The sequence below is a fragment of the Pecten maximus genome, chromosome 5, assembly GCF_902652985.1.
Source record: "Pecten maximus chromosome 5, xPecMax1.1, whole genome shotgun sequence".
Classification (NCBI taxonomy): domain Eukaryota; kingdom Metazoa; phylum Mollusca; class Bivalvia; order Pectinida; family Pectinidae; genus Pecten; species Pecten maximus.
Genome location: NC_047019.1, coordinates 33,148,485 through 33,209,432, shown reverse-complemented (window position 1 = coordinate 33,209,432; position 60,948 = coordinate 33,148,485). Strand labels below are relative to the sequence as shown.

The 60,948-nt window shown below is 37.3% G+C and overlaps 3 protein-coding genes across 3 annotated transcripts in view; all 3 read left to right on the top strand.

The window, feature by feature from the left end:
* Positions 1-8,710: 8,710 nt before the first annotated feature.
* Positions 8,711-26,422, top strand: LOC117327831. Its single transcript, XM_033885034.1, has 8 exons — positions 8,711-8,856; positions 9,235-9,379; positions 9,717-9,832; positions 17,829-18,456; positions 22,592-22,808; positions 23,265-23,347; positions 25,756-25,875; positions 26,002-26,422. The coding sequence occupies exons 1-8, from the start codon at positions 8,746-8,748 to the stop codon at positions 26,196-26,198; spliced, it is 1,617 nt and encodes a 538-aa protein (XP_033740925.1). The 5' UTR covers positions 8,711-8,745; the 3' UTR covers positions 26,199-26,422.
* A 19,067-nt stretch (positions 26,423-45,489) lies between these two features.
* Positions 45,490-52,044, top strand: LOC117327830. Its single transcript, XM_033885032.1, has 8 exons — positions 45,490-45,653; positions 45,904-46,048; positions 46,396-46,511; positions 48,336-48,963; positions 49,301-49,517; positions 49,976-50,058; positions 51,343-51,462; positions 51,579-52,044. Exons 1-8 carry the CDS (start codon positions 45,543-45,545, stop codon positions 51,773-51,775), a joined length of 1,617 nt encoding a protein of 538 aa, XP_033740923.1. The 5' UTR covers positions 45,490-45,542; the 3' UTR covers positions 51,776-52,044.
* Positions 52,045-55,185: 3,141 nt separating this feature from the next.
* The window catches only part of LOC117327829 (ribosomal biogenesis protein LAS1L-like), a 24,997-nt gene continuing 19,234 nt past the window's right edge, over positions 55,186-60,948 (top strand). The window contains exons 1-4 of the mRNA XM_033885031.1: positions 55,186-55,297; positions 57,977-58,069; positions 58,434-58,577; positions 59,673-59,745. Of these exons, the coding sequence (XP_033740922.1) occupies positions 55,254-55,297; positions 57,977-58,069; positions 58,434-58,577; positions 59,673-59,745 (354 nt within the window). The 5' untranslated portion in view covers positions 55,186-55,253. The remainder of the gene's footprint in view (positions 55,298-57,976; positions 58,070-58,433; positions 58,578-59,672; positions 59,746-60,948) is intronic.

Sequence of the window (60,948 nt, the reverse complement as noted above, 5' to 3'; positions counted from 1 at the left end):
GTAGAAAGCAAGTTTTATTTTGCCTAAAATGTAATTGTTTACACTACATTTATTAACAGACAGGTATTTTCATATATGTTTAAAGGTAGGTGATAAAAATCTTACTAGAAAAAAAGTAAAATAGTTATTCATTACAACTAAATTAACGTAGTAAATAGAGGATATTGAATGGTTTCCCGTTTAATATAACATATATTTCACCAGTATGACAGAATATCGATATTTTCACGAGTGCGAAGCACGAGTGAAAAATATCGAAATATTCTGTCATAGGAGTTGAATATATGTTATATTTAACGGGAAACCATTCAATTTTCTTTTTATTGCATTTCATCAACTTAAAAACAAAATTAAAAACATCGAAAATTAATAGTGTCAAAAAGTGCGGGAATCAGTAATGACGTCATCTCTTTGTGACGTTACTCCACGTCAACTTGACGGCTCCATTTTGAAAGGACTGATCAACGCAATTTAAGCGTTTTCTGCTGTTATAGGAGAATATGTGCATGAATAGCTAACGTCAAGTGAGTATTTTGTGAAAAACTATTCTGAAAATTTCAGAAATACAGCAAAATAACCAATTTATCTATCTCCGCTTCGATTGGAAATATTGGCAAGTTTCAACGAGGTGAATACGAAGGTCCGCTCCGATCGGTCATAAACGGAAAACTTATATTTTCACTGCAAAATCTTATATTTTCACTGCCAAATCGTATATTTTCACTGCAGTGATGAGCAGTGAAAATATGACATTTGCCTTAGTCAACGTTACTTTCCATGTCACCCCCAGTGTCCATGTCCATAGTATCCGGTAATTCGATGTTTTCTACCTGATAATTTTCCGTCTTCTTTTCACTACAGGTGAACTTATTTTGCGTCAAAAAACACTTTCGTTTTCCTGTTGCTCTGCCTAATGTTCATATAAATCCAATGCCTGACATAGAATAGTGTTTGTATTTTAACTCTTAGACCTTCTGTTTGACACGCGTACGCGCTAGATATAGTTTCGTAAACATTCCCGAGTGAAATGCAATCTAACATCTCGACTGTTTCCGGACTTGTGATATTCCGTAATAAGGCGGGGCAAGTGTACGTGACTGGTGAACCGTGGCGACTGATATTTATTTTATAACTGGCATTTATTTAAACAAAATAGCGCATTGGTTTAAGTCGGATAATGACCCCAACCTGGGATTTCTTCTGAATACAACCTAGAGATGAGGGCGTTAGTGGGATTTCTTCTGAATACAACCCAGAGATGAGGGCTAACGCCCTCATATCTAGGTTGTATTCAGAAGAAATCCCAGGTTTCGGTTATTACATTAACAGCTTCCGAATAGTTCGCAGACGGAGGCGAGGTGTTCCGATTTAAATCAATATGCAGAGGAAAGAAATGTGTGTAATGCAAATTGCTGTATTTTAGTTGTTTTGCCCTTCTTCTTTTTTTATTTTATTCAGGTACAGACTTTAATTTGTAGCTCGTCTTCGGACATTCTCTAGTAAATTTTGATCTTTTTTTTCAAGGATGATATTCCAGGCAAGTTCCTGTAAGCTTTGGCTTCACTTTTCGAAGTTAGTTCACTCAATTTCAGTTGTTGGTCTATGTAAACACATAGAACTTTTGTGCTGATATCTTTTCAAAACAAAAAAGGACTACTCCATCCTTAGTGCGTTCATAGTCACTGCTGGGTCTGATTGTTTTCCTATACTCAGATGTTTAAATGTGTCCGTATTGTGTTTCATGGGCCATTTTACTGTCCAGGTACATGTCGTGTTGAGACCTTTTACCAATTGGTGGTCGAAATCGTTCTTTTACTTATGAGTCGTCTACAAACAGATTGATCTTGCTCCTGCTGTTATCCGGGATGCCATTTATGTTGACCAAGAGCAGCATGGGCCCTAGAATACTTCCTTGTGTGACACAACTCGAAACCAATGTTGGAGTAGGGTCTTGACTATCGAATATCACTGTTGGATAGGACGACTTAGATTTGGTCGTTAACACAAAACGGTTTGACTTGATGGACACGTTTGCTGTGCGACACTGTCAAAAGCCTTAGAAAAGTCTGAATAGACGACCCATGTGCGCTCACCAGCTTCTATGTTATCGGACCAATCCTCAAGGGTACCTCTCTCAAAATGAATAGCGTTCTTGAGCTGCAATGGTTACATGGACTCTTTTGTGCGTTGCATTGATCAGAGTATTGATGGTCCCAATCCTCCTCTAGCGCAACGTCCAGTGATGAGCGATGTTGAGTCTGTCAAACTCGTCCCGTAATTGTTCTATTCTGGAGGGCTAAGATCAACCTGAAATTTGACATTAACACGTACATGGATGAAATTTTCACATGCGACAGAATGGTTTCCTATCTTTTAATTGCACCATTTTTACATTCTATAATATCTTTTGGTATCTCGTAAACAGGGCAATATTTAATTGCGCTTCTTTTTCCTTTCAGTAAATCAGCTGGTCTAGTGAATTGTTCTGGTGAAATGTTGGGACTTCTGCCTCGGTCAGGACTATTTTACTGGGGCTATACTCGTTGACTATCTCTTGAAGTTCTTTACTTTCGTGAGTGAAGTTATGTTTTTGTATATCACCATGATTTGAAGTTCTCTCAGTTTTAAGCCGGTACATTTTAAAACTAACTTCCTATGGTTATGCCGATTCTTTTGCTCTTTAACAGGCAATGTTATGAGTTATGGTACTGCCCATGAAAGTTTCCGTAGAATATATTACTGTCTCCTCTATTTTTCCTTCTGCGAGGTTATTTAGCGAAGGCATGGAACGATTCATATTGCGATGAACGATGACGCTTATGCTGATATTGAGCCGATGGGTGTCTTGGGCGACAGCAAGAACTGTTGTTATCGCCAAAGCATCGAGAGAAAAAAGTACAGAACTTGTACAGAATCGGAATGTCTTATCATCTCTACAGTAAGATCAGGAAGTCTGTATGTCATTCATATCGTATTCATAAAATATTGTTGGTTTGCTAAATTGCTATACTGTTTATGTTGTTCATGTTCTTGCCACGTTCCTGATGAAAATCTACATGAACGTGTTCTATATTGTTCCCAAATCAATAAGAACGTGTCGTCTAAAACACCCCATTGATTCTTTGGTTGTTGTAGAAGATCTAGTTTGTGTGGTTGGTGTAGAAGATCCAGCTCGTGTGGTTGTTGTAGAAGATCCAGCTTGTGTAGTTGTTGTAGAGGACCAGCTTGTGTGGTTGTTGTAGAAGATCCAACTTGTGTGATTGTTGTAGAAGATCCAGTTTGTGTAGTTGTTGTAGAATATCACACTTGTGTGGACGTTGTAGAATATCCAGTTTGTGTGGACGTTGTAGAAGATCCAGTTTGTGTGGTTGTTGTAGAAGAGCCAGCTCGTGTGGTTGATGTAAAAGATCCAGTTTGTGTGGTTGGTGTAGAAGATCCAACTTGTGTGGACGTTGTAGAAGATCCAGTTTGTGTGGTTGTTGTAGAAGACCAACTTGTGTGGTTGTTGTATAGGATCCAACTTGTGTGGTTGTTGTAGAAGATCTAGCTTGTGTAGTTGTTGTAGAAGATTCAGCTTGTGTAGTTGTTGTAGAAGATCCAGTTTGTGTGGTTGGTGTATAATATTCAGCTTGTGTGGTTGTTGTAGAAGATCCAACTTGTGTAGTTGTTGTAGAAGATCTAGCTTGTGTAGTTGTTGTAGAAGATCTAGCTTGTGTAGTTGTTGTAGAAGATCCAGTTTGTGTAGTTGTTGTAGAAGATCCAGTTTGTGTAGTTGTAGAAGATCCAGCTTGTGTGGTTGTTGTAGAAGATCTAGCTTGTGTAGTTGTTGTAGAAGATCTAGCTTGTGTAGTTGTTGTAGAAGATCCAGTTTGTGTGGTTGTTGTAGAAGATCCAGTTTGTGTAGTTGTTGTAGAAGATCCAGTTGTGTGGTTGTTGTAGAAGATCCAGCTTGTGTGGTTGTTGTAGAAGATCCAGCTTGTGTGGTTGTTGTAGAAGATCCAGTTTGTGTGGTTGTTGTAGAAGATCCAGTTTGTGTGGTTGTTGTAGAAGATCCAGTTTGTGTGGTTGTTGTAGAAGATCCAGTTTGTGTGGTTGTTGTAGAAGATCCAACTTGTGTGGTTGTTGTAGAAGATCCAGCTCGTGTGGTTGTTGTAGAAGATCCAGTTTGTGTAGTTGTAGAAGATCCAGTTTGTGTAGTTGTAGAAGATCTAGCTTGTGTAGTTGTTGTAGAAGATCCAGTTTGTGTGGACGTTGTAGAAGATCCAGCTTGTGTAGTTGGTGTAGAAGATCCAGTTTGTGTGGACGTTGTAGAAGATCCAGTCGTTTTTTCGTTGAGTGAAGTTAGTTGTTTTGTATAGATCCATAGTTTGACGTTCCCCCTTTCAGTTTTAAATCCGTTGTGTTTTAGAAACTAAAGTCCTAGTGGTTTGAGGCCGTGTTTGTTGTTTTAAAGATCCAGTGTTGTGAGTATGGTATGGTCCATGTAAGTTGTGTCCGTTAGAAGATCCAGTTCTGTCTCGTTTTTAGTTCCTTCTGGAGGTTTTTAAGACAGGTGGTGAAGATCATTTATTGCGTAGAAGCGATGGACGTTTGCGAAGAGCCAGTGTGTTTGTGGCGACGCAGAGATCTGTTGTTATCCAGTCGAGAGAACAACAGTACAGCTTGTAGAGAATCGAATTGTCGTAGTTCTCTTACAGTAAGATCAGGAAGTCTGTAGTCATTCATTGTATTTATTTAAAAGATCAGTTTGGTTTGCAAAATTGTAGTATACTGTTTGTGTTGTGATCATGTTTTGTGAGTTTCCATGGAGTGAAATACACATTTGTGTGGTTGTTGTAGAAGATCCAGTTTGTGTAGTTGTTGTAGAAGATCCAGTTTGTGTAGTTGTTGTAGAAGATCCAGTTTGTGTGGTTGTTGTAGAAGATCCAACTTGTGTGGACGTTGTAGAAGATCCAGTTTGTGTAGTTGTTGTAGAAGATCCAGTTTGTGTAGTTGTTGTAGAAGATCCAGCTCGTGTGGTTGTTGTAGAAGATCCAACTTGTGTGGTTGGTGTAGAAGATCCAGTTTGTGTGGTTGTTGTAGAAGATCCAGTTTGTGTGGTTGTTGTAGAAGATCCAGCTTGTGTGGTTGTTGTAGAAGATCCAGTTTGTGTGGTTGTTGTAGAAGATCCAGTTTGTGTGGTTGTTGTAGAAGATCCAACTTGTGTGGACGTTGTAGAAGATCCAGTTTGTGTAGTTGTTGTAGAAGATCCAGTTTGTGTGGTTGTTGTAGAAGATCCAGCTTGTGTAGTTGTTGTAGAAGATCCAGTTTGTGTGGTGGTTGTAGAATATCACACTTGTGCGGTTGTTGTAGAAGATCCAGCTTGTGTAGTTGTTGTAGAAGATCCAGTTTGTGTTGTTGTTGTAGAAGATCCAGTTTGTGTGGTTGGTGTAGAAGATCCAGTTTGTGTGGTTGTTGTAGAAGATCCAGTTTGTGTAGTTGTTGTAGTAGAGCCAGTTTGTGTAGTTGTTGTAGAAGATCCAGTTTGTGTTGTTGTTGTAGAAGATCCAGTTTGTGTAGTTGTTGTAGAAGATCCAGTTTGTGTGGTTGTTGTAGAAGATCCAGCTTGTGTGGTTGTTGTAGAAGATCCAGTTTGTGTGGTTGTTGTAGTAGATCCAGCTTGTGTGGTTGTTGTAGAAGATCCAGCTTGTGTGGTTGTTGTAGTAGATCCAGCTTGTGTGGTTGTTGTAGAAGATCCAGTTTGTGTGGTTGTTGTAGAAGATCCAGCTTGTGTGGTTGTTGTAGAAGATCCAGTTTGTGTGGTTGTTGTAGAAGATCCAACTTGTGTGGTTGTTGTAGAAGATCCAGTTTGTGTGGTTGTTGTAGAAGATCCAGCTTGTGTGGTTGTTGTAGAAGATCCAGCTTGTGTTGTTGTTGTAGAAGATCCAGCTTGTGTAGTTGTTGTAGAAGATCCAGCTTGTGTGGTTGTTGTAGTAGAGCCAGTTTGTGTTGTTGTTGTAGAAGATCCAGTTTGTGTAGTTGTAGAGTATCACATTTGTGTGGTTGTTGTAGAAGATCCAGTTTGTGTAGTTGTTGTAGAAGATCCAGTTTGTGTAGTTGTTGTAGAAGATCCAGTTTGTGTGGTTGTTGTAGAAGATCCAGTTTGGGTAGTTGTTGTAGAAGAGCCAGTTTGTGTGGTTGTTGTAGAAGATCCAGTTTGTGTGGTTGGTGTAGAAGATCCAGTGTGTGTGGTTGTTGTAGAAGATCCAGTTTGTGTGGTTGTTGTAGAAGATCCAGTTTGTGTGGTTGTTGTAGAAGATCTAGCTTGTGTAGTTGTAGAAGATCCAGTTTGTGTGGTTGTTGTAGAAGATCCAGTTTGTGTGGTTGTTGTAGAAGATCCAGTGTGTGTGGTTGTTGTAGAAGATCCAGCTTGTGTGGTTGTTGTAGAAGATCCAGTGTGTGTGGTTGTTGTAGAAGATCCAGTTTGTGTGGTTGTTGTAGAAGATCCAGTTTGTGTAGTTGTTGTAGAAGATCCAGTTTGTGTGGTTGTTGTAGAAGATCCAGTTTGGGTAGCTGTTGTAGAAGAGCCAGTTTGTGTGGTTGTTGTAGAAGATCCAGTTTGTGTGGTTGTTGTAGAGGACCAGCTTGTGTGGACGTTGTAGAAGATCCAGTGTGTGTGGTTGTTGTAGAAGATCCAGTTTGTGTAGTTGTTGTAGAAGATCCAGCTTGTGTAGTTGTTGTAGAAGATCCAGTTTGTGTAGTTGTAGAGTATCACATTTGTGTGGTTGTTGTAGAAGATCCAGTTTGTGTGGTTGTTGTAGAAGATCCAGTTTGTGTTGTTGTTGTAGAAGATCCAGTTTGTGTGGTTGTTGTAGAAGATCCAGTTTGTGTAGTTGTTGTAGAAGATCCAGCTTGTGTAGTTGTTGTAGAAGATCCAGTTTGTGTAGTTGTAGAGTATCACATTTGTGTGGTTGTTGTAGAAGATCCAGTTTGTGTAGTTGTTGTAGAAGATCCAGTTTGGGTAGCTGTTGTAGAAGATCCAGTTTGTGTAGTTGTAGAAGATCCAGTTTGTGTAGTTGTAGAAGATCCAGTTTGTGTGGTTGTTGTAGAAGATCCAGCTTGTGTGGTTGTTGTAGAAGATCCAACTTGTGTGGTTGTTGTAGAAGATCCAGTTTGTGTGGTTGTTGTAGAAGATCCAGTTTGTGTGGTTGTTGTAGAAGATCCAGTTTGTGTAGTTGTAGAAGATCCAGTTTGTGTGGTTGTTGTAGAAGATCCAGTTTGTGTAGTTGTTGTAGAAGATCCAGTTTGTGTAGTTGTAGAAGATCCAGTTTGTGTGGTTGTTGTAGAAGATCCAGTTTGTGTAGTTGTTGTAGAAGATCCAGTTTGTGTTGTTGTTGTTGTAGAAGATCCAGTTTGTGGGGTTGTTGTAGAAGATCCAGTTTGTGTGGTTGTTGTAGAAGATCCAGCTTGTGTGGTTGTTGTAGAAGATCCAGCTTGTGTAGTTGTTGTAGAAGATCCAGTTTGTGTAGTTGTTGTAGAAGATCCAGCTTGTGTGGTTGTTGTAGAAGATCCAGTTTGTGTGGTTGTTGTAGAAGATCCAGCTTGTGTGGTTGTTTTAAAAGATCCAGCTGATGTAGTTGTTGTAGAAGATCCAAATTCTGTGGTTGTTGTATAATGCTCCTCTAGAATGACTGGTAAAGTGGCAGATTCATGGGGTCTTCGTTTAGCTGTTCTTTAGTTAGTTATACCATGTAAAACGATTAACTTTAGATCAAATAATGCAAAATATGAAATGATAGATTGGTCTGAGTAATCGATTTTCATAAGAATCGTTATGTGTAAAAACAGATTTCTGTTCACAAAATATACTTCATAGTGTGACGATATTGTACATGGTATTGAGGTACGATTTTTCATGTACATGTTGTTTGTTAAAACATTTTGTAATTTAAATACATTGTATTCCTTTAATAATTTGCTATATTTCATTAGCTATAAGACTAAGCTTTGATTTGAGTATATTTTTCTCCATAATCTTTTCTCTTCTTTCTAAACAACGTTCGTCTTCCTAATTCCTCCCATAATACTACGTCACTTTTGGCCTTTTTGAGTGTTTACCCCTGTGAGGAATGACTTTGAGTTCTGTCCCCTGACCGAGACATGCCAGAGTCTCAAAAAGTTTAGTTGCTTCTGCTTAGCGCTCAGCAATTTAAGAGTACGGCGACTGGTTCGCACGTATATTGTGACCGGATGAGGTGTTCTAATGGATGTCTTTGGCAAAATGCTTCAGTGATGTAGCACTATAATGTCGACATCAGTTTCGCGCTACCACAAGAAGACAAACACATATATATCACAGTCTCCCGAAGCACACACACACCCTCACACTCATACACACACGTGCGCGCACACATCTCGCATACAGGCAATAAACAAAATGAAACCAAACTGTCAAGTGTCAAATGAAGGCTGGGACTTTTCATTAACATTACGGATAAGCTTGATATGTAGAATCAATTGATGTTTGCCCGTCTGCTATTTTAATTTTTAATATTGATATCAATAACACATGATATTACATGGCAAGGAGATATTTGGATATTGACGTTATTAAATATATGCCCTAGTAATGGTGATATCTGGTCATCCTCCCCGTGTCTCGTGATTAGGTCAAGGCAAGTCTGATAAAAAAAACCCGTTGATATGAGGTAACACATCATGTGATTCAGGTATTGACTTGTACGACATACACTTTGAGTCTACACGATGAAGATGCTGTGTGTCCAGCTGCTACTGCTACTGTGCCTCCTAAACACCTGTCAGTCTCACCTATGTCTGATCTCACCACGTCAAAGGGGCGATATGGACATCACATCGGTAAGAACATTTATCGTTACATTTTATGAACATTCGTATTTGATCCATAACGTTCTGCCTCAAGCGTGTATGTATGATTAAGTATTCAATTTAAATTTATTAAATACAACGGAGAACACATAAAGGTACAGATATCGCCATTCTTACTTAAAACCTAAACAAATTATAAATAAACATTACGAAAAGATTTGAGGATAATAGGACCGGTTATCCCGGAAAGGTAAGCGCATTCTACTGCATATGTCATATAAAGGTCATCCTTAAGATAAGAATCAGACTACTGAAAATAGGACCACCATACATGTCAACGAGCATCGAATATAACTAACTTTACATCGTACAAGATAATATAATATTCATTGCATGCACATTCTCTAGGCGGGAAGCCACACATGTTTTCGACACGGTGCCCCGTGTGGAGGGATGCCAGCAGAGACCAGCAATCTACAGATAATTGCGGGAGGGCAACAAATGTTTATAAAATGGCAGCAGAATGTTAACCACTACGAGGTCGGGTACCCAGGTAGGGCGAAAAATAATCCGAGTTTTAGTTGGTCTTTTATTAAAAACCTTCTGTAAGCCGACTAACCCATATAAACATCAGAAAACTTCAGATTAGTTATTACATTATCCAATCAGGTGCAGGTGATGATTGCTAGGTTTTCTTAGTTTGTTTTCTATAATGTTTTTAGCTTGAAATCCTCAATTACAATGATCGCCGGAATTACATCTAAGTTGGTGTTTGGTTATATTTGTTGGCGATTGTGGACTAGTGTTTTAATCTATGTTCTTCTTGCTACTAGCAAATAATCCGACGTATTGTCTGATCAAGCATTCGTCATTTCGAACATCTACTTCAGGGTTCATGGACATCGGCATTGCACCAGTAGACAGTGACAACTTCACCCTCTTGTCGTTTGTCCCAGACAAATACGTCTTCGAACAGGATCACCAGCAAAACTACACAGCAGTCATTGTAAGTCGACGAAAGTAAATTTATACATTACACTTCAATTGCTAGAGTGCAACTAAGACACTTTTTGCTTGGTTCCACTGGGTGTCTCGATAGGACAGTTTCACTGTATATGCATCATCCATGTAATTAATTAAGACCTGGAGTATCTAAACGGAAGTCATGCTATTTAATTCAGACCTGGAGTATCTAAACGGAAGTCGTGATATTTAATTAAGCCCTGGAGTATCTAAACAGAAGTCATGATAAATTAATCATGCCCTTGAGTATCTAAACGGAAGTCGTGATATTTAATTAAGCCCTGGAGTATCTAATGCAGAAATAGTTTCAAGATACAGTTAAACCTACACTGTATATCCGAGCGATTCCCTGGATATAGCATCAACTGCAAGGTGTGAACATCTCAGGTGGAATAATTAATGTTACCAGTAAATAGTTTATAAAGCTTGGTATTAAACATCCCTTTTAAATGAATGTCGAAATAAGCACAGATATAATCTAAATTGAAAATGAATGACTTCAATAGATTCAGACTTGTTAGAAGAGAAAAAAAAGTCGGCCAACGGAAGGACACGCTTTGTTCTCATGAAATTTCCGGTAATCGATATCACTAGACAAAGACTATTGTCCTAGACTGAAATTCTCATCAAACCTGGAAGTAAAAGTGTCCTCTTTTGAATCCGCTACGAAAAGTTCATGTAGCTTCACGCTATTATAGATCAGAAGTAAATATGTGTCCATCGGGACCATACTCATTTGGAACGTATAAGGACAGCAGGGTAAAACATTTCTTTTTTTCTTCTTGATATTTAGCTTCAGTAAGCACAATATTCTCATCACAACCAATTTGGCAAGCACCACTTCGATTTTACGGCAATCATCTTCCCTTTTCTGTGTAGTAAAATCGCCTTAACCAATTTGCAACTAAGCCAAGTTGTCATTTATCCATGGTGATATGTTGATTCAGTCCTGAACCAAATTAGATACTAGTAAGGCAAGTCAGGTTGTCCATGGAGCTATGTTGACTACTAAGATATATTGTTTATTATATAATTATCTTATAAATTAGAGAATATATCCTATAAGATTACATAGGATATCTTATAAGATTTGGTTGATTAATTGATAACTGTTATATTTGTTTGGTTTCCGTATCTTGGTATGTGTTAGGGTATCATTAACTGAATTAGAACGACAGTCGTTACGGCGTAATGGATATTTGTTATATTTGTTTGGTTTCCATATCGTTGGTATGTGTTAGGGTATCATTAACTGAATTAGAACGACAGTCGTTACGGCGTAATGGATATTTGTTATATGTGTTTGGTTTCCATATCGTTGGTATGTGTTAGGGTATCATTAACTGAATTAGAACGACAGTCGTTACGGCGTAATGGATATTTGTTGTATATGTGTTTGGTTTCCGTATCGTTGGTATGTGTTAGGGTATCATTAACTGAATTAGAACGACAGTCGTTACGGCGTAATGGATATTTGTTGTATATGTGTTTGGTTTCCGTATCGTTGGTATGTGTTAGGGTATCATTAACTGAATTAGAACGACAGTCGTTACGGCGTAATGGATATTTGTTATATGTGTTTGGTTTCCGTATCGTTGGTTTGTGTTAGGGTATCATTAACTGAATTAGAACGACAGTCGTTACGGCGTAATGGATATTTGTTATATGTGTTTGGTTTCCGTATCGTTGGTATGTGTTAGGGTATCATTAACTGAATTAGAACGACAGTCGTTACGGCGTAATGGATATTTGTTATATGTGTTTGGTTTCCGTATCGTTGGTATGTGTTAGAGTATCATTAACTGAATTAGAACGACAGTCGTTACGGCGTAATGGATATTTGTTATATGTGTTTGGTTTCCGTATCGTTGGTATGTGTTAGGGTATCATTAACTGAATTAGAACGACAGTCGTTACGGCGTAATGGATATTTGTTATATTTGTTTGGTTTCCGTATCTTGGTATGTGTTAGGGTATCATTAACTGAATTAGAACGACAGTCGTTACGGCGTAATGGATATTTGTTATATGTGTTTGGTTTCCGTATCGTTGGTATGTGTTAGGGTATCATTAACTGAATTAGAACGACAGTCGTTACGGCGTAATGGATATTTGTTATATTTGTTTGGTTTCCGTATCTTGGTATGTGTTAGGGTATCATTAACTGAATTAGAACGACAGTCGTTACGGCGTAATGGATATTTGTTATATTTGTTTGGTTTCCGTATCGTTGGTATGTGTTAGGGTATCATTAACTGAATTAGAACGACAGTCGTTACGGCGTAATGGATATTTGTTATATGTGTTTGGTTTCCGTATCGTTGGTATGTGTTAGGGTATCATTAACTGAATTAGAACGACAGTCGTTACGGCGTAATGGATTTTTTTTTTTTTTTTTTTTTTTGAAATTTTTTATTTTCTTCCATACATATGCATACATGTAGCAATACATAATATTGGTGTATATTTAATTGTAACAATTACACTTTTGCATACGCTTAATAAAAATTCGCTCATCAATACATGAAGTATACCTCAGATGCAGTTTCGTCCCAATACATTAAATCGTGCAATCGTATAAAGTGAAAGTGTTCATCACGATATCATATTATCTCATTGTGAAATGTGGCTGATAGAACATGCTCTTTTATATATATATATATATATATATATATTTATTGTGTTGCTATAGCTATTTGTGGTATACTTCAGGTAAGGATATTGCCATATTAGTTCAGAAGAAAACTTTTTATACATGTAGATATACAAAAAAAACAAAAACAACATACATAAAGACTTCTTACATGCACAGACTCATACTTTAACAGTAATAGAGTTCTAAAAGTAACAATAACAAGTTTTTCTTTTTTTGATTTGTTACGTTACAAGTGCTTTCAAATCAACCCATCGTTTTTCAAATTTTTGGACAGTCATATTTTTCCTATGAATGTACTGTTCAATTTTGTAATGTTTTTCCAGTTCCATTTTGAATATAAATACAGCAGGCAGATGATTTTTATACTTTTGCTTGTATATGTGTAATTTTGCTAAAACAATAATTAAGTTTATGTTGTTTATTTCGTTGTCCGTTTTCCCAAGGATAACATCTGAATTAATCAAACTCAGAGTTTTCCCGGTTTTGTTTTCTACCCATGTGGTGAATTCTTGCCAAAATTTTGTAACAAGAGTACATTCCCAAAACAAGTGGATTATTGATTCTATATTTGCTTTACAAAATGAGCATACAGGCGAGTTAATTACACCTATCATACGCAGGTATTTGTTTGTGCTAATGATTCTGTGAGTAATTCGGTATTGGAACCATTGAAGTGTTGAGTCCGAGGTTAACTTAAATATTATAAAGTTAATCTTTTCCCACCAATATTGATTTTGATGTATATCAAGTTCAAGTGACCATTTGACTTTGTATTTATCATTTGTATTTAAATCTTTAATAAAAATATTATATATCGAGAGTCCTCGTTGTTTATTTGTTAAGATGTGATAAATGTACTTTTGACAATGTGGAAGTATAATAGTGGAATTATAATTTCTCAGAAAAGGCCATTTAGACAGAATGGTATTCCTGATGCCATAAAACTGAGTTAGTATTGGTGAAAAAGAAACTTTTTCGCAAAATTCTTCATAGTTTTCAATTAATTTACCTTGGTCATTACATAAGTCATACACATAACATATCCCTTTTCGTGACCATTGTTTAAAATGTAAGGTCTTGTTATCAATCTTTATTTCTGGATTGTGCCACAAGGGACGATACAAAACACTTTCTTCGTTGCATGGAAGGTACAAAAAACAATGTATATTTTCAAGGACTTCTTTCCAGAACAGATTTTTAATAGATTTCGACTTTTTTCTCCAATAGTCCGCCCCATATTTGTTTGGTTTCCGTATCGTTGGTATGTGTTAGGGTAACATTAACTGAATTAGAACGACAGTCGTTACGGCGTAATGGATATTTGTTATATGTTTTGGTTTCCGTATCGTTGGTATGTGTTAGGGTATCATTAAATGAATTAGAACGACAGTCGTTACGACGTAATGGATATTTGTTGTATATGTGTTTGGTTTCCGTATCGTTGGTATGTGTTAGGGTATCATTAACTGAATTAGAACGACAGTCATAACGGCGTTATGGATATTTGTTATATTTGTTTGGTTTCCGTATCGTTGGTATGTGTTAGGGTATCATTAACTGAATTAGAACGACAGTCGTTACGGCGTAATGGATATTTGTTATATGTGTTTGGTTTCCGTATCGTTGGTATGTGTTAGGGTATCATTAAATGAATTAGAACGACAGTCGTTACGACGTAATGGATATTTGTTGTATATGTGTTTGGTTTCCGTATCGTTAGTATGTGTTAGGGTATCATTAACTGAATTAGAACGACGTACAGTCGTTACGGCGTAATGGATATTTGTTATATGTGTTTGGTTTCCGTATCGTTGGTATGTGTTAGGGTATCATTAACTGAATTAGAACGACAGTCGTTACGGCGTAATGGATATTTGTTATATTTGTTTGGTTTCCGTATCGTTGGTATGTGTTAGGGTATCATTAACTGAATTAGAACGACAGTCGTTACGGCGTAATGGATATTTGTTAGATGTGTTTGGTTTCCATATCGTTGGTATGTGTTAGGGTATCATTAACTGAATTAGAACGACAGTCGTTACGGTGTAATGGATATTTGTTATATTTGTTTGGTTTCCGTATCGTTGGTATGTGTTAGGGTATCATTAACTGAATTAGAACGACAGTCGTTATGGCGTAATGGATATTTGTTATATTTGTTTGGTTTCCGTATCATTGGTATGTGTTAGGGTATCATTAACTGAATTAGAACGACAGTCATAACGGCGTAATGGATTTTTTTTTTTTTGAATTTTTTTTATTTTTCAAGATTTTTTTCATAAATACAAAACATTTGAAACATATATGCACACACATTCTCACTCTTACACCCACAGTAGCTATACTCATGATTCAATAACATCATCATCATCATCATCATACATAATCAAACATCATCATCATCATCATCATCATATCAGCATCATCATCTTCATCATCATCTTCATCATCATCTTACTCCTCATCATCATCAGTTCATCATCACCACCATCATCATCATCATCATCATCACCCTCATCACCATCATCATCACCCTCATCACCATCCATCCATTCATCATCATCATCATCATCATCATCAAAAGAATCACACTTAATCATCATCATCATCTATCATGATATCATTATCCATACATAAATTATTATCATTTTTTTCATCACAATAAAACATCATCATCCTTATCATCACACAAAAAAACATCATCTTCATCACGATTATTTTAAGCTTGAACCACAAGCCTCACATCTACTTACATCATTTACATATTAATTAACATACATACATAACCTAACCTAAATGTATACAGAGTGAGAAGGAAGCAGACAGACATACCATCACACAGACAAGACAGACAGATAGACACAGACAGACGCACCATTACACAGACATACACACACACACACTTCGACACCGACAGACACACACATAGACGCACCATCACACAAGACAAAACAGACACACGCACAACCGGACACACCATCACACATAGAACGCACACACACAAAGACAGACAAAAATAAACATGACTGAAGCATGGGAGAAAATTTCTTTAAATGGTAAAAATAAAAAGTAATGGAAAGGAGCTAGAACAGGCGATGTCAGTCTTTGGGGACCTAAAGCTATATATGCAAAGAGGAACTATCTTTTTCAGATGACTATAAATCTAGAACAGGTTTCCATTTCTTCCAATTGAGTTCAAATTGCCTTTTAATTTTCTCACTTTTACTGTAATTAATGTATTGTTGAATAGAAAAATGATCTTTGATGACATTAATAAGCGCATTAAGATTTAAAGAGTTGCTGAGACATCTAGTTTTATAAATATAATGCTTGATAAGAATTAAAATTTCGTTATCAACATTACTGCAGTACTGTGATACTATACCAAACAGGAAGGATTCTTTATTGTAAGCAAACGGAATTAAAAGTATATCAAGTAGTGCTTCAAATCTCTGTAATAGTGACTGAACCTCTTGGCATTCCCATAAGCAATACACTATTGTTTCACGCTCCATACAACATAAGTTACATACAATACTAGGACTTAAGTTTATTTTAAAAAGGAAAGTGTTTGCTACCAAAATATGGTGTATAATTCTCACTTGGAACCACTGTAATTTAGAACTTTTGGTAACTATAAAAGGAAGTTTGAATATTTTGGCCCATTTATTTTGATCAATAATGAATTCTTGGTTCCATTTTCTTGTTCCAGTAGGTATGGATATTGGCGCAATAAGGCATTTGTAAAAATCTTTTGAACCCTTTTCACTCTTAAAAAATATGTCAAATAGAAAAGGTATAAAAGGCTGTTGAGGTCTTTGAATCAGGTAATCAATTTTTTTCAAAAAGCGCTTGATAGCTGAAACTAGTCCATGTTATTGGAGAAAATTTGTGTTTATAGTTCGAAAATTATGTCTGAACTCTTCAAAAGAAAGAAAAGCTAAATCATCTGAATCTTTAATTAAATCATTTATTGTTAATATGCCCACATCAAACCAGTTTTGATAAAAAAACATACTTGTTGTTTACCTTGATATCATTATTATACCAGATGGGTGATTTTAAAATTGAGTCTGGTTTTGGAAGCCTAATAGAATCTGAATTATTAAGCCTATTTAATGATTTAAACACATCCCTCCAAAAAAAGTTTTTACAATTGGATCTACACAAATCAATATATTCCTTTCCACAGTTACATAGTTTTCTAAAATTAACATATGTATTTAAAATTAATTTCCACTTACCAGATGAGTGAAATAATCTTCTTACCCGACCTAACTTTAGAGAGTCAATAAAAGAATGAACATCAATCATCTTTAAACCCCCATCAATATAGTCTTGAATAACAACATCTTTTTTTATTTTATGACATTTACTATTCCATAAAAAATCCAGAATCAGAGAATTTAACTGGGCAATCATCTTTTCTGAAGGGTTTGGCAAAGTAATGAACAAATAGTTAAGTTGTGAAATCAACAGAGATTTAATAATATTAATCTTACCTAATGGTGTCAAATTCCTTCTTTTCCATAAGTTAATAACAGATTTAAGCTTTACAATTTTTTTGTCAAAATTCATTTTAGGAATTTTATCCAGATCAACAGAAAATTCTATCCCTAAGAAAGTGAAATTGTGTTGTCCCCACAACAGATTTACTTCAGGCAAAAATGTTTCTTCACTATACTTCCTACTTCCTATCCATATCACCTGAGATTTATTAGAATTAATTCTTAGACCAGATATCTTAGCATAAGTAGTTAGTTAAAAAATAGATTCTCTCAGCGACTCTTTAGATCCATCCAATATCAGACCTGTATCATCTGCATACTGTACATTTAGAATAGGAGAATTTTCAATATTAATTCCGTATCGTTGGTATGTGTTAGGGTATCATTAACTGAATTAGAACGACAGTCGTTACGGCGTAATGGATATTTGTTATATTTGTTTGGTTTCCGTATCGTTGGTATGTGTTAGGGTATCATTAACTGAATTAGAACGACAGTCGTTACGGTGTAATGAATATTTGTTATATTTGTTTGGTTTCCGTATCGTTGGTATGTGTTAGGGTATCATTAACTGAATTAGAACGACAGTCGTTACGACGTAATGGATATTTGTTATATTTGTTTGGTTTCCGTATCGTTAGTATGTGTTAGGGTATCATTAACTGAATTAGAACGACAGTCGTTACGGCTGATTGGATATTTGATAATCGAATTGATAAAACAACAAATACTGCTGAGGTAACCTTTTTATTCGGTGAAGTGTTTTTGTCTGGGCTTGTGTCTATTTTCATATTTCTAATCTGATTGTCTTGCAGACGGCACCAAACATCCAATGTGACCACTGTGTCATACGAGCCCGCTATCAATCTCATAAACCCGGAGAGACACTTTTCTATCAATGCGCTGATGTAAAAATTACCAAATCCAGTGGTCCCCTCCACAGAACCAGGATGTCGGTTCCATTTGATCCAAACTTCAGAACACTGCAGAAGGCAACAGAACTTCAAATGGAGTATCCAATGCATGAATACGCTGATGCTTCTTTTAATCTACAGGGACTTGCCTATAACGAATTTGAACCGGATCGTTTGTACTTTGTCAATGTATCATTGGACTTAGGAGTAGTACAACCGCTAAACGAGTTTAATATTGGAGTTGACTTAACACGTTCCTCGAGACGAGCCGCATTCCAGCAACCAAATTTTCTTATGGATGGCATTGCGGCTCTTAATCCTACACAATCGGAAATGCTGACAATTTATCATCATGGTGGTTCCATGGATAATGTAGCTAGTGAAGTCATGGTGATATTCACAAATAATGGAAAGCTGGAACTCACCACGACCCTCCACGGCTTTGATGGCGTCCCAATCAGTTCCCTAGAATATGTAAAACCACGAACGTACGTCTCCTTTGGCATCCAAGAGGATAAGGAGAAATCAGGTAGGTCAAATACATGTCACAACGACCAATCTGATCGCAGATATGATGAGTCATCTATGTTAACATTTCACATGATATTTTCCCTCTCTCATCCTTCTATGAATGAGATTATTCATTCAAATTATCTCTGTAAATGTTTTTTTTTTATTGCTATCAACTTAAATGTTCTTTTTAAGAATGTTAAGAATGAGATCGACTGACCATTACCAATGTTCCCAATATTATCAAAATTAAGCCGCTAACGTTTACGCATACGTATATCGGGACGTATATGTAAGAGAGCATTCAGTAATGTATTAATCTGAGAAATGCTTTATTATTTTATTATTTTTAATCATTTAAATTCACCATTAACGAAGTTTCAATTTGGAAGGCAATTACAGGTAACAACCATGCTTACAGATAGGTTATACAGATCCCGTGACGAACTACTGACGAAAACCTCACTAAATTCCCGTGCACTGGGATCGAGTCTGCACGAAAGTGTGTTTTATAATATTGAAGTATGGATGCCCGGCCCCAGCAGAAAGAGGAATTTCGTTGTTTTTAATGTGTCAATAAATCTCGAAAGATTACGAAAAAAAACATCACCATTTTATAATTTATTCAGAGAAAAACAATTCCGTACGACGTGCGGCTAAACATGCACATAAACAAATTATTCGTGCAATGTTTCTTCTATGTCTAAATAATTTTCCGATCATTCGAAACACTTTCAACAGGTGAATGATATGTTCAACATAAATACGATGCCTTCTGATCATCCTATAAAATCGTCTAAGTTGGTTTTGATTATTAGGAGGTCCCCTGCGAATCTGTGCGGCTGTAAATGGGGTTATAATCGGATGTTTGCAAGCATATATACAATCTCCTAAAAGGTAGCAATTTCTAGGAAGGTCCAGTGGCATTCCATCGCCAATCGGAGTCATCATACCGAAGGTATGCGCATCGTTGTTGTGTCCTAAAAACCAAAAGCGACATAACGAATACGTAACTTATTATCTATAATAACTTGCGTATGAATACAGTGATAGCGCCGATGCCCACTGTAATATAATTGTTGGTTATCTTGTGGAATATTTATTTCATTGGACGTGCCATCAATACATGCTACTGCTTCCAGAATATGCCGCCATCTTCCTCGGAGTCGTTGCCACTCTTGTCTAGGCCACGTGACAAAAGGGGCCAACATGTCGTACAATCTCTGCCAAACACGACACAAAATTTTGTGAACTGTTTGAACGCTAACTCCAAATAAAATTGCCAAAATGTTATACGATGGATATGCTCTCAGCCAAATTAAAGTCATCAGCACACTATTTCGTCGGGTAACAGTACGTGGCTCCGTATTGCGAGTTGGGCATCTGAGCTGGTGAACAACAGTTCCGTATAATTGAAAGTTCCCGGTGTTTCGCCAGTTGCGTTATAAAATTGAAGTCTATTTTGATTTAAACTATTCCATAAATCGTTTCCAGTGAAGGTAACATACTCATCATCCATAAATAGCATCCTCCTCGTATCCAGAGTACTTGGCGGGTCCAATATCGCCATCAACCTAGAAAAGTTAGCCTCCAGATTATCGAAGTAGTTGTCTAACAAAGTCAAGAGCAGTAGTATCATTTCGGAAGGAATTTGATTTTGAAGTGGCAAATGTCGCATAAAAGCAGCAATATGAGTATCTGAAAAATGACGTCACATTATTTATTTTTTGTGGAATATCTATTATTATTATTATACCTCTTGCTTAAAGCTCTTGTTTGAGAGAGAATGTGAAAATTGTGGATGCCATCCGCTAAGATTTGATGCCACCTGCCTCAAAATAAAATCAATGTTACATTTATGAAGGGCGATATTTCCACCTCTCTGATAACATTGGTTACCTTGCCCCTCCTGTGGCTTCCGTATTAAAAGCGGCGAGGCTGTTTACAACGATCAGTTGACGATGGCGTCAGAGAAAGGTAAATGTAAGATTTCTCTTTTTCTTTGTCCGTCTAATAATTTGCATTATAATTGCATTAAAAAGCACAGTGTATATTACTTACCATATCCATATCTAATATGTAAGTGTTGAGCCAGTTTCCTCAAACACTTTTTCAACAAATAAATATATCGTCGTCACGTTCACACGCACGTGTACACGTGTACAAATGTACTTGGACTTCGCTACTCGTGTAAACGTAAACATATACATGTACGTACTCAAATTGTCGCTTTATGCAACTGTTATAAAACCAACATATGAAACAATAAGTGAATAAAAAGATATATCATTTCACATTTCCATATCTTTTATCTTTTTATATATATATATTTTATTTTCACAATTCAGGTAGTTCTCGGACACGTTTTGAAAAAGCAGAAATCCTACTTATTCTACGATCCTATCAAGTACATCCCGGTTTGTTTGGAGACATCGTAGAAGAAATTAAAGGCAATTTGTCTTTACTTCCGAGAGCACCATGTACTCAACATTATCGAGAAAAAAAACTGATCCAGAGAGTACGTGAAAAGTTTGGCCGATTGACAAACGACAAAGGAAAGGAAAATCTTGATCCGAAAGTCAGGTACGCTTCATCTTAAATGGTTACTGTTGATATGGTGTTAAGCCCGATAGACCAAACAGTTCAACAAGTGCAAGTGCTGTTATCCTCCTTGATTAGCTACTCATCTCGGGATGTTTTTATAAAGAAATGCGCGATCTAGTTATGACGTCATGAATATAAAATGTGATGTAATTGTGCCTAACAAATTGACGGCGCAGTATGTTTTCAAAGATGATATCAACACTAATATTGATCAGTTAAACAGCCAAAAAATATACAAGTCAAGAACGTCATAGATATAATGCTGTATAAGTATAAGTTCTAGTTATATTTTCCACTTCATGTTTGATTACAAATCTTAATGATCACTTTGGTTATGTTTTTTCGTCATTTGGAAAAGAACTGGATGCCATTTTGGAAATTGAAATAACAACGGTGGTATGTACTTCAAATTCCTCCAAACAAACATCTGGAGCTCAGCAGATCTCAAATACAGACCAACCGCCAGCCTCAGATGACAGTTCGGATAAAAAAATACGAGGAAGACGATGTCAGGATTGAAATAGCCTCAAGGCTGGAGAAAAGCACTAAAAAGGGAAACATAAGAAGAAAAAGAAAACCAAAGCCAAAAAGCATAGATCGACAAGAGATTTTATTCGTGAAAACGAAAAAATGAAGAACAAACTACTTAAATTTTACTTAAAACAAGAGGCGCTTGAATCGGAAACGTCTTCAAGTACTGACAGCGACACCGATTAGATTTATTAAATAAATAATACAGTTTTGATCTGTATAAAAAGTGTATTTCTTTTTTTATCAAAAAGACATGTTCTGCTATATGAACAGCAGTTGTTTTCGGCCCGCAAGGCTCAATATTCCATGTTACTAGCAATGGTTATACCATAGACACGAGCGAATATGTCGGTCATCACAACGAGGGGGGCGGAGCTAAACCCGATTATAAATGCGAAGCGCCCATCGGGTCCGTGGGTCAGTTTATCTACGCTTTCTCTATATGCGTATAGCTTAGAGAACCCCGGTCTGTACATGGGGTTGCTGGAGACGATGACATTTGCATCACAATTTAAGAAAAAATATAAAATAAATATTATCACTGTATTATCAATGCCTCTATACCGTATTTGTACACCCGTATGCACAGTGCACGTGAATACGTTTTTCGTCAGACCAGCTGTAACAAGGTCTATAAACACCTGTAATCTAGGGTAATACCTGGATTAGCCTTCCAAAGCGACATTTCATCAGTGTTTTCTTTTCTACATTTAAAACCCATAAAGTGGTAAAACATATTCAAAATAATGAATGTTCCCTTACATATTCGTCCCAATATACGTATGCGTATACGTTAACGGTTTAGTTTTGATAACTCTATCACAGTCCTGCATTGCCGAACTGTTTCTGTAAAGTTTATTTACCGTATGACGTTTAACTATTGATTTAAAAAAAACATGAATGTGTTATTAAATCTGTTTTAAAATTTCTAATTATGTCATACACATTTTCATAGTTTCATACATGATTTAATGATTTAATGTGTTAACTCGCCTATCATTATTGTTATTTTTTGTTAGGCACATTCCACTTCATCCTTGGTCAGATAACATACGTACCAGGAACTGGCTTAGTGTACAAACGGATTTACAGGAGTCCGGACACTGAAAACCTGTTCGTGAACTTCCAGTGGGCAAGCATGGACCGGGTCTCGGGAGAGTTGTTTGTTCGCATGGCTAATGAAAATGCCCCCGTCACTTTGGACGCAAGAATATATATCTACAACTTCTTCAAACAGTACGTGTAATCTCGTTTCATATAGCTGTTACTTATATACAGCTGTAGCGTCATTTAAATCCGGGGTTTTCACTCAATTTTATTCTCTATTTTCCAGATATATTATCATAAAATCTAAGACTGTATACGAAAACTTGCTCATTTTTCTGGAACTATTTATGGAATAGTACAGATATCCAATGTCTTTGTTATATTAGACATAAAAGACGTCATTTGGCAGAAGTCTAACCGGCAGTAAAATAAAGAACAGATATCAGCCTGGAGGTTTATGTTGTTTTTGCTTCTGGAATCATTTTAATAGCTATATGAACCCACTACCATTCGATTTTACCATGATTGTTGTATTTGCCATATCTTTTAAAGTTTGCTTTGCCTGGACCTTCATTTGAAGAAAATAAAGAAAATAAGATATGATTAGATGTGGCGAGGGATATTGAAGACTTGTATTTGCTTCAGATCTTTTGTCAAAATGGTGCCAGTTCAAAAATCAGACTACACGTTTATGTCGATCCACGTCTACCGTCCAGGACCACAGACACGTGAGTATAGAGCAGCACTGTTGCAGTCATATCATTCTCGTAGTTTAATGATGTCTGTTTCCGCGTTAACATCGATAAAGTCAATCATTTCCTTAAACTTCAGAAAGGACATCCGAGTATACAAACTACAGTATATACTACATAATGTAATACATGAACACTGATGAATCACGTTATTTAATGAAGAAATGCCAATGAAATGTTATATTCGTGTTACCTGTCTATATATGAACAGTATGAGTTTGGCACATGATGGTCTGAAGAAAATCGGTTCTTCAAGTGTTTGCTGTATAAGGGGCATAGCATTGGAGAAACTCAGAATAAGATATGATTGATTCCAATGTTCCAATGAATATTGCTTGCGACCGAGTCCTGAAAGAGGAGCATCAGAAACAGGAGTACCCCTCCCTTCTTAACCCCCTCCCCTCCCCTCACCTCCCCTCACCCCTTATCCACCCTCACCCCTCGCCCTTTCTCCACAAAGCGTTCCGTGATGTCGTTGGTAATAGGTTAATTCGGGCGGACACTGGATTAATTCTTAATTATTATTGGATTATATAAAAGTTTGTAATAATTCACATTTGTAGTGTCAAAGCAGATGCACGTAATTGTATAGCATGCATATCATCTGTTTTTCGGCATAGCCGTCTAATTTTGTTTTGACCCCGGATATGACGCGACAGGTGGCGTTTCTGTCAAGATGAAGTACGTGATTGGTCAGTGTAGCGGTCAATGCAAAATGCAGATATACAGTTTAAAACGAAACAAAGTTAAAGGGACCTCACGGTAAACCAATATTTATTTTGTATTTTCTATCATATTATTGGGTATATCTTTTAAAAAAAATAACCTTCTGAACAATAACCATTATAATTTGATGGTGTATGTACATAAAAACATCAATTATCAATTATTAAAAGGTTATCACTCTGAATATGCAAATTTTGTGACATATACGATAAACGCATGCGCACAACAAACTAAAACACATGGAAACAAAAATGGCTTCCATTGTGAATCGACTGCGGTTGGAAACGATAACAGCTTCCGCAATGAACAGAATATATATATATATATGATAGGGAAATGGGTCAAACACAATCCTAGAATTAAACTTGGGAAGCAGTACAATAGATTGTAACAGTTCAAACATGAAAACAGCAGTAATACGGACGCCGCTCGTATTCTGCTTGATTGTTTGATAGTAGGTCATGGCAATCTCGGTAGGCTAGTATTTACACAAACTCTGTAATATTAACACAAACTCTGTAATAGTTCCACAAGCTCGGTAATATTTACACAGTCTGTACCAGTACATCGCTACTGTCACTATACTATATGAACAGTATAATATCGTTATCCAACTAACCCAGACGGAATATAGATATCGCCTTGTAAACTATCGTCTGTTTGTGTTGCCACGATTTCAAAACAGTCACGTAATAATTTGAAAATAATTTCCGCGCTAAATTAAGAGGGGGGTTCCCAACTAAATCGAGTGGTCAAGCTGGACATAGGGATTGACTGTGAACATTGGGACAGCACAGAAACATAACTGGAAAGGAAAAAAACGCGTACATTCAGTGAAAATTGCAACGTTTATCGTGATGTCCCTTTTAAATTGAATGCAAGCTGAATAAGTGGATGCACTATTCAAATGACACATTTGCAGTCCTATTATCACCAAAAATGATTCAAACTGATATAATTTTGTTATCCGTGCTGAAACTGCGTATTTATTAATTAAAATGTAGTTCATTATTTACATTATAACCACCAGCATTAAAACTATGCCGTTTATCTTTTTTAAAGATATTTCTTGTTACAACTGTTGTGTATAACCCCCCGGTTGTGTATGACTCCCTGTTGTGTATGACACTCCGTTGTGTATACCTCCCTGCTGTGTATGACTCCCCGTTGTGTATGACTCCCCGTTGTGTATGACTCCCTGCTGTGTAAGATTCCATGTGGTGTATGACTCCCTGCTGTGTATGACTCCCTGCTGTGTATGACTCCATATCATCTCCCATTTTACTTGTTAAATAATTCGCTGTTACCTCCTAGGGTGTGTTTTTTCTGTCAACCACTAGGGTATGGCAGATCGCACCATCGCAACAATTCAATCAATCACGTCAAAATTGTGTTGCATTGTAATTCTTTTTTTTTTCAATATTGGAACAACTGGACCCATCGTATTAAAATTATTTGATTGCAAAAAAATAACCATCCCCTATCTCGAGAATCAGACAGAGACATATCCAACCCTCGGTATGGTATTATCGATGGTCTAAACATCGGCTAAGCCTCGGATAAGACAACCAACAATGCCACCCCTCGAGTTGGAGATTTCTCTCACACACCCCAAGATAGGGATTCTAATAATCATATTTGTATATATCTATCTACAGCCTTTTTATATGCTGTGGCACCTGAGGGTCCGTACTCCGAGAAGAGGCCAGCATGGAGTCTGATCAGGATCGACACTGTGTTAGGTACAGTGATGCCACTCTTCCAGATCTCCCCACCAGGTAGGCACAGACCTCGGGCAAATGCGTTAATGTCTTAATGCAATCAATCAATTTAAAAAAAAAAAAAAAAAAATCCTAAATAATTCCCAAGCAGCAGTATCATAACATGTTGTATGTTTCTTTCAGGTTTGTTTGAGCGATACCTTGGAGGATCAATATTTAATGGATTTGACCAGACCAATGGCGTTTTGTATCATGTACTCAGAGTGGCCGATACGGTGGCTGACGTCATTGTCAGTGTCGACGTCAGAGGGAAGACTACTACCTTCTCTAGGCTTACAAACCTCCGACACATACATAATCTGTCTCTGTCTCCAAAGTAACCGCGACAACTTGGGAAAACAGCATGGTTATAAAGCAATGAAAAAGAGGAATGGCTGAAAATCAATTATGTTTTAGAGTTGTGTTTTCGTTTAGATATTATGACATCAATATGTCGTTATCATATAACATTTTATGCTATAAATACTGATTTACACTTACACGGATAAAATTGAATGGATGAAAATGAGAATGATGTTTAAATAATGATGTTCATTTAATTTTTGTATTATGTGCATATCTAATGGAATAAATAAAAGTTTATATCAAATCGGTAAATTGCATGTCATCTTACAGTGCCACAAATGCACATTGTGTGTCATAAGATAGGTTTTGTGTTATATACAAATCCGGCCATTGCATGGGTGTAAATTAATGAGGCACGGGTTTTATGTTATATTGATAACAGGTCAATCTAATCATTGATTTGTACAGAACATGGCAAGCGTGATGATGCACGGCCACTATCATCGTGATTTTACATTGATACCTATTAACAGTGTGATAACACATCTCTCCTCGTGACTCCGTCTCGTGTTCAGCCTGGGTGGTAAACCCATCTCAATACTCGAGCTTGTGGCATCAGCTGACGATGGGTCAGTAAACATGACATATCGTACAGGGTGAAAAAACGCCAAAACGAATTTTATAACAATATACCATGTCGATTCGAACATTATATAGTTCCCTATGAATGGTCATGTATATTTAAAACATGTTAAACTATAGAATTATGTGAAAGGCGAGGGTTCTGGGTCATAACTCTTTAAATGAAAGAAAGAAATGCCCTATAGTGAAATGTGTAAAGATATACTGAATAATAATGCTGTGTAATAATACTACTCTTAGAACCAATCAGTGATGTAATCGCCAAGGTGAAACCGACAAGAAAAGGCAAGACAAATCAGAATAAGTCTAAATCAATGTTTTGTAAAATTGTGATGTCCAATGATGTTTGAAACATTAAATTCGTGTTTCTGAACAATGACATATTGATATGAATATAGACGCGTCGTGAAGTGTTGTCAGGAAAAAATATAGGAGATTGCGTGGATATTTTGTCATATAACTTTTGATATAACATTTTAATGTGGCGCCTACGTTGAAAATTGAAAAGAATTTTTTATCGCTCACTGTCGATATCGTCATGAATATGATACTAAAATAGACAGGTCAAGTTAGTTAAGAAATAGTGAAATACAATATATATAACAGACGGTATAAAAGAGGCTTGACTTGGGACTTATGTCAATGTTTACAGTATGCAACGGTTATTTTCTGAAAAAAAAAGATCACGAAAAAAGTCTTCAGATAAGGGAAGGAAACAGTTATATTCTGCAGTTTAATGGATTCAATCCGCAGGTAAATTTGTCCTTCAACAGTTTTTACAATCCTTTGGAATAACTTTCGGGTTAGCTGTACTGGTGTTTTGATTGATCCTGGAGTTTTGCTCTTTTGGTTTATTGGGTTTTAAATGTTCTCCAATATATATGAGTAGGAGGCTGTGGTATGTTCGTCCCCTTGTAGTAGCACCAAACTACAAAAGGACAGCTTCACTTGTGTGCGATACATGCTTGAAGGGTGTGTGTTTTTAAGAGACTTATATGTCTATATTTGTCTTGTGATAGTGCAAATCTGATGCCGAATTGATGTTGCTACCTCTTTTAAGCATACTGCCAAAGACATTCTGCTTGACATCTCATCCGGTTACATTATACTGACAACAGACAAACAAGTCATCCAACTCCCTTAAATGTTCAGCATAAAGCAAGAGAAGCAACTACTATTTTTTAGACTCTGGTATGTCTCTAAAAGGGGACAGGACCCAACGCCTTTCTACACAGGGTGAAATCTAAACTAAAGGTCAAAAGTTTTGTGTGTCAAGGGGAGTTATAGGAAGAAGAAAACAGTTAAGAAAAGAAAAGTAAAGACACCTTCCCAAATTTAATTACCTCTTAGATCATACAATGGCGCATCAAGTACAATATTCTTACACCCTACCTGCAGTGCAGACTGGACACAGGGGCTTGTCTGTTGTATAAACTTAATTATACATCGACCATGAATGTTTTGTATATGTGCTATTGTATTGTATTGTCATCAAAAACACCTGTATCAGAGGTTTCAGCGATTCAACATGAAGTCAATTCCATTGCTAACATTATATTATGCTTTAATTTATAAATCCTCTACGCTCTGTCAGTGATCTTACCTCTGGTTGGACGTGCCTCCATTTTGAACATTAGGGCGAACTGGATTCTGCTGTGCCGTTATCTATCGTCGACAACGTAAAAGTTATGACCCATGATTCAGTGCTCGGCCCCTTTCAATTTCTTCTATGCCTACATATAAATGACATCCCAGCCTCCATCAATAGTAGGCAAGATCTTTTACTAACGGTATTTTAATATAGATAAATATAAGGAATTAAGCATATTATATACATATGTATGTACATATGATATAGTTTGGTCAGTATAGGAATGTCATATTTGTACTGATAAGCTAACTAGTTAAAGGGAGGTAATAACTTCATTTAGATATGCAGTATCCAAAAGTAAATATCTTTATATTTTTATTAGAGTTTTGAAAGATATATTACATGTAGCTATTGTTGGAGTGTTTGAATGACATCAAGGCATGAATCTATCAACACAAGAGCTTCTGGCTTGAATGTCCTTTAACTCCTCCTCCTCCTCCTCCTCCTCCTCCTCCTCCTCTAGCCTTCCACCCAGGTGTGCTAGCTTCAAACCGGTTGCCCAAACACCCCACCAAAGCTTTCATGAAAATTACAAAGTACATTAACAAAATGAAATTTTATAAGTTAATAGTATCGTGTATAAGTAATACAATAGTGAATTAATTAAATGTAAACATACATAAATCAATCAAACTATGATTGTTGGTACAATGTCAATACATTACAAAAATGGTATTTAAATCATTAGAACTTTAAAAGATCAGAACTTTCTTCTAAAACTATTTTTCAAAACTTTTACAACAATATATTCTTGAACAGATTCCAGAATATTAATATTAAAATCATCGGGTAGCTCGTAATTTCCATGGGTCAGTACTTTCAGAGTAAAGTGTTGTGGATTGTTTATTTTATCCCTTAATTGCTGCATAATGATGAATCTACTAGATGGTCGTTATATTTGTCAAAATTTAAATTGCTTGCATTATTTCGAAGTTGACAAAGTACAATATTTTCTTTCCTTCTTCCTTTATTTTTGAATATATCAGTAGTTTGAATAGTACCCTGTTCAATGTTGAGGGGAGAAATACGGTTTTTAAATATACTCGAAGAGGGTAAGTTCAACATTTCAGAGTCCAAGGAATTAAATTCACGCAGCATTGTTGGTAAAATAACTGTCAGATCTACATAAAGGAAGATTGAACAGTCGTTGTCTACGAAGATTATGTGTAGAGTTTTCAGTATCATTTATGAATTGATTGACAATATCACTGAGGTATTGGGGTGTAGTGATATGTTATATTTGGTACATTAATATCAATTTATATTTTTTACGGCGGTTTTCAAGAGTTCCCCATCCTATTTCTTTGTAAAGTGTGTTGTGTGATGTTCCAGATATATCACTGAAGTTTAAGTGAAGACTAACAATACCAGGGATCTTTGGCTGGAAACTACCTAATCAAATAAAGAAAAAATACCCTTCTTTCGACAGTTATTTAAAAATTCTTCACAGTCTATAAATAATAACGAGAACCAAAACAATTCTCCATTATAATTAACATTATTCTTTACACTATAATTAGCGAATACGGTATCACGACAAAAAGTAACAAAGGTTCGTTATTTTTTATATTACATACATCATTAACATACACGCTCAAAAATGGCCAAAAGTGAGGTAGAGTGGAGGTAGGCATTAAGAAGAAAAGCTTGTTTATACTCATTGTCGATAACATGGTATGATTTTTTTCTAGATGGCGGACCAGGATGAGCGAAGAAGGTAGGTCTTAACTTCAAGCTACCAGATCAGTTGTTTGTAGACACATTGTGACCATGACAAGTGTCGCACTGAACTCAGAAAATACCAATTTCAATTATATTATTATTTTGTTTTTTGTTTGTTTGTTTGATTGTTTTAGCGTTTTTTATATTGTTTTTTGGGTTTTTTTTTTTTTTTTTTTGTCATTCAGTTCCAAAATTTATACTTGTCAATTGTCAACATCGTGACGTTAGACGAATTGTTGAGATCGTAATCGAGGCGAAATCTGCCATAATAATTTGCCGATATGGTATCATTTAAAGGATCTAATATCTCTTTACCTAGTCAGAAATACTCCCCGGTGAGATCAGATAACATGTCATATACTGTTCTCCACAGGCCTATATTTTTTTCTAAAATCAATAGACAAATAAATTGTTTATGTTAGGGATCGTCCAACGTTATCAAATCCATGTTTTGAAAAAAATGCTATGGATTGGTTGCAAATATTCAAATTATGACCATTAGTTCTTGACGTATTCTTATTCACGTATAGGTTAGCCTGAATAAAATCAATTCCGCCAAATATTTTGAAAAATCATGTCTACCCTGGTTCTACGGTATTCCAGCGATGACAGGCCGAGTTTTTTTCAGTCTCCCAGGGTTGGTTTTATCTTTTTATTCAGGTAAAGACTTTATAGCCCGTCTTCGGACATTATCTAGTAAAAGGAGGTGGTGCATAGGAGGGCCAAATCGGCCCACAGCGATTTTTTTCCCGGAAACATATTTTTGTCAAAAGCATAATATCCCCGATTATGTGGGAGGAATTAATTTCCAATCCTCAATGTATATATTCTTTTTTTGGTGATTTCATTATTTCCTCGTCAAACTGCATAAGAAGCTAATGTTTTGACCACTAACTATTATAGAACATATTTTTATTTCCTATTTGTGAAACAAATTCACCCCATTTGTTTAAGGTTTAATTTTGTATATGAATCATCACGCTCCGTGACACTTAAATTAAATTTCAGCCTTGATGTCATCTTTATGAAAATCATTGTTTTTAACTTTTCATTTAAAGTCTAATACCACAAAGTTATTGATGGAGTACTATCAAAATTTCCGGTTAGAAATAATCTATGGATATTCATAAACATTTAATGAAACAACTTTATTTGGTGAATTACTGGATATGCCAAGATTTTATTATTGTTAAATGCATACACCCCCAATTTTGGACAACATATCAAAGTACCGAAAGTACTGAAAATAGAGGCAAATGCTAAAAATCCAACAAAAATAACAATGCAATCAGACTTTACTACTTGTGTCAGACAGGGTGCTCCTTTTTAACCCGTGGTTTTTTAATACAATTTACTTCATCACCTTTCTTTGTATGCAAAAATCTTTTGTTATCCAGTAATTTTTTATTATTTTTTTTGGTTGTGTATTAAGATTAATATGCAAACATGTTTTTTAAAAGCAAAATTTGATAGTACTCGAACGATTATTACATTTTATCTACTTAAAAAATAAAAGAAAATTTCAAGAAGGTAAATTTTTAACTGAAAATTTTGCTAAAAAAGCTGTAATTACACTTTCTATTATACAAATTCATGCTAAACACACACGTTTTTATAAAATATAACATCACATGAGACTATCAATGCAATATGAAATTTATCAAGTACTTTTGTATAAGAAATATATTTAATTTAAAAGGGAGGGTACACATTTTTTACAGAAATCATGTTAGGTGGCGCTGCGTATACAGCATTTGCCAATTTTCGTTTTAGTGTCTAAAATGACATGTATTTGGTAAAAGTCTATCATAATATCATGCATAAAATAAGATTCGGCCGTGGGCCGCCATGCACCACCTCCTTTGATCTTTTTTCAAGGATGGTGGCTGCACTTTTTGCAGTTGTTCATTCATTTCAGCTGCTGGTCTATGTAAACACCTGGATCTTTTTCTGCTGATACCTTTTTGGAAAATCTATGTTACTCCTTCCGTAATGTGTTCAAAGTCACTTCTGGGTCTGATTGTTTTCATATACTCAGATACTTAGTGTCCGTGTTGTGTTTCATGAGCCATTTTTCTATCCTGGTACATGTCGTGTCGAGACGTTCTTGTACTAAGTGGTGGTCGAAATCGTTGGTTTGTGCCTTGTATAATTATAAGTCGTCTGCAAACAGATTTATCTTGCTGGTGGTGTTATCCGAGATGTTATTTATGTTGATCAAGAGGAAAATAGGCCCTAGAATACTTCCTTGTGTGACACCACTCGAAACCAATGTTGGAGTAGGTTCTTGACTGTTGATTATCACTGTTGGATAGAGCGCCTTGGATTTGGTCGTTAACATCATAAGGTTTGAGTTTATGGGCAAGTTTGTTGTGCGACACTGTCAATGTTATCGGACCAATCCTCAAGGGTACCTCTCTCAAAATGACTAGCGTTCTGGACCAATAAATAATAGAGTATACCCTACGAGCTGCAGTGTTTGCACGGACTCTTTTGTGCGTCGCATTGATCAGGGTATTGATGGTCCCATTCCTCCAGTGCCAACGTCAACAGATGATATATCTTATCCTTCTATCAAACTCGTCCCGTAAATGCTTTATTCTGGAGGGCTAAGATCAACCTAAAAGTTGACAAGATAACTTAACGTACATGAATGGTCCAAAGGCGATAGAATGGTTTCCTATCTTTCAATTGCAACATTTTTATATTGTATGATAGCTTTTAATTTCCGATAAGCCGGATAATTCTTAATTGCACTTCTTTTCCTTTCAGTAGATCAGCTGGTTTAGTGAATTGTTCTGGTGAACTGTTAAGACTTCCACCTCATGAGTAGGGGTCAATTTGAAGTAAGTTGATCATGCATCAAGATGATTCGTCTTTTTTCCCCCACTTATACATTTACCACATTTTTGAAGTTGGTAACGTTCTTCGGTGATTTCAAGCAGTTGTTTTGATGGTGAAATCTCACTCAGGGCTATTTTACCCGGGCTATATTCGCTGACTATCGCTTGTAGTTCTTTACTTTCGTGAGTGAAGTTACGTTGATATATACTGAAACGAAAAAGAAACGCAACATGGAAAATTGTGATTAATTTTGTATTCAATATACATATCTGTATAAAAATCGCGGAAATAAACATGCACCCTGCCTAACACCCATACCAATCTTCAAAATCACCCAAGTGTGACTAGAGACCTATGCACTTCCGGCGCGGTAAAAACATCAAAAACCGTGCCTGTACAAACATATGCGTTCTTTTTTCATTCAAACCAGTATCAATTCATCACTAACATTGAGCCACATCATCGCCAATACTTTTGCAAACAATAATTCCTTTTACAATTATGCCACGGTTATCAAAGGTTGATAGAGGACGTGCTATAGCGATGCTTCTGGCAGGGAACACGCAACTTCACGTCGCTCGACAATTCAGAGTTCACAAATCGACTATTAGTCGATTAGTTTCACGTCTTAACGCAACAGGAAGAGTCGATGACCAGCCGAGATCAGGACGTCCACGCGTAACGTCGCGACGTCAAGACCGGGTTCTTAGGTTGGCACACCTGCGTAACAGGAGATTAACGGCCGCTGAAACGGCAAGGAATACGATTGGTAATCATAACCGTCGAATTCATCCCCAAACAGTGATCAACAGACTGCGTGAGGCTAATTTGCGTGCAAGGCGACAGTACGTTGGTTTACCACTAACACCGCAACGTCGAGCACGTCGTATGCAATGGGCAACGGCACATATGCCCAGACGTTTTCCTATGAGACGTTGGAGGTCTATGCTCTTCACCGATGAATCTCGATTCACGTTATTTCGAGCAGATGGCCGTCAACGTGTGTACCGGCGTCGAGGCGAACGTTTTGCTGACGCCTGTGTTTTGGAACACGACCGATTTGGGGGTGGATCAGTTATGGTTTGGGCGGGAATCTCCCATGGTTTGAAGACGCCTTTGGTGATAGTCAATGGGAATTTAACGGCCGTACGCTATCGGGATGAGATCCTTAGGCCCCATGTTGTGCCGTTTGTTAGGCAGCATAATCTAACCTTTCAGCAAGATAACGCGAGACCACACGTTGCAAGAGTCTGTAGAGACTTTCTTGCGACACAGAACATTGTTCCTATAGATTGGCCTCCATATAGCCCCGACCTGTCCCCAATCGAGCATTTGTGGGATGAATTAGACAGAAGAATTCGAAATCGCCGTAACCCCCCAAATACCCTCCCTCAGTTAGCAAATGCACTCGTCCAAGAATGGAATAACATTCCAATACGGAAAGTCAATGCCCTGATGAACTCAATGCAACAAAGAATTAGAGATGTGATAACTGTTCGAGGAGGACACACACGATATTAGGGCACGGTTTCAAAACTGCTGCCATTTCAACTTGGATTCACGTAGGGTACTACCAATCATGACCTTCTAGCAAAGTGACCTGTTCTTAAAAATCTCTAAACATTTAAAGGATGTTACATCAATATTCAATATTAACTATTACATATGAAATTTAAACATAATGCTCACAAGTATTATTTTATTAAACCTACAATTTGAAGTTGCGTTTCTTTTTCGTTTCAGTATATATATCACCATGAGTTGAAGTTCTCTCCTTGTTTTAATCCGGTACATTTAAAAACTAACTTCCTATGATAATGCTGATTCTTTTGCTCTGACTGGCAATGTTATGAGTTATGATACTGTCCCTGAAAGTGTCCGTAGACTATGGTATTTAGCAAAGGGATGGATGGAAGGGCGATAAACAATGGCGCTTATGCCGATATTGAGCCGATGTGTGTCTTGGGCGAAAGAAAGAACACGGAACACGGGAATAATGTTCTTGTTGTAGCCGGGTTCAATGCTACATGAAAACATCACAGATCCGATTCTCGGTTCAATCCCTTTATTCGACGGGAACAACAGAAGAAGACCCTGTTATAACATAAATAAAACATAAGAACACTACGATACATGATAAAAGATCAACGCTATACATTACACTGGACATATACTGAACTTACATAAAATGTACCACCCGTAACGGTTATAAGTAACATTACGAACTTGATTACATTATAAACCAGTTGATATGATAAATGACAGAATTCATTAATATATTAGAGTGAGAAAAATAACAAGTATTAAAAATACAATCGTACCTACCCTATCACTCTGACAGGGGTCTTTAGACACATACAGCGACAAATAGTTTTCTGCTACATATAATGGTTCTGTTGAAAAAATGAAGCAACAAAACTAAATATGATATTTAACAAACGACTTATAAAATTATTCATTAATGACAGTTTCCGTAATAGCAAAACGGGAACCACGCCCGATAATACGTTTACCAAATTAAAGATTTTTAACTTATATCAATATTCCAAATAATCTATAAAGATTACTTTGAATCAAGGTAACATACATTTAGAAATTAAACCAAAAACTAATAACGTTCCAGACACTTACTTTTCAACAAGTCCTGTTTCAAATCTGTCGTTAGCATTGTAATCAAAATCTATATTAGAGGTCTGTATAGTTCGCTGTCCAGTGCGCGAGTGACGGTGCGAGATACGTACAGGTACACGTACGAACATGCAATCACGTGACAAGGACAACACATAACACAGGTAACAAATAGCTAAGACACGTGGACAAGACAAACCGGTTGGACGAGTACAAGAACAGGTATATAAAAATAACAAACGTTGCACATACGTTGTGCATATAACATAATGATATATAATATATGTCAATGAAACATTAAAAACAACACTGCCACATACTCCCCCATCAAAAGAAATGACGTCCTCGTCAGTTTTCCCTCCTAGTTAAAAGGGATACGATAGCATCAGCTATCTGTGGTGACAGATCTAAAAATTCTCGTGACTTACCAAGCGCCATGAGATACCTGATCTTACGCTGCCAATCAGGCTCCTGGCCCGACATTACAAAGTCTCCAGAGGCAAGCCACTGAGGTGGCCGTCTAATACGCTGCGACCTCCTCAACGTCAGCTCTGCCTCGGGTTCATGAGGTTGCTCACCCTCCACGTCTGGGGGCGGATCGTCATCCACAACCTCATCGATCCAGTCAGCTATATCCGGAACGTCATCCTGCTGCACTGGAACATCCGGTTCTAACTCCGCTTCCGGTGTGAAGATATGGAGAACCACCGATGAAGTATCGCCTGGATCTTCAGGTTCCACCTCCATAGCTTCATTAGTCTTTTGTTCTGGTTGGAGCTTTCTTTTGCGTGGTGCAGGTTTTGGCCTTGTACATATAGGTGTGTCACTTTTACTCTCAGACGTTGGTAAATATCCAACGGGAAGCAAATGATTCCGGTGCATCGTCCTCTTCCGTCCAGTACCATCCTCCTGTTGGATAATGTACACCGGAATGTCGGCGTTGGGTTGACTCTCTATAATATATATTTCCTTTTCCCATGGATCTGCAATCTTGTGGCGGCCCTTAAATGCCAACACTTTTACAAGTACCCTATCCCCTGGCTCCAACGTAGCACCTCGGACTTTAACGTCGTATCCCCGTTTTTGTTTCCCCTGTGCCTGGTTAACACTTGACGAAGCCAAATGATAGGCTTGCTTCAAACGTTGTCGTAACTCCTCCACATACGTAGTGTACGAAGGTTCATCGGAGTTTTCCTCTTGATCATTAACGCTGAATGCGATATCGACTGGCAGCCTCGGGTGTCGTCCGAACATCAAGTAGTACGGCGAATATCCTGTAGTTTCGTGCCTTGTGCAGTTATATGCATTTGTGAAAGGTCCAATATAAGCTTTCCAGTTTCCCTTCTGATCCGGATCCAAAGTTCGAAGCATGTCTAGTAAAGTTCTGTTGAAACGCTCACACATACCATTGCCTTGTGGATGGTACGGGGTTGTTCTTGACTTCTCTATTCCTAACAGTAAGCATAATTCCTTGATAAGGTCTCCCTCGAAATCAGCGCCTTGGTCGGAGTGTATCCGTTTTGGCATTCCGTAGTGGACAAAGAAGTTGTTGTAGAGAACATCTGCCGTGGTGTGAGCTGACATGTTCCGAGTTGGTATCGCTTGCGCATATCTAGTGAAATGGTCGGTTATCACTAAGAGATATTGGTAGTTTCCCTTTGCTGGCTCCAACGTCAGGAAATCAATACAGACAAGCTCCATTGGCTGCGATGTTTGTATGGTGACCAGTGGAGCGCGGGCTCTGGCTGGCGTCTTTGCTCTGGTACAACGGTCACACAGCCTGACCCACTCCTCCGCGTCTTTGCACATTCCTGGCCAATAAAACCTATCCTGAATGCTTGACGTTGTTCTATCACGCCCAGGGTGTCCTACATCGTCGTGCAAAGCCTTCAGTACCCCTCGCCTCAATGGTATCGGTAACACCAACTGGCGCTTGTCACCTGTTGCATTCTTGTACAGGACTCCCCTTACCAGAGCAAAGTTGTCAAAGTTCTTAGCATAAATCCGGAACTCGCTAGACTTGTTCACATGCTTCTTGGGTCTTTGATGATTCCTGACATAGGATAATATATCGGCAATTGCTTCATCCTCACTCTGAAGTTTCCTGATCTGAGCAGGGGTGTACTGTCCCAGGTCACGTCCAAAGTCAAAATCATCCAAAATGTCGGCAGACATGCACATGGTTTCCATATATGGCGAGTCCGTAATAACGGCGTTGCATACAGCATCTACACATTCCCTAGTGATGTGTCGAATATCCGTGGTATGATAACTCTCGACTCCTGGGTACCTTGACAAAGTATCCGCATCTAAGTTGCTCCTTCCAGGCTTGTAGCGTATATCATAGTCATATGCCGCTAAAGATGACAACCAACGGTGACCTACTGCATCCAACTTTGCCTTAGAAAGAACATAGGTCAAAGGATTGTTGTCTGTGTAGACCGTAAAGCGGTTCCCGTACAAGTAGTCATGGAATTTGTCGGTGATGGACCATTTCATAGCTAGAAATTCTAGCTTATGGGCTGGATAATTCCTTTCCGCTTTAGTAAGTCCACGACTGGCATAGGCTACTGGACGACATTCCCCTTGGTGATCCTGGTATAGAACAGCACCTAGCCCCATCGCACTGGCATCTGTATGGAGTTCAAACGGTTTTGTGTAATCTGCGAACACAAGAACAGGTGGTGATGACAACACATCCTTCAAGTCTCCAAATGACTTTCTTTCCTCATCTCCCCACTTCCACTGAACCTTCTCTTGTTTCTTTGTCTTCTGCTTCGTTTGAGTAGATGGAAGCAAATTAGTGAGCGGTCGTGCGATCCGAGCAAAGTTCTGTACAAATTTGCGGTAATATCCTGCAAATCCTAAGAATTTTCTGACATCTTCAGGTGTTGTTGGTGTAGGCCAGTCTCTAATCTTGGCTACCTTATCGGGATCCGCTTCTACGCCTGCTTCAGAAACAATATGTCCAACATATTTCACCCGATTCTTGAAGAAACAACATTTCTTTGGGGAAAGCTTGAGATTACATTCTCTGAGTCGCTGGAAAACTTGGTCCAACCGACGAAGATGTTCCTCATAAGTATCAGAGAATATGATGAGATCATCAAGATAAATAAGACATATTTTCAAGTGTAAATCTCCGAGGCATTCCTCCATAAGCCGTTGGTACGTCGCTGGAGCGTTGGTCAATCCAAATGGCATCCTATTAAATTCGTAAAATCCCAATGCCACAACGGTAAATGCCGTCCGCTCCTTATGTGCTTCGTCTATTTCCACCTGGTGATATCCGCTCTTCATATCTAGGACAGTGAAGAACTTGTTACCGCCTAAGCAATCCAAAATGTCCTCTATCCTAGGCAACGCGTAGGAATCTTTAATGGTGCGATTATTTAGTTGTCGATAATCTACACACATTCGTAGACTTCCATCTTTCTTCCTTACCAACACTACATTGGATGTCCATGGTGAATAAGATTTCCTGATAATTCCTCCAGACAGAAGTTGTTGGAGATGTCCTTTCACTTCATCCAGCATAGACGGTGGGATTCGTCTGTGACGTTGTTTGAAAGGCGTTTCATTCTCCAGCTCTATTCGGTGTTGGACCATGGTAGAATGACCAATATCCTCATCATGTTTAGAGAAAATATCCTCATACTTTTTAATAAGCTCAAGTCCCTCGCTGAGTTGATACGGTGATAAAGGCGTATCCTTTGAGGAAGTAAAGTCTAGAATATCCAAGACACTAGGTTTTCCCTGGATCTTCAATGAAGGTGGTGGTTTCTCCATGGTGACAGGTTGAAGTTCGCATATCACTGCTCTTGGATGAACGGTCAATGTCCTGCTGGTTACGTTAGACAGCTGCACCAAAACTGACTTGTGGTTATCATCGAAGTCAATGACCCCTGGTGTCAAATCCAACAATGTCGATATAGTGGCCAACCTCGATGGTTGTAGCATAGCACAAGTCCGAGAATAGCTGATCCCTTTATCGATGTAACCTTTCAGTGTGACAAAACTGTTCGGTCTCATTATGATGCTGTTAGTTTCTGCACACCTAACCAAACCTAGTCGGTTGTCATTCCTCGCCAATTCCCGTTCCCTTAATGACAAACATCTAAAAGTGAGGTACCAGGGGGAATGAAGATCAGCCTGCTGCAGGAACCTTGCCCCATACTTACCTCTACAAGCATACATCAACGGGAACAGAACGTTGGTACCAAGCAGCAAAGGAACTGCAGAGTTATAGCTACTGTCTGGTACGACCAATAATAAACAGGCTAGTGTCTCGCCACAAAGACCAGGTATAGTTACGTCCGTCTCTATATAGCCAGCATACTGCTAGAGGTTTCCGTCCGCACACTCTACGTTTAGGAAATCTGTCACAGGCATAAGTTCGCAGGTATCTGATAGGAATCTTCGGTAATACTGTTCCGAAATCGTCGAAACAGTAGATCCTGTGTCTAGAAGGGCCTGAATGTTACTCTTGGCAAGAAATACCGATGCCTCATTTGGTGAACCCACCAACTCTCCAGGTACCTGCTTTCTTCCGTTCTGAGCTTGAAAGCTCTGTGCTCTCGTCTCATAGCCTACGAACTGCCCTTCTTCATAGGCTTCTGTGCGTTTAAATGGTCGATCCTGACACGACATCCAAGCTTGATATGACCTCTCTGTCCACAGCGCCAACACAGCGGGCCATCGGCATGGGGTTGTGTTGATTCAGACTGTTGACTGTTAAAGTGTTGTCGCTGTTGAGGTTGTTCCTGTTGGCTTGACCAAGACTTAGTAGCTCCAGGCTTTGAGCTGAACTTCTGAAACTGCTTCGTAGTCTTTTTCATCTTAGCCATATCAGTAGTCAGCTGTTTGATCATGCCTTTCATCTCCTTGATATCATCTGATGCTTCAACACTGGGAGTTACCATGCAAGATGGATTGGGCTTCTTCAATGCTTCTGTTTGAGGAGTCTTCTGGGTTTCCTCTTCTCTTTTCTTGAGGTCTTGCTCTACCTGGCGTACTGCTATTACCAGGTGATCAAAATTCTGTATAGCATCATACTTGTGTCCGGTTATGTCCTTCAAATCCCTCCTCAAACCCGTCCAGAACATGGTCCGCAGCATATCTCCTGTATGTGCTACTTCTCTCCTCTTCACAGCCTTGTTCAATATATCTTCCTACCTGCAACTCCAGGATGCAACGTCCTCGCCCTCCTTCTGGCGTGCACTATAAAATTGGGCCAACAGTGCCTCTCCCTTCTCAACGGTGCCGAAGATGCTGTCCATCTTAGTAAGGATATCCCTCACAGAGACTGTCAACCCAAGATGCATTACCACTGTTCCAGCTCTTCCCTTCAGTGATCTTCTAAGTGCGTGGGCCACAAGATCTTCCCCATGAGAAAGCAGTAAGGACTCTACTTCGTGTTTCCACAAATCGTAGGACGTGTCTTTTTCCTCCCCAGAGAAGGTAGAAATCCTAACGGGTGGAGTAACTGTTACCTTGGGAATTGGCAAAGCACAAGCTCCATCTTCTGGCTCACGCTTCACATCAGAGTTGGAGGTACCATCTCCTTTGGACTTTATCCATGAACGAAGTTCTTCAGACTTCAGATGACCCTCCTGTGGCTTATAACCCATGGCTAACAGAGTACTTGTAATGATCTCAATATCCTGGTTTGAAAATGACTTACCCGGAAATGCTTTTTCCAGTGACATGCTGAACAAACCAATTAATAAATGACAAACTAAAAGTATGATTGCAAACAGTAAACCTGGAAATAAACACGATCTTATAAACATATGGGTCAAGTTACCAACCTACCAGTACATTTGTACTAAATTGGACACCAGCTGTGAATAGATAATATGCAATACCAAAAGTAACTGATTTGTATATATATATTGACCACTGGGTGTTTACCTGACTCAGTCCTCAAGGATATCCAAATTATCAAATTGCTGTAAAAAAACGGATGATACACAAGAAATAATACAAAACACTGACTCAACAAAGTCAACACAAACGTATAACATGCAACATGTATAACATAAAAGTGCAATGTGAAACATAGATATGTCACAAATATCTGTAACTGTTGGGTCTAGTCACCGTAGATTAGGTCAAAAAAAAAAAGTTAAGTATGAAAAATAAATTACATAAGAAAAAAATAAAAATAATCAAAGAAAAAAAAAAGAAAAAAAATAGACGAGTTAATCAATGGATCTATACTACCAAAAATAAGTTAGAACCATAGACGGCAGATACCAAGTAAATGATAAAATGATACTGAAAAAAACCCAGGAATAAATGCAATCAAATTAACCAATTTATCAAAACCCAAAAATCAGTGCCAAAATAAAGTTTAAAAAAAAACCAATGTAAAGTAATACAAAACCGGAAATAAATCAAGTGAGAAAAAAAAAACAGAAATTACTCAACTTCCTAAAATTCAAAGTTCACATATGATTAAACTATTAAACATATATTGGTCTACAAGAAAATATCACAATGAAATTGTTATAAAAGTCAGAACGCGAATTCACATCAGCAAAACGAAAGTACAAAAGTTCATGAGTAAAAGTCTATGGAACACGAAACACTCATGACAGCTACAGTTCTTTCAGCCACGACATGGTCGTTACTGAGAACACAGATGAAATTTACCTGTGTCAAGTTCCAAAACAGCATACACACATATCACTCGACGAATAATCACAACACGTTCTGTACCGGAAGCTGTACCGGAAGCTCTAGTTGCTGACCTCGCAGGTCAAGGACACACAGACGATGATCCAATGCGAGAGCGAGGCTCCGAAATTTGGCGGGAACATCCTGAATCGTGCATGTGTGTCCCTACATGGGCGCCAAAATGTAGCCGGGTTCAATGCTACATGAAAACATCACAGATCCGATTCTCGGTTCAATCCCTTTATTCGACGGGAACAACAGAAGAAGACCCTGTTATAACATAAATAAAACATAAGAATACTACGATACATGATAAAAGATCAACGCTATACATTACACTGGACATATACTGAACTTACATAAAATGTACCACCCGTAACGGTTATAAGTAACATTACGAACTTGATTACATTATAAACCAGTTGACATGATAAATGACAGAATTCATTAATATATTAGAGTGAGAAAAATAACAAGTATTAAAAATACAATCGTACCTACCTTTCACTCTGACAGGGGTCTTTAGACACATACAGCGACAAATAGTTTTCTGCTACATATTATGGTTCTGTTGAAAAAATGAAGCAACAAAACTAAATATGATATTTAACAAACGACTTATAAAATTATTCATTAATGACAGTTTCCGTAATAGCAAAACGGGAACCACGCCCGATAATACGTTTACCAAATTAAAGATTTTTAACTTATATCAATATTCCAAATAATCTATAAAGATTACTTTGAATCAAGGTAACATACATTTAGAAATTAAACCAAAAACTAATAACGTTCCAGACACTTACTTTTCAACAAGTCCTGTTTCAAATCTGTCGTTAGCATTGTAATCAAAATCTATATTAGAGGTCTGTATAGTTCGCTGTCCAGTGCGCGAGTGACGGTGCGAGATACGTACAGGTGCACGTACGAACATGCAATCACGTGACAAGGACAACACATAACACAGGTAACAAATAGCTAAGACACGTGGACAAGACAAACCGGTTGGACGAGTACAAGAACAGGTATATAAAAATAACAAACGTTACACATACGTTGTGCATATAACATAATGATATATAATATATGTCAATGAAACATTAAAAACAACACTGCCACATTGTCGCCATAGCATCGAGTACAGAAGTACAGAACATTTGCAGAACAGGAATGTCATACCATCTCTACAGTAAGGAAGAATAAAGATGGCGGCGCTATGTCAATGTAAACTGCCAAACGTTTGTATGACATTCATATTGTATTCATAAAACATTGTCGGTTGGTTTTGGAAATTGCTATACAGTTATTATAAATGATGCCTTATCTTCAGAGAATAACCAATGAACATTTGAAATTCTTCCCAAATCGATCAGAACGAATCGTCCAAAACACTCCTTGTGTGTTTGGTTGATTGCAAGATGTGACATACCATTGATTGTTTGGATGAGAAGATCCAGTTTGTGTTGTTGTTGTTGTAGAAGATCCAGTTTGTGTAGTTGTTGTAGAAGATCCAGTTTGTGTTGTTGTTGTTGTAGAAGATCCAGTTTGTGTGGTTGTTGTAGAAGATCCAGCTTGTGTGGTTGTTGTAGAAGATCCAGTTTGTGTGGTTGTTGTAGAAGATCCCGCTTGTGTGTTGTTGTAGAAGATCCAGCTTGTGTGGTTGGTGTAGAAGATCCAGCTTGTGTGTTGTTGTAGAAGATCCAGTTTGTGTGGTTGTTGTAGAAGATCCAGTTTGTGTGGTTGTTGTAGAAGATCCAGCTTGTGTGTTGTTGTAGAAGATCCAGTTTGTGTGGTTGTTGTAGAAGATCCAGCTTGTGTGGTTGTTGTAGAAGATCCCGCTTGTGTAGTTGTTGTAGAAGATCCAGTTTGTGTAGTTGTTGTAGAAGATCCAGTTTGTGTAGTTGTTGTAGAAGATCCAGTTTGTGTGGTTGTTGTAGAAGATCCAGCTTGTGTAGTTGTAAATTATGAAATGATAGATTGATCTGAGCAACCGATTTTCATTAGAATCGTTAGGTGTAAAACTAAAATGCTATTCACAAAATATACTTTATAGTGTGACGATATTATACATGGTATTTAGATTTGATTGGTCATGTATGTGTTGTTTGATAAAACAGTTTGTAATTTAAATGTTCCTTGAATAATTCGCGTCATTTCATTAGCAATAATACTTACAACTATGCTTTGACATGAGTTTTATTTTGTTTTCCCCATAATCTTTTCTCTTCTTTCTTAACAACGTTCTTCTTCCTAATGCCTCCCATAATACTACGTCACTTTTGGCCTTTTTGAGTGTTCACCCCTGTGAGGAAGTTCGAGTTACGTCCCCTGACCGAGACGTGCCAGAGTCTCTAAAATTGTAGTTGCTACACCTGGTTAGCGTTCAGCATTTCAAGAGTGTGACGACTGGTTCGCCCGTATATGACCGGATGAGGTGTTCTTTTTGATGTTTTTGTCAACATGCTTCAGTGAGGTAGCACTATAATGTCGACATCAGTTTCGCGCTTTCACAAGGAGACAAACACAAACATACGTATCACAGTTTCCCGATTTAGTTTGGTTTATTTTGTTTAAAGTCCTATTAACAGCCGGGGTCTTTTAAGGACTAATCACACACACCCTCACACAAACATACACACACGCGCGCACACATCTCACATACAAAACAAAACAAAATAAAACCAAACTGTCAAGTGTTAATGAAGGCTGTGGTTTTTCATTAAAACTGTACGGATTAGCTAGAGATGTAGAAGTAGCTATGCAAGTAAACAAATTAGCTTTAATGGCGGGGAGCAGTATACGAGGTGATATTTGGGTTATTATTGATACCACCATTACTTTTAATTTTACTTTTCTAACAAGATTGATAACATAGATTCTCGCCTATCTATAAGCAATTTGCACTTTACCAATTGTTATTTTTGTTCGTATTGCAGCGACAGCCGATTAGCGTCTGTTATTATAGTTTAATATTAATATCAATAACACATGATATTACATGGCAAGGAGATATTTGGATATTGACGTTATTAAATATATGCCCTAGTAATGGCGGTATCTGGTCATCCTCTCCTTGTCTCGTGATAAGGCCAAGGCAAGTCTGATAAAGAACGTTGATATAATGTAGTACATCATGTGATTCAGGTAATGACTTGTACGGCATAGTAATACAGTTACTATAACACCTGTACATACACATTGAGTCTACACGATGAAGATGCTGTGTGTCCAGCTGCTACTACTACTGTGCCTCCTAAACACCTGTCAGTCTCACCTATGTCTGATCTCACCGCGTCAACGGGGTGATATGGACATCACATCGGTAAGAATATTTATCGTTACATTTTAAGAATACTCCTATTTGATACATTACGTTCTGTCTCAAGCACTGACGTATGACTTAGCATTCAATTCATATTTATTAGATACAACGGAGAATATCAAAAGGTACCCTGCTTCATATGTCAAATAAAGGTCATCCTCAGAATATAAATCAGACTAGTGGAAATAGGACATAACTAACTTTACATCGTACAAAATAATATAATATTCATTACATGCACATTCTCTAGGCGGGAAGCCACACATGTTTTCGACACGGTGCCCCGTGCGGAGGGATGCCAGCAGAGACCAGCAATCTACAGATAATTGCGGGAGGGCAACAAATGTTTATAAAATGGCAACAGAATTTTAACCACTACGAAGTCGGGTACCCAGGTAGGTCGAAGAATAATCCGAAAATTCCTGAGTTTTATTGGGTCTTTTATGAAAAACCTTCTGTAAGCCGACTAACCCATATAAAACATCAGAAAACTTCAGATTAGTTATTAAATTATCCTATTAAGTGCAGACGATGATTGCTAGGTTTTCTTAGTTTGTTTTCTATGATAATATCTCTAGCTTGAAGTCCTCAATTAAAATCGAAGGAATAATATGATTGAGTTGGTGTTTGGTTATATTTGATGGCGATTGTAGACTAATGTTTTAATCTATGTTCTAGCCACTAGTACATAATTGCACGTAGTGTCTGATCAAATTTTAGTCATTTCGAATATCTACTTCAGGGTTTATGGACATCAGCATTGCACCAGTAGACAGTGACAACTTCACCCTCCTGTCGTTTGTCCCTGACAAATACGTCTTCGCACAGGATCACCAACAAAACTACACAGCAGTCATTGTAAGTCTACAACATTAAAGTTATACATTACACTTCAATTGCTAAAGTACAATGGTATGTAATGTGCTGAATACATTATAATAATTGAGTTGAATATCAATATGACCGTAACTTGGTATTTACTTCAGCTTGGCCCATATTTAACAACATCCACTCTACTTGGTCCAAATTGATAATCTCTATATTAGACATTTATTTATTAAGACACTTTTTGCTTGGTTCTACTGAGTGTCTCGTTAGGACAATTTGACTGTATATGCACCATCTATGTATTTAATACCCAGGTCTTGTGACATTCTAGTATGCTCTATATTATCTTGTCTGAAGCCATTATATCTAGTTAAGCCCTGGATTATCTAAACGGAAGTCGTAATATTTTTAATTAAGCCATTGAGTATCTAACGGAAGCTATTATATCTAACTCAGCCCTGGAGTATCTAAACGGAAGTTGTGATATTAAACTGAAGTTGTGACATCTAGTTAAGCCCTGGAGTATCTAAACGGAAGTCGTAATATTTTTAATTGAGCCATTGAGTATCTAACGGAAGCTATTTTATATAACTCAGCCCTGGAGTATCTAAACGGAAGTTGTGCTATTAAACGGAAGTTGTGATATCTAATTAAGCCCTTGAGTATCTAAACGAAGTTGTGATATCTAAGTAAGACCTTGAGTATCTAAACGGATTAATTAAGCCCTTGAGTATCTAAGCTGAAGTCGTGATATTTAATTAAGCCCTTGAGTATCTAATACAGAAATGGTGATATTACTATCTTGTTACTAGTAAATAGTTTATAAGGCTTGGTAATAATCATCCCGTGTAAATAAATTTTGAAATAAGCACAGATAAATTCTAAATAGAAAATGAATGACTTCAATAGATTCAGCCTCGTTAGAAGAGAAAACAGGTCGGCCAATGGAATGACATGATTTGTTCTCATGGAATTTCCGGTAATCTATATAACTAAACAAAGACTATTGGCCATGTTGTTCATCTAACTTCAAAGTAAAAGTGTGTTCTTTTGAATCCGTTATGAAAAGTTCATGTAGCTTCACGCCATAATAGATCAGAAGTAAATATGTGTCCAGCGGGACCATACTCATTTGGAACGTATAAGGACAGCAGGGTGAAACATTTCCTTTTCCTTCTTGATATTTAGCTTCAGTAAGCACAATATTCTTATGACAACCAATTTTCGCGACAAACGCCAATTTGATTTAAAGGCTATCATCTTTCCTTTTCTGTGTAATAAAATCGCCTTAACCAATATGTATGGCAAACCAAGTTGTCCATGGAGCTATGTTGATTCAGTCCTGAACCAAATTAGATACTACTAAGATATCTTGTTTATTATATGATTATCTTATGATTTAGATGATATATCCTATAAGATTACATAGGATATCTGATAAGATTTGGTTAATTAATTGATAACTTTTTTTATATGTGTTTGGTTTCCGTATCGTTGGTATGTGTTAGGGTATCATTAACTGAATTAGAACGACAGTCGTTACGGCGTAATGGATATTTGTTATATGTGTTTGGTTTCCGTATCGTTGGTATGTGTTAGGGTATCATTAACTGAATTAGAACGACAGCCGTTACGACGTAATGGATATTTGTTATATTTGTTTGGTTTCCGTATCGTTGGTATGTGTTAGGGTATCATTAACTGAGTTAGAACGACAGTCGTTACGTCGTAATGGATATTTGATAATCGAATTGATAAAACAACAAGTACTGCTGAGGTAACATTTTTATTCGGCGAAGTGCTTTTGTCTCAGCTTGTGTCTATTTTCATATTTTTAATCGGATTGTCTTGCAGACGGCACCAAACATCCAATGTGACCACTGCGTCATACGAGCCCGCTATCAATCTCATAAAGCCGGAGAGACAATTTTCTATCAATGTGCTGATGTTAAAATCACCAAATCCAGTGGTCCATTCCACAAAACCAGGATGTCGGCTCCATTTGATCCAAACTTCAGAACACTGCAGAAGGCAACAGAACTTCAAATGGAGTATCCAATGCATGAATACGCTGATGCTTCTTTTAATCTACAAGGACTTGCCTATAACGAATTTGAACCGGATCGTTTGCACTTTGTCAATGTATCATTGGACTTAGGAGTAGTACAGCCGCTAAACGAGTTTAATATTGGAGTTGACTTAACACGTTCCTCAAGACGAGCCGCATTCCAGCAGCCAAATTTTCTTATGGATGGCATTGCGGCTCTTAATCCTACACAATCGGAAATGCTGACAATTTATCATCATGGTGGTTCCATGGATAATGTAGCTAGTGAAGTCATGGTGATATTCACAAATAATGGAAAGCTGGAACTCACCACGGCCCTCCACGGCTTTGACGGCGTCCCAATCAATGCCCTAGAATATGTAAAACCACGAACATACGTCTCTTTTGGCATCCAAGAGAATAAGGAGAAACCAGGTAGGTCAAACACATGTCACAACGACCAATCTGATCCCAGATATGATGAGTCACCAATTGTTTTCAACTTCAATGTTTTTTAATGAAAGTTAAGATTCAGACCGACTGACCGTTACCAATGTACCCAATATTACAATCCTGCGTTGCCGAACTGTTCCTGTGAACTTTATTTACCCGTATGACGTTTAACTATAGATTAAAAAAACGTTATTAAAAATGTTTTAAAATTTCTAATTATGTCATGCAAATAATTTAAATTTCATACACGATTTAACGGTTGACCATTTAACATAATTGGGTATTAACTCGCCTATCATTATTGCTATTTTTGTGTTAGGCACATTCCACTTCATCCTTGGTCAGATAACATACGTACCAGGAACTGGCTTGGTGTACAAACAGATTTACAGGAGTCCGGACACTGAAAACCTGTTCGTGAACTTCCAGTGGGCAAGCATGGACCGAGTCTCGGGAGAGTTGTTTGTTCTGATGGGTAACGAAAATACCCCCGATACTTTGGACGCCAGAATATATGTCTACAACTTCTTCAACCAGTACGTGTAATCTCGTTTCATACAACTGTTAATTAAATACAGCTGAAGCGTCATTTAAATTTTGGGGTTTCACCCACATTTATTCTCTATTTTTCAGATATATTATCATAAAATCGAAAGCTGTATACGAATAGCTGGCGCATTTTTCTGGAAATAATTATGAAATATAGCAGATATCCAATATCTTTGTAATTTTAGACATAAAAGAAGCCCTTTGGCGGCACAAAAGTAAATCTAATCGGCTGTAAAATATAGGGCAGGTATCAGCCCGGATGTCTGTTATTTTTGCTTCCTGAAGCATTTTGATAGATATATGAACCAACTAACCTTCGTTTTTGCTATGGTTGTTGTATTTGCCATATCTTTTAAAGTTTGCTTTGCCTAGACCTTCATTTGAAGAAAATAAGATATGAATAGATTTGGCGAGGGATATTGATGATTTATTGTATTTGCTTCAGATCTTTTATCAAAATGGTGCCAGTTCAAAAATCAGACTACACGTTTATGTCGATCCACGTCTACCGTCCTGGACCACAGACACGTGAGTATAGAGTAGCACTCTTATTTCTGATACAGTCATATCATTCTAGTCGTTTAATGGTGTCTGTTTCCGCGTTAACATCAATAAAGCTTTACCTTTAACTTCAGAAAGGACATCCGAGTATACAAACTACAGTATTATTATACTACATAATGTAATACATGAACACTGATGAATCACTTTATTGGATGAAGAAGGACAATGAAATGTTATATTCGTGTTACCTGTCGGTGTGTTTTATATCATAGATGTTTACCGCTTCTGTTATATCGAACCAGGAGTTAATAGTAACAATGGTCTGAACGGTTACCTCAGTTAAGGTGAAGCCCATGGTAATTTAATGAAATTCACAATTTTGATAAAGCACCGAAGACTTTAATTTTGACATAAATGCATCTTACAATAGAGGATTGTTGAAATTGCAGCCAATTTCTTATCTGAAGGCCTATTATTATATGAATAGCATGCTTCTGGCACATCATGGCCTGAAGAAAATGGGTTCTTCAAGTGTTTGCTTACATAATTGGAGAAACCTCGAATAAGATATGCTCGATTCCAATGCTCCAATGAATGTTGCTTGTGCCCGAGCGCCAACAAAGGAGACATAAGAAACAGGAGAACCCATGCCCTCTCTACCTCCCCCCTCTCTATCCCCCCCCCTCTAACCCATCCCCCCCCCCCCCCCCCCCCATCGACCCCTCCCCTGTCCACTCTCACCCCTCGCCCTCTCCACACAGCGTTCATTGATGTCGTTGATAATAGGTTAATTCTGGTAGACACTGTTGTGTATGACTCCCCGTTGTGTATGACTCCCTGTTGTGTATGACTCCCCGTTGTGTTTGACTCCCCGTTGTGTATGACTCCCCGTTGTGTATGACTCTCCGTTGTGTGTGACTCCATGTTGTGTATGACTCTCCGTTGTGTATGACTCCCCGTTGTGTATGACTCCCCGTTGTGTATGACTCCATGTTGTGTATGACTCTCCGTTGTGTATGACTCCCTGTTGTGTATGACTCTCCGTTGTGTGTGACTCCATGTTGTGTATGACTCTCCGTTGTGTATGACTCCCCGTTGTGTTTGACTCCCCGTTGTGTATGACTCCCCGTTGTGTATGACTCCATGTTGTGTATGACTCTCCGTTGTGTATGACTCCCCGTTGTGTATGACTCCCCGTTGTGTATGACTCCATGTTGTGTATGACTCCAATGTTTGTATGACTCCCCGTTGTGTATGACTCTCAAGGTAGGAACTCCAATAATCATATTTGTATATATCTATCTACAGCCTTTTTATATGCTGTGGCACCTGAGGGTTCGTACTCCGAGAAGAGGCCAGCATGGAGTCTGATTAGGATCGACCCTGTGTTAGGTACAGTGATGCCACTCTTCCAGATCTCCCCACCAGGTAGGCACAGACATAGGACAAATGCGTTAATGTCTCTATGCAATGGATTAAGTTTCTTTTTTATTTTAACGAATTTCCCAGCAGCAGTATCACAACATTTTGTATGCTTGTTCCAGGTGTATTTGAGCGATACTATGGAGGATCAATATTTAATGGATTTGACCAGACCAATGGTGTTTTGTATCATGTACTCAGAGTGGCCGATACGGTGGCTGACGTCATTGTCAGTGTCGACGTCAGAGGGAGGACTACTACCTTCTCTAGGCTTACAAACCTCCGACACATACATAATCTGTCTCTGTCTCCAAAGTAACCGCGACAACTTGGGAAAACAGCATGGTTATAAAGCAATGAACAACAGGAATCGCTGAAAATCAATTATTTTTTAGAGTTGTGTTTTCGTTTAGATATTATGACATCAATATGTCGTTATCATATAACGTTTTATGCTATAAATACTGATTTACACTTACACGGATAAAATGGAATGGATGAAAACGAGAATGGTGTTTAAATAATGATGTTCAATTAATTTTTGTATTATGTGCATATCTAATGGAATAAATAAAAGTTTATATCAAATCGGTAAATTGCATGTCATCTTACAGTGCCACAAATGCATAGTGTGTGTTGTAAGATACATTTTGTTTACAAGTGGTACCGACTGAGCTATTTTAAGGGAAATTCCCCCTAGCGCGAAGCTAGAAGGCGATAATATCACTATATGTACAATTAAAACCCAGACAATGAATGAGGCACGGTTTTCATGTAATATTGATAACAATTAAGCAAAATGAATCTGATCATTGATTTGAGCAGAACGTGACAAGCGTGATCATGCACGGCTACTATCATCGTGATTTTACGTTGACACTTATTATCAGTATGATAACACATTTCTCGTGACTCCGTCTCGTGCCCAGCCTGGGTGGTAAACCCATCTCAATACTCGAGCAGGTGGGTCAGTAAACATGACATATCTTACAGGAACACAAAAACGCCACTCACGTCTGATTTCAGTTTGATAGCACTGTACCATATCGATTCTAACATCATATAGTTCCCTGTGAATGAATATGTACATTTAAAACATGCTCAACTACAAAATAGTGTGAATGGCGAGGGTTCTGGGTCTGATAGGCACACAAACGTGTTTTACCTACTGATATATATGGATCGTTGCATCATTATATATATATTTAGCACAAGCTACTTTTCTTAATTAACCACAGGAAAGACATTATGATGCTGACGATTGTTTTAAATGTCAATAGAAAGAGTTCTTAAAGGGTATGAATCAGAGGAATTTTGTAACATGTACGTCATAACTCTTTAATCAAAGAAAGAAATGCCCTATAGTGAATGGTGTAAAGATATGCCAAATACTAATGCTGTGTGATATTACTACTCTGTCTAAGAACCAATCAGTGATGTAAGCCCCGAAGTGAAATCGACAAGAGAAGGCAAAGGAAACACAAATCAAAATAAGCCTTAATCAATGTTTTGTAAAATTGTGACATCCAGTAATTTTTGAAACATTAAATACTTTAGTACGTGTTTCTGATCAATGACATATTGATATGAACTCAGACGCGACATGAAATGTTGTCAGGGGAACAATATAGGAGATCAAAGGGGATATTTTGTGATATAACTTTTGATATATATATTCTTTACTTGGAAACATTTCGTTTGGGGTAGTAAATTGGAAAGAAATGTTAATCACGCACTGTCGATATCGCCTTGAATATGATACTAAAATAGACAGGTTCATGTAGTTAAGAAATAGTGAAATACAATATATATATAACAGACGGTATAAAAGAGGCTTGACTTGGGACTGATGTCAATGTTTACAGTATGCAACGGTTATTTTCTGAAATAAAAGATTACGAGAAAAGTCTTCAAATGCAGTTTAATGGATTAAATCCGTAGGTAAATTTGTCCTTCAACAGTTTGTACAATCCTTTGGAATAACTTTCATGTTAGCTGTACTGGTGTTGTGACTGATCTTGGAGTTTCGCTCTTTTGGTTTATTGGGTTTAATGTGTCCTCACAAAAATATCTGATAAAATTACAATGAACTGGAGATAATTTGTCACAGTGAGTGACTGTAACTAAAACGTAATGTTAGACGTGATATCACGATGAAAGACAGAGCTATAGCATTTAAAGTCATAGTTCACCGGGTTACTAAGTGATATGGTAATACCTACAAATGTCACCAGGACTTGACATTTCACCGGGTTACTAAGTGATAGGGTAATACCTACAAATGTCACCAGGACTTGACATTTCACCGGGTTACTAAGTGATAGGGTAATACCTACAAATGTCACCAGGACTTGACATTTCACCGGGTTACTAAGTGATAGGGTAATACCTACAAATGTCACCAGGACTTGACATTTCACCGGGTTACTAAGTGATAGGGTACTACATACGAAGGTCATCAGGACTTAACATTTCTTTGAGACTAGAAACATAAATATACCTTCTAGAATGTTTTAATAAACTATATTATGTTACAAGGTAATGGAGAAAGTTGGAGTTTCAAAATTAATCAACCCGCATATTTCTTTCAAACTTTTCAGTATTTTAGTACAAAAGTATTATTAGTATATAATATATGCTGAAACTTCAATTACAGATACCAGTGATATCTCGGAAAGGTTCGATTTTCAAGGTTGTTGGGTCAAGGTCACCGTTGCTATTCTTAGAAATCATTGTTAATACTAGCAATTACTGGGGCAGTATCAGGTCACTGGACCTCTTGGTAAATATTAAAAAGTCAGCTAAATATTTTGAAATGTTAAATATTTGACCCTAGGTCAATAGGACGTTAAACAAAAACAAACAAACAAACAAAAGTTAAATATTTGATTCCCTTTAAGTGAGAAACAAAAATATGGTTTCCATGAGAGGTATTGTGTTTCAAGGTCGCCTTATTTATGACTTTGCGACTTTTTGCTAATGACAATATTTTCTTGATATGCAATTTTTGAAAGTTCACCAGAGTAAGAAGATACACAGAGCATGTATTAAACTGGTTAAAAATTGCGAACAATCTTAATAAGATGGTGAACGCAGATGACAAAGAAAAAATGCACACATGCGCACACACACATTTTGAAAAGGTTTAATGAAATAATAAAAAAAAGAAAAAAAAAAGGGGGGGAGGGGGGGGGGGGGGGGGGGGGGGGGGGGGGGGGACATTGAGGAAAATGAGTTTTCTTGTGGCATGCCGACCTGGGTACACATGTAGTGTAAGATAAGATAGTAGATTACGGGTTCCTTTTGACTTTCCAAAATCAAACTGAAAGGAATGTATGTATTGGTGTATTGGTGAGGCATGCTATATTGATATATTATGATGATGTGAATTTCGAAAGAAATTTCGAGAAAAAAATCTACACAAAAACGAAAATAAAATTACACTTTCCACTTAAACCTTGAAAATATAAGAAAAAAAAACATAAAACACGCTCTAACAACATCTGTGACATTATAATGAGTACCGTGAAATTGATACATGTATGTATGCAGTGTTCAATTTATTAATTATTTTCAGTACAATAGCTACGAATTTTGTTGTTGTTGTTTTTAAGCAAGTTATGATTCCTCTTAAGACATATATGCATGTATGTCTATTTCGCACCCAAACAATTAATTATAATGCAGTGTCGTGATAAATCCGGAAGTTTTGTCCAGCTACGAACCTAATACTGTCGCTTCTTCAAAACTTCCGTACTAAATCCACATACACATACACACGTGTGATCGCTTCAGAAATGAGTGATCACACCAAAAGAAGAGTTGTGCCGTGGAAAAACAGGTAAAATACAGGATATTTACTGTGTATATAGTACCCATGTCTCTGATACTGACAATTTCGATAACCGATATACAAATAGATTCATATGTACTAAAATCGTATCCTTGCCACGAACTGCGACATCACCTGCTAGCCAAAAAGCTGATCACTGCATGCTTATTACTATAACACAAGAGGCCGCTGATAAGCCGATTTATTGTCTGACGTTACTGTGACATGTCAAACTGTAACATTGTTGGAGTATATATGTAGTACCAGACCACAGGGTTATGTCTAGATTTACATTTTGTAGTAGGACGATCGATCCGGTCCAGTTCCGCTACACTTTACTATTAGCTGTTTACAAAAAATAGCTATTTAAATAAATACGTAGGTATTTCTGACTATTTTTATAATGTCAAACTAGACGTGCCCATGTGATTAGACTATACATGTAGTACATGTCAATATATTACATGTAGACCGTCGGTCTAAGACAACTTTGATATACTTATTGTCAACTTTACCGGCAGTATTAAAGTGTAGCCTGAATGAGTTTTGATATCTTAACCACAGCTTTATAAGCTTGAACATCAGAAGCTATCGAAAAAAATTAATTGAAAACTGCCTTCTCTGTCCCGAGATGTAAGTTGTCAAAACTGGCTGATTTTACCTGTCTGTCAATAGCCAATCAACGCCCAGGCTGTTTGTCACTATCATAAGATTCCGGCCGCGATGTTACAAGTGTGAGAATCGTCTAAGCCATTATGGTGAGAGTAGGCCTAATCCCACTTATAATCACAGCTTTCTGTTGTTTTAGAAATAATGTTGGTAGTTGACAATGACTGAAGTTGTTTTGTATTACCTCATAACTGACTTACTGTAAACATTTTCAACAATTTTGTGCAAATAATTTATATTTTATCATAATATTAGTGTTGGGTAATCGGTTGAACACGGCAACCGATGATCGGTTGTAATCGGATGATCTCTGTAACCGATTATACGATTATTATCGGTTGTTATTGATTAGTCTGTTTGAAATTAAAAATGCAAACAAAATTGAGCCAGAGAAGGCAACTGACACTTACTTATTCATTTGCTATTTATATCTATGTGTCAAAGAATGTATAATGCCATTAAAACATCCTATTGAAATTAAAATTAACAAACTAGTGATTATAAAACTTTACAAGTTTATTATGACAAGAAAATACACACATGATTGCAGCTTGTAAGTTAACACTTATTATCGTTTTGTTTTGTTTTGATGTAACATACAGCGTGTATATACATTTAAAAAAATATATTTCAGTAATATCATGGTTCACTGAGCTATGACTCCTATGAGTATCAACTAGACAACTACATTGCCTCAATGATTTTTCAAGACTGAGGGGCTTAAAGATTAGAGCTAAAGATGCCATACTCATGTGAATAAAGAATATTGAATTTTAACTGAATAGTGTCTTAAGAAATATAATTAGTTAACAATTACAATAAAAATTCTGATGGCATATGTATATAAACATAGGGACTCGATTAATCGATTATACAAAACATGATCGATGATCGTAAACGGTTGACAATAATCAACCGTTAATCGATCATTCCCGATCATCGACACATCACTACATAATATATAAAAAATTCTTACACAAAACAACATCCATTTACATTTTCCAAGTAGGCATTGTGGTGACTTTAAAAGTAAAGGAATTAATCTCTTTCTAGGGTATACATATTAATTTTCCTCAAAATAATGGAAAAATAATTAATTGTATTTTGCACAATGTAAATCCTATTGTAAAATAGTGCATTCATTTCATTTCAATGAATGAGATTTGGTTCCAGAAGTTAGTAGTCCAATTCATTTGGACTAGTAAATTCAGGGTCAAACTATTAAAATTCTGAGATCACTTGTCCAAATGTCAAGCGAGGAAAAAAATTAATGTCACAGAGTGAAATCAACTGTTTCAAAATTAAACAGCGATTAAAACTCATAACTGCGAGAAATAAATGATACAGCTCTGGACGACGGATTGACCATTTCTGACAGATGGTCATTGGAGAGTAATATAGGCAGGGTATGAATATCCATTCTAGTGTGTTGGTGTCAATACACAGTCAGAAGAGGCTATAGTGGATAAGGATAGATAAGTTATCTAGTGGTTTATCTCATGTACATGTATAACTCCACCATTTGCTAGATTTCATCTCCGGATAAATAACAGTATTGGTAAAAGCAAAGTGTCCAAAAGTGGCAGAATAGCCGAAAAGGACTTGGAAAATGTCGAAAAGGAGCATCAGTTGTTGTAAAGTTCACATTTTTCAAGGTTTAAAGATATATTTCATTGTTTCAAAAAAATAAGCACAAAAAAAAGATATACAAAATTTTGCACGCCCAGCAAGGCAGCAATTTGTTAAATGAGATTTTCCGCAATTTTTTTCTGTTACAAAGTAAATGATGATACTCTACTTATTTGACATAAAATCTACTGCTCATCTGATTTATTATCTGACATTACTGTGCCAGCTGCGATGTTACAGGTCGACTGTCCCAAGTAATCCTCTAATGCTGTTGGTGTAATATGAAAGCATTTGAAATTTCCACCAAATGTGTTTATTACAGAAATGCATCATACATCAATGGTTGCAGCATGAACTTTTAGTTAATAAATATATTTTTTGTTTTTGTAGGAACGAGTTTGAGTGTGTCTACAATGAGATTTTTGGTGATAATTCCCAGCTACAGACACATGCTGTTGGGAGGATTGATGTCTGGAGAAGCAGGTGACTGCAATTCTGTAGTTGTGTATTGCAACAACTCTGAAATGTGAAAGGTTCATCAAACAAACGAACAAAAAAGGAAATTATTACATTCATTTTTTTAACTCTCAGTAGTTGAAAATATTTGCTAGGATATTTATTCATTTATGTTGCACCTTCATGTAATAAATGAAATTATTGAAAACTAAAATTTCAAGGTCAGAAAGTCAAATGGTTATGTCGAAAAAGGTAGAAGCAGTATCATCTCATTTAATACATGTATTCTCCAGGTTGTATATAATATTCCCATGCATTTTGAGATCTAACAACATTGAACATATTTGCTGATGTAGTATTAGTTTAAAGTTGAACTTTTTCTTTCTCCTAGGGCTTTACACAAAATTCCAGTAGCCATTGACAGCACAGCAGCCATCGTTCATGCCAAGCTTTATCACCAGAAGGCAGTTCAGTCAAAACAAGATCGGCAACAAGATAATGAGATACGCTCTTCATACAGCCTGGCACTTATCAGGTACATAATAAACTTAAAACTTATAAGGTACACAGTTAACCTGACACATATCCGGTACACACAGTTAACCTGGCACTTATCAGGTACATATAGTTACTCTGGCACTTACATGTATCAAGTACACAGTTAACCTGGCACTTATCAGGTACACAGTTAACCTGGCACTTATCAGATACACACAATTAACCTGACACTTATCAGGTACACAGTTAACCTGGCACTTATCAGGTACACACTTAACCTTACACTTATCAGGTACACACAGTTAACCTGACACTTATCAGGTACACACAGTTAACCTGGCACATATCAGGTACACACAGTTAACCTGGTACTTATCAGGTACACACAGTTAACCTGGTACTTATCAGGTACACAGTTAACCTGGTACTTATCTGGTACACACAGTTAACCTGATGCTTACCAGGTACACACAGATAACCTGACATTTATCAGGTACACACATATAACCTGACACTTACCAGGTACACACAGTTAACCTGACACTTATCGAGTACACACAGATAATGACACTTATCAGGTACACACAGTTAACCTGACACTTATCAGGTACACACAGTTAACCTGACACTTATCAGGTACACACAGTTAACCTGACACTTATCAGGTACACAGATAACCTGACACTTATCAGGTACATACAGTTAACCTGGCACTTATCAGGTACACAGATAACCTGACACTTATCAGGTACATACAGTTAACCTGGCACTTATCAGGTACACAGATAACCTGACACTTATCAGGTACATACAGTTAACCTGGCACTTATCAGGTACAGTACACACAGTTAACCTGACACTTAAGGTACACACACTACAGTTAACATAAACAAATATGTAATAGAATATTATATTTACATGATGACCCTTACTTTGATTGAGGAAAACAAGAAAGAAAAACAAAAAGTTTCTGGTCAGATTTTTCACTGGCAGCTTCATATTTAGTTTTTCATTCTATTTTTGATAGAAACTAAAGTTTTTGGATCAAATAGTAACCCTTCAAATGTCAAACATGCATCCATTGCTTATATCAGTAACAGATAGGTTGGATTAAACTTTGATTTCTTTGCAGATTTGTCAATCACATAACTGAAAAAAGACAGATAGGGGAGTATGCCCAGCCTGTCCATGTGCTGGCTAGCAAGGTAAGGGGATACACCTGACCGATCTGTACCTATTATATCAGTCACGGACAGATATCCAGTCTGTGTATATAACAGTCACGGACAGATATCCAGAAATCGGTGGAATCTTATAACAATAACTGTCGGTGATAAAAAGTACTGTTTACTTATATCAGGTAATTTCCTAAGGTGGTCGCCGATAATAGTACACATGATAGCAACAACTCATCTACCCGCTCTCTTAAGCGGAACTAATCTCTGACACACCGGTAGATCTACTCGGCTGATGTTTTTACAGGTGTAGAAATGAAACAGTCACTGGTGCCTATTAGATATTTAAACTGCTGAAACAATAGCCTAATAACTGCTGAGGTGTTCAGAGTATGACTGTAACGGTCAGCGCTGTCTATTAAATCGGATAACACACCAACTCAGTAACAGTAACATTTTATACGCACATGCACAGCCCAACTTCCTGTGCTAATACACATAGAAATGGCGTGGTTGTCGGTAAAACGTAGGTAGGACTATCAAACAGTATTTTATATGTCCAATATAAGGTAATGGTTCTGTTACGTTTTACATATAATCTGTGTTAAATTTAAACAGTTATTTGATATAACATTAATAAATTGTTATTCGGTTGAATTCCATTTTATCGTTATTCCTTTTGCAAACATGACATACACACATATGTTATTTACATCAGATCGTTATTGAATTGACTAAGCGAAAGAAACTTTATCGAGACTGTATATCAGCAAAACTACACCAAACTACGAGTGACAGAACGAAATATTACATATTTACATGTATTGAACAGTCTTTACACTTAACTGATGAGCGACAGAGCGGAGTTATAATGATTATATAATGTTGACAAATATTGACCAAACTTTGCACCAAAAATGACAACTTGCTTAATTCGAACACTCAGATAACTCAAAGTTTTCTTGTGGCCCCGTTGAGTTCCAGTTAACGAAGTTCCACTGTATTTAACATTGTCATTCTTATGTAAGACTTTGATTTATTGTAAAGGTTGGTTTATTGTAAAGGTTGGTGTGCCTGGGTGGATTGTAGAACTGATGTAACACTTTGATTTATTGTAAAGGTTGGTGTGCCTGGGTGGATTGTAGAACTGATGTTACACTTTGATTTATTGTAAAGGTTGGTTTATTGTAAAGGTTGGTGTGCCTGGGTGGATTGTAGAACTGATGTTACACT

What these genes read in the sequence shown, in the direction of transcription:
- LOC117327830 (XM_033885032.1), top strand. Translation starts at nt 45,543, where the DNA reads ATGAAGATGCTGTGTGTCCAGCTGCTACTACTACTGTGCCTCCTAAAC. An exon ending in GTGATATGGACATCACATCG is followed by an intron (nt 45,654 to 45,903) that starts GTAAGAATATTT and finishes CACATTCTCTAG; the next exon opens with GCGGGAAGCCACACATGTTT. An exon ending in AAAACTACACAGCAGTCATT is followed by an intron (nt 46,512 to 48,335) that starts GTAAGTCTACAA and finishes ATTGTCTTGCAG; the next exon opens with ACGGCACCAAACATCCAATG.
- LOC117327831 (XM_033885034.1), top strand. Translation starts at nt 8,746, where the DNA reads ATGAAGATGCTGTGTGTCCAGCTGCTACTGCTACTGTGCCTCCTAAAC. An exon ending in GCGATATGGACATCACATCG is followed by an intron (nt 8,857 to 9,234) that starts GTAAGAACATTT and finishes CACATTCTCTAG; the next exon opens with GCGGGAAGCCACACATGTTT. An exon ending in CTACGAGGTCGGGTACCCAG is followed by an intron (nt 9,380 to 9,716) that starts GTAGGGCGAAAA and finishes CATCTACTTCAG; the next exon opens with GGTTCATGGACATCGGCATT.